Genomic DNA, 72,089 nt, shown 5'->3' with positions numbered 1-72,089 from the left:
AGACCATTGGCTTTTAATCCATCAAACCACATTTGCCATGGCTCAATATTAATCATACCAAGATCCATTATCTCTTAGTTTTCTGTCTGACATGGATGATCTGCCAAGAAATTAGCTAAAACTTGTCCTTTTACTACTTTTTGGGGGACATATTCTAGATGAAATTCTGATAAAGCTAGTATCCATTTGCTAATTCTTCCTCTCAACATAGGTCTTGATAACATATACTTAACCAAATTTGTGGTTGTAATTACCAAGACATTTATAGGCAAAAAATATAGTATCTTAGTTTCATTGCAGCAAAATACAATGCAAGGCACAGCTTTTCTACAGTTGAATATTTACATTCACAAGAATTTAAAAACCTACTAAGGTAATAAACTGCTTGCTCTTTTCCTTTTTCATTGTCCTGGGCTAAGAAAACTCCCAATGAATCTTCTGCTGCAGCGATGTACAACTTTAAGGGTTTATCACCCTTTGGTGGCATCAACACTGGAGGCTTGGCCAAGTAGGCTTTAATTCATTCGAAAGCAGTTTGATGTTCTGCTGTCCGCACAAACTCCTCTTCATCTTTCAACCTTAATAAGGAAGAAAGTACTTAGTTTTCCCTGCAGTGTTAGAAATAAATTTTCGAAGAAAATTAACCTGTCCAAGGAATTTTTGTACTTCTTTCTTAGTTGATGGAGGCTTGGCTTCAATGATGGCTTTGGCCTTATTTTAATCAATCTGTATTCCCTTCTTGTGTACTACATAGCTCAAGAAGTTTCTAGCTAATACACCGAAAGCACATTTGAGAGGATCAAGCTTCAACTTGAACTTTCTCATTCTTTTCGAAAGCTACTTCCAAGTGAAACAAATGTTCCTCTATGGACTGGGATTTTACTATAATGTCATCAATGTAACACTCTAAATACCCTCCAATGAGATCATGAAAGATAGTGTTCATAGCTCTTTGACATGTAGCCCCAGCATTCTTTAAGCCAAATGGCATTTTAACCTATTCGAATGTGCCAATGTTCCCAGGACATTTGAATGCTGTTTTACGGACATCTTCCTCTGCAATGCAGATTTGGTTATAACTAGAATGCCCATCCATCATAGATTAAATCTTGTGCCCTGCTGAACTATCCACCAATAAATCTACTATGGGCATGGGGTACTCATCTTTTGGAGTTGCTACATTTAAGTTTCTAAAATTGATGCATATCCTCATTTTACCATTCTTTTTAACCACAGGCACAATATTGGATAGCCATTTAACATATCTAGTTGTTCTAATAAAGGCTGCCTTAAAGAGCATAAGAATTTCTTCCTTGACCTTCTAAATCACTTCATGACTCATCATTCTTGGCTTCTGCTTGTATGGCTTGAAATTAGACTTCATAGGGAGCTATGTTCCACTAATGACCTATCCAATCCTGGCAGTTCATTATAAGACCATGCAAAACAATCTTTATATCTCTTTAAGACCATCAATAACTGGTTCCTGTCAAGAGCACTTAACCAAGCACTGATGTAAGTGGGTTGCTGTGTATAACTTCTTCCAAGGGGTCTTGTATTTGAGAACTCACTAATGCTTCTTTTTTGATTTCTTCTGTCTTCGAAGCAATTTTTTTGCTTTGTTCTGCTTTCATTTTCTCTGATTCAACATCTTTGCCCACTTCCTCATAGACATATTCTGTCCATAAGGCTTCTTCTTCCTGTATTTCTTAGACTTTTGTTTCGATGTCCAATGCACAGTATTTATCAAAGGTCAAAGGTTTGACCTGCTGTTGTTTATGCTTACAGCCAACTACCATGGTTTCATTCCCTTGTTCTTGAATTTTTTGAACTATTGCTTTTAAGTCCAATGCTAAAAACTTGACTAAAGCCAAGGGTCTGGCTTCTTGGGTTTCATCTTCTTAAGTACAACCAGGCATCATTATCATCTTTGATGACGAATTCTTCATCAACACTCTCCTGTACCAAGTGCTTCAGGTGTGCCACTTCCTCATCAGCCGTCACTTCAGCTGAACCATCAGGTTTTCTCAATATACTGAATGGTGTTGCTCCTTTAGTATACAACTTGGCTTCTGCAAAGTCAGCACAAGTGACAAAGGGTTGAGGGTCTGCATTGATCTCCTTTGTCTCTCCATTGCACAAGGTCATCATTATCTTCTGATGTAGAGAGGAAGGCACACATTTGTTTGTTTGAATCCAATCCTTGGCAAGTAAAGCATTATACTTAGCATTACTGTCAATAACAATGAATGTCGTCATACAATCTCTGGTTCGTACACTCAGGTTGATGGGCAAAATACCCTAAGCCATCTGTTTATCTCCAGCAAAACCAGTAATGGTTGTGCTGGTTGGGATTAATATGGAGTTCCTTTTCCCTAGTTTCTTCAAAGAGGATTTTGAAAGTAGGATCATTGTTGCTCCATTATCCACCAATACCCTATTCATCTATATCTCATCGAAAAAATCCTTGATATACAAGGGCTTGACATGCAGTGTCATGGATGTTATAGGATACTCAAAAGGATATGAGAGATTAATACTCACTTCTTCCTCACTCTCGTCCTCAGTTTCTATCGGTGTGGCCTTTTAAGATTCATCTTGAACCATACTAACCTGTGAATCTTCACTAGAAACTGGAATATGGTCAATTTCCTGACCTTCTTGGTTTCTATCTTCAACCTAGAACTTCTGTGGTAGCATATGCACCATATTCACTGACATTGGAGGAAATGAACCAAATTGAATTACTAGTTGCACTTGCTTCTTTTCCAGGTTAACTTGTTCAGTTATTTTAGAAGCATCTTCTATGCTGTATTCTGGCACTTCAGTACTAGTGACTTCCTTCGAATGGTTTGTTCCTACTGGTTTTTCGACCAAAAATGTCTGTTCTGCCATGAAGGCTTCAAACATCTCCTTCTCAACTATCTCTTTTCTTTGGCCTAGGTTAACTTTTCCTTCTGTCTCACTGTCGCTTTCTATCAAAGCTTTTTCAAGACCTGCTAAATTGGATCTTTCCTTGGCTTTCAGTTCAGAGTGAACTTTAGCCAACTGCTCTTTGCTGAAACTCTTTCTGTTCTGAGGAGTCAATTTTGGACTATGGTCCAATTTTGGACTTTCTCTTTCCTCTGTCTGGCCTTTTGGCTGGCCAATGAAGAACTCTCCCCACTTTTCGTCAGATCCTTTTGGTATTGAGTGTACCTTTGCTGGATCTTCCTCTTTTGGGACCTAGAAATTACTGGAACCATATTTGGTTGCTTTGTTTTTGGATGCTTCAGTAACACTCAATTATTTAGAGCCACTAAGGGAGGTTTAACCATCCTACCCTGGTCTTCAATAACACTTCTCTGGGTAGGCATTTCCTTAGGGTTGTTCTGGATGATAAACCAATCTGGAACCCCAAGTACCCATGAACTCACTAGCTCAGTTGTTAAACTAGCTATTTTTTCCTTTGAAGCAAGCTTAAAAGCTACCTATGGAGGCCACTGTTTGGCGCTGATCCCCTGTCTTGAGCCTAATTTAGGCCTTCAGGGTGGCTACCTTCTATTTTGTGTGAGGTTGGTCTAGGAGGCTAGTCTTTGGCTCTGATCCCATAACTTAAGCCCACTTTAGGCCTCCTCTCAAGATGATTGCCCTCAATTCTGTAGTAGTTGGGTAGTCTGAACTCATGTAGAGGTCTCTTGCCCTTTGAATGCACTCTAGTGGCTGTTGGTCCAGCCAATGATGGCTGTTGTCTGGGACAAATTGGGTATAGCCTTTTGTTGTAGGTACTGGTTGGAATAGGATGTCTTTGCACATCCTTGTAATACTACTTCTCATCAATTGGGAGCCCTTTCAACCATTTGTAACTTAACTTACATCTGAGACATATCCTTTGCATGACAGTTGTCTCTAAAGAGTCATCATCCAGTGCCTCCTCACTAAAGTCCTCCCTTTGTTTTGCAAAGCCCTGCCCATTCGCTGGTGAACTTCTGGTATCTTTCTTGGCAGTAGTCTGGCTGGCAACATGTATCTGCACATTAACTTCTTCCAATTCTTTCAAGGATAAGTTCTGGAAGTCTGGTACAATAACATTGGCTGTAACTTCTCTAATTTCTGGGAATGAATTTGTGTCAATCCCTATAGCTTTCTCTACTTTAGTTGGGAATTTTAAATTCCCCTTTCAAATCTGTTCTTGGATCTTATCTCGAAACACAATATAGTTTTTAATTAAGTGAGACCAAGAATTGTGCCATTTACAATACATTTTTCCTTTAAGTTCTTTTAGAGAAGGAATTTTAACTCATTTTGGTAACTTTAGGAAATTCGCTGCAAGCAAATGATCAAAAATGTCATCTGCCTTTGTTAAATCGAAAGAGTATTTCCTATGAAGGTCTTTCCTTTTAAACTGCTGGTCTATTGTAGTGTCTTTATGAATTAACGCCTCACAGATCACAGGCTCTTTCCCTATGATCTCTGCTGCATCAATCTCATAATTAGGATCTCTATAATAAATCTTGTACGATGTATTACTTCGGTCTTGTTCTTCCTCAAGTAATGATTCATATCTAGACACCTTATAAGTTAATTCCACTAAGTCTCGAAACTCAGTTGAGTCAAACTTCTTTCGACGCTTAAACTTTAAACCATTTTGAGCCAATCTCACAAATTTAGGCTCTGGTAGAATAACCCTACACTTGTTTCATGCTCTTTTGAATCTGGCAATAAATTGAGCAGCCTTTTCATCAGGCCTTTGACTCAACCTTGCCAAGTCTACCATGGAGACCTCTGGCTCTGTTTGAAAGAATTGGGCATGAAATGCCTCCTCCATTTGCTGCCAAGTCTGGATGGAGCTAGGTGTAAGCTTAATATACTATGCAAAAGCTGCCCCAATTAGAGAATTTGAAAAAAGTCTTAACTTCATGTAATCATTATTGGTAAATTCACTACATTAGGCTACGAACCTAGCAATATGTTCTACTGTTGACTGGTTTCCATTCCCATAAAAGATAGCAAAGTTTGGTATTCTAAACCCTCTTGGGTATTCATGCACCCTATCCACCCATTATGGATATGGCTTCCTATACACAGGAGTTTGAATCCCCCAAGCCATAGGTCCACACATTTCTCTGACAATATCAACAATTTGGTCCCTAGGAACCATCTTTTGTGCTTGTTGGACTACCACTGGAGGAACAAACACAGGGTTTGATGAAATCCCATGTGCTTGATGTCCTCTTGGTCCATAAGGAGGCATATTTGGGACTGGCTGTCCCTGTGGTACTTGCTGCTGTTGAGGGTATGGTTGACCCCTCTGAACCTGTCCTGCGAAAGGTGTTGCAAGAGGAGGAACATGTGTTGTTTCTCTCCCAGATGCAAGAAATCCTTCCAAGCCCCTGGGTGTGGATTCGAACAGAGGGTTAATGAACCCTCTTGTGCTAGGTATGGCTTCGAACATGGGATTTGGAAACATTCTCATACCATTTTCTTGTGTTGGTCTAGATCCACCAGTTTGTATGGCTTCGCTGTTAGGTAATGATACATTTCGAGGCCTCAAAAGAGGCTCATACCACAATTGAGGTACAAGCGATGGTCTTTCATAATTTTGATTACTAGTCTGACCATTAGTGTAACGCCCTTAAAATAATACAAATTACCCAACTCATAAGAGAAATAAATATAACATAATTGGTACACTTTTTTATAACAGAATTCGTTTCGCAAAAGGGATTACATGCATTATACATTCATAAACGTTCATTCTGAATCTATAGCATGTAATGCAAATTAATAACAACACATTAAATACCCTACGGTCTTATATCTTTCAAAGACATATCTTGGTTACAATCAAAAGTGAGCTTTGCTCGTTACATCTTAAGCCTTTGGCTTTACAAAAATATACAATCAAAATAAGAAGCCCTTGCTTCCAAAAGTTTCTCCAACGCTATTGCCTTGGTGGAGGCATGCCATCATTACCTGAAAATGTTATTCCCAAGTAGGGTGAGCCACAACCCAGTGGAAACCATCTAACACAGTATATGAAATTTAGCAAAGGTATAAGTACACTATGCATACACAATGTCAAAGATAAAAGCATCCACATTATGTATAGTCTTAATTTATCAAACGCAATCATTAAGCCATTTCCCTTCATTTCATTTAATTACATAAGCCAATTTCATCATTTCTCAACAACCCAAATGAGATTACAATTCATTAGTTCTAGAACCACATTATCAACACGTAAACACTTCAAACTTTTCTTTCACAGATATTTCGTCTGCCGACAACCATCAAACGGGACCCATATATTCTTTCACGGATATTTCGTCTGTGGACAACCGTCAAATGGGACCCATGTAAACGTAGGCTATACAAGCACTACAATTGCCATTTTACGGATATTTCGTCCGCAGGCTAGGCATCCATGTATAATTTCAGGACTTTCACCCAGGACACTCCAGCTAACTTAATTATAATGGAGTCCATCTGCAGACGCGCCCCGAGGGCCTCATGCTATAGTTCAGACTCAAATTGTCACGGTTCTTAATCTAATCTCACAATGTGCAATGTGAGATTGATAAATCACCAAAGAGTCCAAATCTGACAAATCGTTTTGAAAAACTGATTTTTAAGAAAGAAGTGCCAAACATGGACTGCTTTGTCAGATATAGAGTCGCCACCTAAATATTTCATTTTGGGGGAATTTAGGAAACCTTGACTCATTACCTAAGGCCACGTGTCCGTCATTACCAAAGTTGCCTTGGCTCGGGAACTTGGGTACGATTGAGAAAGGTCATCTATGAGCACTCCCGCTCGCCCGATCAAAGATCGGCCACTACTAAACATGATATTTTATTTTTGAAAACACATGTGTTCTTATCCCGATTAATTAGCTAATCTTATTATGTGATGCGCATAACAAACAAGTATAGACTAGATCACCTAATTTGGAACAAAGCATTGCATATCCGTTTGTTTGGAAGTGGTTTGAAGTTTGCTACTCGTAAGTAGGCTAAAACACAGATTTCAATGAATCGTTCCAATTCAAGTAATCCAACCTTCACCCACAGGCATTCAAGCAGTTTATATCAACTAAGCAGTTAGCCTCATGGCAAGCATGCTTTCATGGCAACATTAACACACATGCTGTATGCTAAAGCGCAAAAGCTTACCTAGTACTTCAAGTCAAAACAGAAACTAGTTAGTAATCAATGCATGATCCTAGTTCATGTTAAGTTGGTTGATGCAATACATGCAAAATGCAACTAGAAATAGGCTCGGCTATTCTAATGTGGCATATGAGGTGCTATATTTGATATAAGTATTCAACTTGGAATTGAAATACAATGCAGTTAGTATGATGCGCCGAGCCCGATACATGCAATATAGGAACGATGCAAACATGCAAACATAAGTATGCTAATTGAAAATGACCCTAAACTAACCATCAAAAACAGGTAAGTAAAAGGGAGAAAGACGTGGGGTTGGAAGACATGCACACACGCATACACACTTATTACAAAATTCGCCTTCTCGACGGAGGGTCTGAATGAATAATACAAACCAACTAATTAACTAACTAACAAGCTAATTAATTATTACATAACCGAATGAATAACCAGCTACAACTAATTATTACAAAACTTAATTAATTAACAAATTAACTAATTAAATTACAAAACCAAATGCTAACTAACAAGTAAGCAATTAAACAATGTTGCCTCGGCAAGTTGAAGAATGTGAACATACATGCTCGGTTCCCGTCCTGGTAAGCTCTCTGGATGCTTTTTAGAGGCTCTGTCTGCAGGGTGTCTTCATGGAATTCCTACTGAACCTTACCAAAAGCAGTCTGGGGAATACATCAGTGACCTGCCGGCCAGGGAGAGATGCTGCCGACCACCTGCCGACCAAGGGTGGGCACTGCCGGCCAAGAATGAGGGATTGCCGGCCATTTGTAAGGCACTACCGGCCACTAATGTGCTGGGACACCAAGCTGCAACAGAGCACAAAATAGAGAAAAGAGAGGGTCTCCCAAGGGTATGTACGCACTATGTCACTCCATATCACCTCAAAACATCAAGGGAAAGACATAGTCGGATCCACGACCATCAATCACGTATCCCGATGCATGATGGCCAAAGATCCAACTTGTGCAAATCAGTATGAAATGAATGCACAAATAAACACGTGAAACCTAAAACTCTATCATGTGTGATCAAGAGCGTTGGCGACCGAGAATTGAGACACGTTTCATCACTTGAAGTATGAAACGTCCCTCGTTTCTCGTGCTCAGATTAACACTTAATCCAAACAACAAGGCAACACAAGCATGGCAAACATGCAATGCAACTATATGGCATACTCAATGCTCAATGCTAAGAACTAGATGGCATGCTAAAAGCAAGGCGATCATAAGGTTCCAAGTACAATGTAATGCATGCATGTACAATGTAATGCAACAAGGGTAACAACATGGCATGCAACAAGTATGCAACTACGTACCAATGCATGCAACATGTGTGTAGACGCGCCCTCGGGCCTCACTACAGTTCGGACTCAATTTGGGTCATGGTCCTGTATCTCATCTCGCAGAGTGCAATGCAAGATCGATGAATCATCAAAGAGTCCAAATCCAACAAATCGTTTTTAAAACAGATTTTTTTGAAAGAAGTGCCAAACACGGACTGCTTTGCCAGATATAGAGTCGCCACCTAAATATTTTATTTTGGGAAATTTAGGAAACCCTGACTCGTTGCCTAAGGCCACGTGTCTGTCATCACCAAAGTTGCCTCGGCTCGGGAACTTGGGTACGATTGGGGAAGGTCATTTCGTGAGCACCCCCGCTCGCCCGATCAAAGATCGGCCTCTACTAACCGTGATATCTAGTTTTGAAAACATTATGCGTTCTTATTCCGGTTATTAGCCTAGATTTACTATGTGATGTGCACAGCATACAAATATAGACCGGATCGCCTGAATTGGAACGAAATATCTCATGTTTGTTTTGAAAATGGTTTGCTACTCGCAAGTAGGCTAAAATGTGGATTTGTCACCCTCAGGTGGGCTTGGAAAACATGATTTTGCCACTATCTAGTGGGCTTAAAACTCACAATTGATGAATTGTTCCAATCTAAATAACCCAAACTTCACCCACAGGCATTCAGGCAGTTATATCATATAAGCACATAGCCTCATGGTAAGCATGCTATCATGGCAGTCACTCACACACATGCAAGGATGCTAAAACATAAACACTTACCGAGTACTCCAAGCCAAAACAAAAGCTATGTTAGAAATCCATGCATGATCCTAACTATACAGAAATGCCTAATGCAACACATGCAAAATACAACTATAGTAGGATCGGTTATTCTAAGGATGGCATGTGAAATGCTACAACTAACAAGTATTCAACTCGGAATTGAAATACAATGCAGTTAGTATGATGTGCCAAGCCCGGTGCATGCAAGACAGATGAATGAATGCAAACATGCTATCATACTGTATGCTAATTGAAACATGCCCTAATCTAACCATCATAAGCTAGTAAATAAAAAGGAGAAAGACGTGAGGTTGGAAGACATACATCACACGCACGCACACTTATTACAGTTTTGCCCTCTCTCGGAGGGTCCGAATAAATAATATACAGTCCGAATAAATAGTACAGTCCGAATAAATACAAAATCCTAATTAATTAACAAATTAATCTAGGAAAGCAGGGAATTAGCATGCAAGCTATGGACCACCTCGGCTCTGTTCCGAATGATGAATGATGCATGCTCGGGTTGCCTTTGCCGGGAAATTCCTTGCGATGCCCCGATTTGCCTCTGTTTGCAATTAAACCCGGGATGTTGTGCGAAGCTCTAGAAGGTTGCTAATTTCTGGCTTGCTGCAACAGAGAGCAAGAAGGGGGCATGGCAAAGTATTTTCACATATGTATGCATGCCTCGATCCTCGTTCCACCAATCACGTATATCGATGCATGATGGCCGAGGAGTCAAATTGCACGACTCGATGTGAAATGAATGCACATGAAAACACAACAAGACCTAAACTCCATCATGGGTAATCCGGAGTGTCGACGACAGGGAATTGAGACACGTTCCGTCACTCGGAGTACGAAACGTCCCTCGTTTCCCGTGCTTGGGCTAACTTCTATCCCAAACACAATGCAAATGGGATGGCATACACAATGCGACTAACATACAACCTAGCATGCGCAATGCTATGGATAGAAATGGCATACACAATGCTCTAACATGTAACCTAGCATACGCAATGCACGATGGACTCACAAAAACATGAGGGGACCTCAGCCACACTCACATCAGTGGCCATTAGATGAAAATGAGACAACCGAAACTATGGGCACACATGCACGAATACCAAGGACTGAACCTAAGGCATGGAATGCCACTCTACCAAAGCATGGCAAGGATGAAACATGACATGGAATAGCATAAATTACAGCTCTAAAACAGCATGAAATATGGTCCCGAAACATGCAAAAATGGCACACAATGCAAGCTAGGGGGCCCGGGTACCGAAGCTAGTGAAGTGCGTTACTCTAGAGGTACCCAAAGCAATGCACCAAAGGAAAAACCAACCCCAAATAGACCCTAGGCAGGTCTGAAACAGTGGAAAATTGGCCTAAAATGATGACTCGAAATGCAACGAAATGGAGCTCATTCAATGGTCGGTAAATGGGGCATACAAGCCCGACTCTCAAACGCATTTAAAGAGATGAAAACATGGCAACATGGCATTCAAACAAGCTCTGAAATGTGATGAATGATAGGCTCAAATCATGGAAATATCTCAGTACATGCATGCAACGAACCTCAAAACTCGAAGATAGGCAAGTGCATTGAACTACAAGCATGCAAAACTAACATCATTCAACCACAAGACCCAAAAACAGAGCTAGGGTAGTCCAAAATGAGCACATTATCAGTTCAAGGCATGGCCAAAAGGTGCCAACATGAAGGGACAAAACAACATGCAATATAGGCTAGTGAACCATGAGTTGTTCTACAGCTATATGAAGCATATGAGGGCTTACCCAACCAGCCAAAAATAGAAGTATTTCATGCCAAATAAACCCCAAATAACCACTGAAATGCATCCAATGCATGCAAAAATGATGAGCTTCTTTGGAGGGCCATGCAAGGGGTTACTCAACACATACAACAAGGATATTTAGCATGGAAAAACCAACTCTAGAAATCAAATATGACAAGCCTAAAACTCACCAAATTGGCCCTGAAATCAGTCTAGGAAACATGCAAAGAAAGGTCCCTTTGAAAGGCCTTGAATGGGATTGCTCTACACATGCATCATAGACATAAAACATGGCAAAATGGGCTCTTGACAGAGCTTAGGCAGACCTTAAAACTTACAAAATGAGGCATGAAACATGACTTCAATGCATGTAAAAAAGAGTCCCTTTGGAAGGCCAACAATGCTAGTAAAGAGAACAAGGGGTGAGAGGGTCACCCCTCTCTGATTTTGAGGCTCAAAGACACATCTAAGCCACTGAAAATCCACTGGATTTCAGTGGCTAAGAGGCCAAACGAAGGCCAATGTAAATGCTCTAATGCATAGCTCAAAACATGAGGAAATGAAGCACGCAAGGGGGAAGATGACCCCAAACAGAAAAGAGTCCTTAAACAAACATATTTAGAAGATCAAAACAAGACTTTTTATCGTTTATGCTGAAGTCCAAAAATGCTCAAAAGTGAGGCTAAGATATCATGCAAAATAAGCCCTAAAAGAGGGATGAAGCATACAAGGATGTAGGAGACCTCAAACAGGAAAGTACCCTTAAACAAAGTTCAAGAGGGGCTCAAAATAAGACACTTTTCAGTTTACACCAAGGCACAAAAATGCTTACAAGTATAGCTAATAGATGAAGCAAGATAATGATCAAAAAGAGGGAAATAGAGTGTTACCCTTGTAGAGAAGACCTTTAGCAGTTTTTTGGTCCCAAAAAACAGTCCCTTAGGAACCCTCAAGACCTTCCAAGAGGCTTAGGTTGGTATTGGAGGTGTTTAGATGTCCCCGAACGTCCCGGGAGGAAATCTCCCCGTTTTGTTCATTTTGGGCTCACTACAGTTCAGGACTCAATGTCACGGTCCTATATTTAATCTCGCAGAGTACAATGCAAGACCGATGAATCATCAAAGAGTCCAAATCCGACAAATCGTTGTTTGAAAATAGATTTTTTTTTAAAGAAGTGCCAAACATGGACTGCTTTGCCAGATACAGAGTCACCACCTAAATATTTATTTTGGGGGGAATTTAGGAAACCCTGACTCGTTGCCTAAGGCCACGTGTCCGTCATCACCAAAGTTGCCTCGGCTCGGGAACTTGGGTACGATTGGGAAAGGTCACTTCGTGAGCACCCCCGCTCGCCCGATCAAAGATCGGCCTCTACTAACCATGATATCTAGTTTTGAAAACATTATGCGTTCTTATTCCGGTTATTGGCCTAGATTTACTATGTGATGCGCACAGCATACAAGTATAGACTGGGTCGCCTGAATTGGAACAAAGCGTCTCATGTTTGTTTTGAAAATGGTTTGATGGTGCTACCCGCAAGTAGGTTAAGACGTGGATTTGCCACCCTCAGGTGGGCTTAGAAAAACATGATTTTGCCACTATCTAGTAGGCTTAAAACTCACAATTGATGAATTATTCCAATTCAAATAACCCAACCTTCACCCACAGGCATTCAGGCAGTTATATCATATAAGCACATAGCCTCATGGTAAGCATGCTATCATGGCAGTCACTCACACACATGCAAGGATACTAAAGCATAAAATTTACCGAGTACTCCAAGCCAAAACAAAAGCTATGTTAGAAATCCATGCATGATCCTAACTATACAAAAATGCCTGATGCAACACATGCAAAATGCAACTAAGATAGGCTCAGCTATTCTAAAGATGGCATATGAAATACTACAACTAACAAGTATTCAACTCGAAATTGAAATACAAATGCAGTTAGTATGATGCGCCGAGCCCGGTGTATGCAAGACAGATGAATGAATGCAAACATGCTATCGTACTGTATGCTAATTGAAACATGCCCTAATCTAACCATCATAAGCTGGTAAATAAAAGGGAGAAGGACGTGGGGTTGGAAGACATACATCACACGCACACACACTTATTACAACATTGCCCTCGCTCGGAGGGTCCGAATAAATAATATACAGTCCGAATAAATAATACAGTCTGAATAAATACAAAACCCTAATTAATTAACAAATTAATCTAGGAAAGCAGGTAAATTGGCACGCAAATCCATGGACCGCCTCAGCTCCGTTCCAAATGATGAATGATGCATGCTTGAGTTGCCTTGGGCGGAAATCCATTACGATGCCCCGGTTTGCCTCCGTTTGCAATTGTTCTCAGAATATTGCGCAACGCTCCATAAGGCCGCTGATTTCTGATTTACTGCAACAGAGAGCAACAAAGGGGCATGGCAAAGTATTTTCACATATGTATGCATGACTACTCTTCAGGGAGTATAGTCCTCGATCCTCGTGCCACCAATCACGCATATCGATGCATGATGGCCGAGGAGTCGAATTGCACGACTCAATATGAAATGAATGCACATGAAAACACAACAAGACCTAAATTCCATCATGGGTAATCCGGAGTGTCGGTGACAGGGAATTGAGACACGTTCCGTCACTCGGAGTACGAAACGTACCTCGTTTCCCGTGCTCGGGCTAACTCCTATCCCAAACAAAATGCAAATGAGATGGCATACACAATGCGACTAGCATACAACCTAGCATACACAATGCTATGAGATGGCATACACAATGCTCGATGTAACATGGCATACACAAAACTGTAACACGCAACCTAGCATACGCAATGCTATGAATTGAAAGGCATACACAATGCATAATGGACTTACACCAATCATGAGTGGACCTCAGCCACACTCACATCAGTGGCCATGAGATTGAAAAGAGACAACCGAAATGCGTGCACACATGCACGCATTCCGAGGACCGAACCTAAAGCATAAAATACCACTCTACCAAAGCATGGCAAGGGATGAAAGATGGCATACAAACATGTAATTTCCAGCGCTGAAACATGATGCTAAATGGTCCCAAAACATGGAAATATGGCACCCGATGCATGGAATAAGCCTCGAAACTAAAAACTAGGCACATATATTGAACCACAAGTATACAAAGCAAGCATTATTTGATCATGAAGTCAAAAGACAGAGCCAAGACAGTCTCAAAACATGCACATTTCTAGTTTAGAGCATGGGCAAAAGATGCTAACATGATGGACTAAAATAGCATGCAACATTGGCTAGTAAGTATGGGTTGTATTACAACTATATGATGCGCATGAGATCTCATCAAACCAGCCAAAAATAGTGAACAAAACATGCCAAAATATGCCCAAATAATCACTGAAATACAGCCAATGCATGCAAAAATGAGGGGTTTCTTTGGAAGGCCATTCAAGGGGTTGTCAAGCACATATAAGATAGACACTTAGCATGACCAAACCAACTCTGGAAATGAGTTATGACAGCCCTAAAACTCACAAAATTGGCCCTGAAATCAGTCTAGGAAACATGCAATGAAAGGCCTCCTCAAAAGGCCTTGAATGGAATTGTTCTACACATGCATTGTAGACATAAAATATGATCAAAAGGGCCTCGGAAAGACCTAAGGCAGACCCCAAAACTCACAAAATTGGACCCAAAAAGTGACTTCAATGCATGAAAAATAGGGTCCCTTTGGAAGGCCCAAAAGATCCCCAAACAAAACAAGGAGAGAGGGGGTCACCCCCCTCTAATTTTGGCCCTCAAAAATGCATCAAAGCCACTGAAAATCCATTGGATTTCAGTCGCTAAGAGGCCAAACCATAGCCAATGCAAATGCTCTAATGCATGGCCCTAATCATGAAGGAATGAAGCATGCATAGGGGAGGATGACCCCAAACAGAAAAATGCCCTTAATAAAACTTGAAGAGGGGCTCAAAATAAGAACTTTTTCAGTTTATTACAACTCTCGAAAATGTTCACAAGGCTAAAGTATGATGCAAAAAAAGGCCTACAAAGAGGGGTAAAGCATGCAAGGGTGTAGGAGGCCTCAAATAGAAAAATGCTCTTAAACAAACATGAAGAGGAGCTCAAAATAAGACTATTTTCAGTTTATACCAAGGCTCAAAAATGCTTTCAAATGGAGCTAAGGTATAGGGCAAAATAATGGAAAAATGGGAGAAATGAGGACTTACCCTTGAAGGGCCGACCTCCAGCAGCTTTTGGACCAGGTTGATGAGCTTCCAACCTCTGCAAATGGCTTCCAAGGTGCTGGAATGGATGATGGAGGTGTGGTGCTAAGGGCTGTAGTGTAAATGGACCAAGAAAGTTAGGGTTTTGGAGCTTGGAATAGTAGCAATGGAGGGTGGAGTGTGTGTGCCTTGGCCAAAAGTGTCTAAACAGCTGAGATGAAGAGGAGGGCCTCTCTTATAGAGAAGAGAGGCCAAAGCTTCTCTTGGAAGTTTCAAAGATCCTCCATACACGTGTATGGAGGATGCACCAAATGATCTCCAACTGGCACAGCTGGATTACACTCAAAGAGAGGAAAAACAATAAGCAGGCCGGCCAGTTCAAGTGGTCGGTCGGCCACTCCCCCTGGTCGGCCGACCAGGGGTCAAAAGGTTCAAGAACAATTGCTGGTCGGCCTACTCAGAAAGGTGGCCTCCCAGATGAGTAGAACACAGCCTTGCGGAGAAAAACCAGAAAATGTGACCCAAGAAAGAGAAAAACTAGCTTTTTAACAAGGTTCAAAAGGGTCAAGAAGAATTACTGGTCGTCCTACCCATATTGGTGGCCTCTCAGATGAATAGATCACCATGGTGGTATGAAAAACCAGAAAATGTGGCTCAAAAGTGAGAAAAACCAGCTTTCTGTCAGAAAAATCGGCTTTTGAGAGAGAAAATGAGAAAACTCGATTTTCATTGGAAGAGGTGGCTAGCCACCATCCTACCACCTCTCTAACAGTGAAAATAGGGTTCCTACCAAAAATAGACCAAAACGGATGCAAAACGAAGGTTCGGGGGCCAAAACGCGCGGTTGGGGTCCCGAAAATAGGCTGTTAGGCACCGGAAGTGGCGTATGACCACGAAGGTGGTCTCCCGGCCCACAGTGTCCCTCTAAAGGGAGGAAATAAGGTGTGTGCCAAAAACTGGAGCAAACAGAGGTAGCTAAGCGGTCCCGAACCGAGGCACACGGCCGAGGGCTCCGAAAACCAGAAACCGGGCTCCAAACGGGAAAAATGGCCTACGACCACGAAACGTAGCCTACGGCCACGGAGAGATGGTCTACGAGACCTCTCCCTCCCTTTGGAAAGAGAAAACGAAGAAAACAGGACTCGATTCGCAAACCGAGGCAAGGCACAAAAGAGCTCTGAAGTCCGGAGGCAAGGCTCTCAGCCGAGACTCCGCAACTTCAGAACGAGCACAATATGCAACATCACCGAGCGCTCAACTGGTGATGTCTAAGTCTTAAGGTCGGTCAAAAATAGGGTGTCTTCAGGTGTTAGGCTAAGAGGTGTAGTGTAAATATGCAAGAAAAATGGACTTTTGAGCACAAAAGAGAGAGATAGAGAGGGTTGTATGTATATCTCTGAACCAAAAATGTTGAACCCTTGCAATGGAAGAAGAGGCCTCCATTTATAGAAGAGAGGGGCTAAAGCTTCTCAAAGAAGCTTTAAAACTAGGTTAAACATCCTCCATACACGTGTATGGAGGATGCAGCAAATGGCAAACAGCTGGCACAGCTGGAATACACTCACTGAGACAAAGCTGGCCGACCAGTTCAAAAGGTCTAAGGTGGTCGGCCGACCACTTGGCTTGGTTGGCCGACCAGGGGTCAAAAGGTTCAAGCCCCAAAGCTGGTCGTCCATGAAGCCCTTGAAGTTAGCTTTTCAATGCCGCAAACCTTGCATTAAAATTCCTCCTGTGCAAAAAGTTATGCCAGTTTTGGTGAAGCCGCGCAGATTCGGTCCAAACGGATTTCAACCAACCATATCTCCCCCACCCGGACTTGTCCTTAGGATATTCTTGAGTGCAAAATGAAACCCTGGAAGTAAGCTCCAACGGTGGTGGCCTCATATCTTAATTCCTCCTGTGCAAAGAGTTATGCCCGTTTCGGTGAAGCCGCGCAGATGTTTTCTCTCCTTCCCAGATTCATGCTGAACCACTTTTGACCATAAAATCTGGTCGGCCATCTGATTTCCTAGTCTTCCATGTGGCCACATTGAAGCCCCAGAAGTTAGCTTTCCAATGACGCCAACCTCGCATCAAAATTCCTCCTGTGCAAAGAGTTATGCCCGTTTCGATAAAGCCGCACATATTCGGTCCAATCGGATTCATGCCGAACTTCTCCCAAACTAGTTTTCTTCTCTCTTCTCCTCTTTTCTTCAACTCTAAACCCCCGAACAAGGTGTTTTGAAAGATTTTTTTAAAGATTTCATCTCTTTTTCATTCATTTCCACTTTGTCCTTGCTTGGTTTACCGAAAAGCGCAACATTTGACAAAATGCGAGCCTCAGAACATCGTAAAAACTTTATTTCAAAAATGTTTTGAAAGAGAGGATTTTAAGGTCTAAAATCTATCCAAAATAGCTTTGGTCTAAAATAAGGTGTGCGGTTGGGAATTGACTCTCTCTTTGCTGCAGAAATTGAACCTTTGCATAGCATTGCCTGCACCACTGAGTAGGCCATCAATAGTGCCCAAGTCTCTACGGGCGGTCAAAAATGGGGTGTCTACAATGTGATATAACAAGCATGCGACAACATGCAAAATGGATAAGCATGTAACAATATGCAAACATGCAAGCATGCAAAAACATACAAGGTAACAAGCATGCGACAACATGCAAAAGATAGACTTAAACCAAAGTGGGCAGACCTCAGCCATGCCCAAATTAGTGGCCAAAATGATGAATTGATGACACAAAATGCAAGACAAGCATGCATGCCAATTGACCCAAGAATTAAGGCATAAAGAGGACAACTCTTAAGCACACTTAAAGAGTGACAAGCATGGAAGTACGACAATACTACATGCTCTAAAATGATGTTAGGAATGATGTCAAATCACACACAAAACACAAGCATGGCATGCATAAAGCTTATAAGCTAAAAACTGGCAAAGGGGCTTAAGCCATGGCCATACAAAGCAAGCCCCGAAGGGCCAAGGGGACCTAAAACAGTCCCAAGGCAGGTCCAAACAAGACTAAAAACAAGCTTGAAGCTAGCCAACACAAGCTAGAACACAAGTCCAAAAGGCATGAAGCATACAAGGCTACAAAAGGGGTAATACACTACACCTATTAAAACCAAACATGGCATGACATGGACAACATAAAACAGAGTTACATCATGGTATAACAAGACCAAAAATGCACTGATATGATGAGCCAAAGGCTTAGGTTTAGTGGCATGCACAAAAGTTCATTCTTGAGGCATAAAGCACAAACTCTTCAAGGCATTCAAAATATGTCAAATGCAAGTGTATGACCACATTTCGTGGACTGAAATAACATTTGAAATGATGGCAAAGCATGCAAACATCACATGTATGGCATGGTAGGGGCCTCAAAACCCAAGGCTAGTCAAAGCATTTACACTATAGCTATACAAAACATGAGTGATTTGGCCATGGCAGCCCAAAACAATCCTAGGACAGCCCAAAATAAGAATAAAATCATACTGGAGCAAAGCCAAAATATGCTAGGATGCTGAGTCAAAACATCATGCACATAAAGCTAGTAAGCAAGATTTGTTCTACAAGTGTATGGAGCATACAAAGGATGACCAAACCAACTATGGAAAGAGTTATGTCATGGCAAAACATCATCAAAAACATACTGGAATGGACTCAACATAAGCTAGGATGACATGCTAAAGCAAGAAGCATGTAAAGCTAGTTTATGAGATTTATACTACAAGTGTATCATACATGCATGGAGTGACAAAACCAATCCAAAAAAGATCTAAGGCATGGTAAAACATCACCAAAAACCTACTGAAATAGAGCCAACACATGCAAGAAAGATATGCTACTTTGATGAGCCACAAATAGGATTACACTACACATGTAAGAAGCATGCAAAATATGACTAAACCAACCATGGACAGACTTAAGGCAGGTCCTAAAAGTTACAAAAAAAGGCCTGAACCAAGCCTCAAAAATACAGAGAGGCATGGTCCTTTGGAAGGCTAAAAACTTAAGTAAACAAAAACAAGAAGAGAGAGGGCCACTCCCTCTGATTTGAGACCTAAAAACCACATGCCTACCACTGAAAATCCATTGGATTTCAGTGGTTAAAAGGCCAAACCAAGGCTAGCTCGAAGGCCTTAAGGCATGGCTCAAAACAAGGCCAAACAAGGCAAACAAGAGGGTTGAAGACCCTCAACAGCACAAAGACCTTAAACAACCACCAAAAGCACTTAAATACAAGACTTTTTTTAAGTTGAAATCAAGGCCTAAAATAATATGCAAGAATGGCCAAAATGAGATACAAAAAAGTGCTAAAATGGGGAAAAAAGCTCACCCTTGAAGTCCAACTTCGAAACTAGCAACCTCAGGGGCCAAAAACCAACTTTCAGAGCTCAAGTAACACTCCTTAGAACTTCAGCCCAAAGGTGGTGGTGTGTCTCTATGTGTTGTAGTGCAAAAGTGCAAGAAAAAGGCACAAAACTAATAACAATATAGAGAGAGAGTAAGAAATATAGAGAGAGAAAGCGATATCTCTTCTAAAATGGTTGAACCTCTGCTAAGGAGAGAGGGCCTCTCCTTATATAGAGGGAAAACAATGCAAAGCTTCTTCAAGAAGCTTGGCAAGAGCTTCATCCCTCCATACACGTGTATGGAGGAGAGATGAAAAGATTCCAGCTGGCTCAAAAGATCTGGAGTGAAACCAGTTGAGATAGGGGTTCTGCCGGCCATCAGTGGTGGCCAGCAGTGGCTCACTGATCGCCGGCAGGCTTCACCAGTGGCCGGCAGCAACAAAGGCATGGCCGGCAGTGCCGGACCATGGTCGGCAGTGCACCAAGAAAAGCATTCTGAAAGGACCAAGCCATGGTCCAAGAATGGGGCAGAAAGGATACAGGGTTCGGAAAGCTCAAACCTGTGACGTTCCGCCGCGAAAGTCGAATAGCCAATGAGCAATCGAGCTAGTGGCTGGATGTACCTGCAAGCACAATCGAGTCTTGAGGACGGTCAAAAATGGGATGTCTACACTATCCCATTTCTTCTCCAAAACAATCATTCATACATTTGCAATGTATTTAATCAAAAACTCAAACAATGGAGTACATTCTCTTTCCACTCCCAAATAACTATACATATACAACGTATATAAATATAGTCATATTCAATGACAAGCACAAGTGATTAGTTTCAATTCACCTAATCCGCATGCAATTTCTACAACAATCATGGCTATCCTTCACCGATAGCCCAATACAGTTATTTCTAAACAGATATAAAATCTCATAACAGATGGTTTATTCGAAACTACCAAAGAATGGAATAACACATAACCAATCCCACCATTCATATCAATACCCTTTCAATTTCACAATTTTAATGTCAATTTCCATTATTTATACAAAATAATAATTTGATTCAATTAGGACAAATTTCCCTTTTTCCCTAAATATTAGCCAAGTGCCAAAATCATCAAATCATACACAATACAACATTATTTTCAAACCCCTCAAGCATTTACTTCACCTTCACCCAAAAACCCCTCTTTCCATTTTATGCCCAAACCCTAGGTTTGCCTTAACACCCCCAAATCACATCATTATTACCCAAGATACAAATAACTGAGCTAAATATCATATGGAAGTGTAGAAAAGATCTCTACCTCAAGCTTAGATGAGGGAGAAGAGAAAAAAGTTCAAAAGTCGACGGCGACGAAACAACAATTTGCCCCGATCAAAACGAAGCCCTTGACAAGCCCTACACTTAATCTCAAAGGAACAAGGTGAAAAGGTCACTCTAGGTGAGTAGATCTACAGATTTAAGTGAAAAAGTTTGAGTTTTAGAGAGAGAGAAGAGAACTCACGATTTGAAAAGAAAAAAGGGAAGGAAAATAATGAGAGAAAAGTAGTTTGGGCCTATTTATAGTAGTAGCAAATAGCCCTAAGGTCAAATAAAATAATAGGCCCCAAACCCCCCCAAAGGTAGGGCCCATTCAAACCCTAAAATTCTAAAAAAAAACACGCAGGGGTCGACTCTTCGGTCAGAGGTGTCGACCTTTTAGGTAGAAAAGACAATCTGGCAACAAGCAAGGGGGTCGACCCTTAGAGAAGAAGGGTCGACACTAATTTCCAACAACTAACACACAGATTCTGCAATATACAAGGGTCGACCCTTCCCAGACTGGTGTCAACCCTTGTGGATAGCAACAAGAGGCATGTGTCGACACCACTAAGGTTGGTGTCGACCCTAAATTCAAGCAACACTTCCAGAAACTTCACCAACAGGTAAGGGTCGACCTTTAGGAAGGCTGGTGTCGACCCTAGAATAGAATTTCTAAGTCTCCAAGGAACTTTTGACAAGAACAAGTGCGAACAAACAAACCCAACAAGTTTAAATCAGATTATACTCCTCCAAAACCAACATACAACAACACCAAAGATTTCCAAAATAAAATAAAGGGTTCAAATACACTTTCCAAAAGCTTCGAAGGATACAGGTGCTACAACATTAGTATGTCCATTACTTTGCATAGGCTGCTTATCTCTAGCCAATCTTTGCTGAGGAGCATTTGAGTTTTTCTCTATATACCTTGTGTTAGTTGGTTGATGAGAATTCATTCGATCTATAAAGGATGTTGTCCATCTTTCCATTATGTTCATTAACTGCTGTCCCATGGCATCTATCAAACCTCCCCATGGATTCATTGGCTGGGTGGATGGAACAATGCATGGTCCAATTCCATGGCCCCGTCCAATATTTTGAACATGTGGTACACGCTTTGAAGTGCTGGTCTGTTCGACCATAGGTTCTGATAGGACAGGTACTTGCACAGGATGTGTTATCGTATTATCCTCTAGATTAGGTATTTCTACCTCTCCCTCCACACCTTCTTCCAGGCGTTCATTTTCTCTTTGTCTCCTACGTCTAGCCATTTCAATTAGTCCCACCGGGCGTGCCAAAAATATATGTTGGCCTTTTGACTTTCGAAGGTTAGTATTGTAATTTTAAGCGTGCCAACAAGGATCAATCAATCCTTACAGAAGATTAATTGCCAACCAATTATCAAACGATTGTATTTTAGTTCTTTTAGCCTCAATTAAGAGGACTTTTACTAGTGGTTTGTTTAGGAGAATTTAGTAAATAACAACTAAGTAAAGAATAATTGTAGAATTTCATTAAGTAAAATGAAAGACTTACAATGATCTGACCCAGTCTCGTAGAGGTTTATAGCAACAAATTATTTGAAACTACTTCTATGAATAAAGTGCAATACGGGAATTTGAAGTACAGAAATGTAAAGAACTGTAAAAACTAGAAAGGAAAATAAAGTAGACAAAATTGGTTTTTTTATCTGAGTTTGGATCCTCCTTTTTGGGGCCTTCTTTGCTATTTATACTTCTCAATGATAACCGTCGAAGTAGGCTCCTAACCGTCTAAATGTCCCTTCATAATCGCTAAACATGCTCTCTTAGAGTCAGTCCCACTATGCCATGTTTGCAGTTAGGCTTCCATCCTGATTTTGAATTTGACCCTTGTGAGTAACCGTTAGGCCACATCACCTTATATCTCTCGATCATCCCAGTACTATGCAGACCCATTATTACCAATATGGGTTGACATGTGTCTGACTATGGTTGGCACTTTGTATTACCTCCCCAAATTGTCTTTTTCATGCCACGTGTTGAATTGTGATTGACTTATACAAATTATGCAGCCAACAACTATCTAATTTTTTTTTTTACTGGTTATTTTAACCAATTACATCCCAAACGAGGAAGTCAATTTTTTCTTAAAAAACTTTTTTACACATATTTTATAAAAAATTAAAAAATTCAAATTTCAAAACAATTCTTAATATATGTTGCAGTTTCTATTATGTCATAAAATTTAAAAAAAATAAAATAAAATCTAATTTATTGATACATTGGTTCTATATGAATGGAAATTAATTCATACATTGGCGACAACAGATGCAAGTGATCCTAAAGGCGATTGACTAACAGACAAAAACGAATGTCAAACATTAAAATAAACATTTTATATAATATACATTGTTAAGAGTTATAAACCATTTGATACATTATAATAAAAAACGAATGTCAAATTTTAAAATAAAACATTTTATCCATTGTTAAGAGTTATAAGACATTTTATACAATATAAGGACCTATTTGATTGGGAAGATTATAATATATAATTGAGATTATTAATTTACAAGACTCACATTTTATTGTTTCATAGCAGTTATTGTTATTCAGATTGAATTTCGATAGATATTATATTCAAGGTATGTTCATATATCTCAAAAGAAATTTTTATACATGCAAGATTGGTTTCCCAATGCTCACTATGAATGTTTTAAATATAAGTGTGGGGATATATTTTCTGAGTACCAACACGTGGCAAGGTGACGCCGTCGTGTCAGCCGAGGTGCCACGTGTCCTGGTCGTGACGCCGAGGTGATCTCGGCAAGGCTGAGGTTATCTCCGAAAATATCGAAATCCGAGATAAGTGGATGAGGGACAAGAGTCCTAGAATGAAAAGAGAACTTTGCTAAGATAAGGATAAAACTCTTAGGGAGTTTATCTTTATCTCTTGTGAAATCCAAAATAAGCACTAAATGGGAATCCATAGAAGTCAGGCTTCTAGTGGGACTAGGTTTATGTTGGCTATAAAAGAGATGTACCCCCATGGGTCAAAGGTATGCTTTTGATACTCAAGCTTGTGAGTTTAGCAGTTGATTATCTTTGAGAGATATACTGACTTGATCGTTGGAGTGCCCCCAGGTGGAAGAGCCACCGCCGGAGTCTTCTCTTTCTATTGCAGGTCAGCCAGGTGCCATCTATTCTGCTGGTGCTCTCCAGCTGGTTACTAAGCGGGCAGTGTGGTCAGAAAATCACTCACACAATTTGGCGTCGTCTATGGGAAAGAAAGAAGAATAGATGGCCATTGACGGACAGAAGGATCAGATTAGAGACAACGCTCCTGCTGGGAGTGAGAGACCTATCGATCTCGATGATGAAGGAGACGACCGCAACACAGAAACTTGTGACCAGAGTCGCGGAGTGAAAAACGCCGGCCAGGAAGGTGACACACCAAAGACAACAGATTGAAGCGGATACTACAACGAAGATGACCTCCAGGTATGGAAGGATAGATACCTGCGGAGGAATGAAGACCCTTCCAGAAGGGATGCAAAGACAGGGGGCATGAGCGCTCCCAAGGAGATAACATTCAAGTATAGAAGAGCTCAACCTGAGTGAGCAAATCCCGGATCCCAGATCCCAGAAGACATGATCTCAGCCTAGATGAGTAGGTCTGAGAAAAGAAGAGCTCAACCTGAGTAAGCAGATCCAAGATTCCAGAAGATAAGATCTCGGCACCTGAGTCCGAGAAGAGAAGGGCACAATGAGCAGATCTCAGATCCCAGAAGATAAAAAGGAAACACACAAGATCAGACTAAAGTTGGCCAGAATTGAGAAGTATGCTAGGGCCGAGGAGGACATGCCGGGAACAAAGGCGTTGGAACAAAAAAAGAGAAACGGCTCGCTGATGCGAGGTCGAAAATCAAACTCAAGTTGGAGCCAAGTAAGATCAATAGAGAAACCAAGGCCGACAACCTTGGCTTGAATTCAACCTCGGCGACAAGGTCGAAGCTACATGTATGATGAGAACCCAAGTGGATTTTAAGTTTACACTGGGGGCAGAGAGAAGAAGAATGCGTTTATCACTTGTTGAAATTTGTAGCAATTTACAAGTTGAAGTTAAACCGAAATAATGCTTAACGCTTGTTGAAATTTGTAGCAATTTACAAGTTGAAGTTAAGCCGAGGTAATTGTTTATCTTCACTTGTTGAAATTTATAGCAATTTACAAGTTGCAGTTAAACCGAAGTAATGCTTAATGCTTGTTGAAATTTGTAGCAATTTACAAGTTGAAGTTAAGCCGAGATAATTGTTTACCTTCACTTGTTGAAATTTGTAGCAATTTACAAGTTGAAGTTAAACTGAGATAATACTTAACCTTGTTGAAATTTGTAGCAATTTACAAGTTGAAGTTAAGCCGAGATAATTGTTTATCTTCACTTGTTGAAATTTATAGCAATTTACAAGTTGAAGTTAAGCCGAGATAATTGTTTACCTTCACTTGTTGAAATTTGTAGCAATTTACAAGTTGGTTAAATCGAGATGATGTTTACCGCTTGTTGAAATTTGTAGCAATTTACAAGTTGGTTAAACCGATATTATGTTTACCGCTTGTTGAAATTTGTAGCAATTTACAAGTTGGTTAAACCGATATGATGTTTAACGCTTGTTGAAATTTGTAACAATTTACAAGTTGATTAAACCGAGATAATGCTTAACCAAAGATGATGTTTAACCGAAGTTAAACCGAGATGATGCTTAACCGAAGTTAAGCCGAGATGATACTTAACCGAAGTTAAGCCCAGATGATGTTTAACCGAAGTTAAACTGAGATGATGCTTAACCAAAGTTAAGCCCAAATGATGTTTAACCGAAGTTAAACCGAGATGATGCTTAACCGAAGTTAAGCCCAGATGATACTTAACCGAAGTTAAGCCCAGATGATGTTTAACCGAAGTTAAACTGAGATGATGCTTAACCAAAGTTAAGCCCAGATGATGTTTAACCGAAGTTAAACCGAGATGATGGTTAACCGAAGTTAGGCTGAGATGATACTTAACCGAAGTTAAGCCCAGATGATGTTTAATCGAAGTTAAACTGAGATAATGCTTAACCGAAGTTAAGCCGAGATGATACTTAACCGAAGTTAAGCCCAGATGATGTTTAACTGAAGTTAAACTGAGATAATGCTTAACCGAAGTTAGGCCGAGATGATACTTAACCGAAGTTAAGCCCAGATGATGTTTGACCGAAGTTAAACTGAGATAATGTCTAACCGAGGTTAAGCCGAGATGATGCTTAACCGAAGTTAAGCCGAGATGATGTTTAACCGAAGTTAAGCCGAAGATGATGTTTGAACTGAGATAATTCTTAACCGAAGTTAAGCCGAGATGATGTTGAAACTTGAGAAAAGTTTACAAGTTAGGTTAAACCGAGAAGATGCTCAAACACTTGTTGAAACTTGAGAAGAGTTTACAAGATTGAAGACTATGGTTAAATACTTGTTGAAATTTTTTGAGCAAAAATTTACAAGTTGAACGAGCAAAAATTTACAAGTTAAATCAAGGTTATGTTGAAAGAAGTATCTACATACTTGCCGAGATTACCATATTGCCAAGACTTGGAAGAAGTTTGAAGACAGAAGTCTTGCTAAAAGTGAAGTATCAAGTTGTAAATAACACTTGTGGAAATGTTACGATAAATATTTTTCAAGTATTAGGTCAAAAACCGAGATAAACTGATTAATGGGTACAACCAAGGTGTTACACCCCGAGGAGATTGCACAGTTAAAGGTGTATATTGAAGGCGGGCATATGACTCAGGTCTGCAGAAACACTAAGAGCACACTTAGAAGATCTGATGAGGCAAGGCGATCTGAAGGGACCTCGTCGATGAGACCAAAACAAGGGAAGAACAGGCAAAACTGCCTCAGGCGCCAGCAGCTCCGCCTCCCCCAGCACAACAACCTCAGGCAGAAAGACCTCGGGTAATTAATGTAATTCACTCGAGGGTCAACGAGAACGAAATTAAGGGGGAGACTCAGAAGGTAAAGCACTTACAACATGTCTACCAAGTCGGGGACAAGAGACATTGGGCATATGAGTGCTTGGGACCAGTAGTGTCTTTTACCGAAGCCGATCTCGAGATGGTCCAGCACCCGCATAATGATGCTTTGGTAGTATCCCTCCAGGTTGGGGAGTGCCAAGTGAAACGTATCCTGATTGACCAAGGAAGCTCTTGTGACATCATGTATATCCGATGTTACAAGGAGCTCGGCCTTCATCCAGACGATATGAAGCAACCCAATGGCCCAATGGTTGGGTTCAAAGGAACGCCGACGTGGGCACTAAGAGTAGTAAGCTTGGAGATGCAAGCTGGCACCAGAAAGATCACAACAGAATTCACCATCATCGACACTCCATCTCCTTACAAATCTTGGGAAGATCATGGTTGCATGCAATGGGGGTAGTTCCCTCAACATTGCATCAACTACTACGGCTCCCAACAGAACATGGGGTTGAAGAAGTCAGAGGAGATCAACTGCAGGCGGAGAATTGCTCCATGGCAGCAATGAAATCCACCTCCAGCATTCGAAAATCGGAGAAGGCAGAGATTGAAGATGAGAACATGAAGGTCCTAGATGATGTCGGCAAGGAACCAGCAGAGAAGAGTGAAGAAGCACTAAAGAAAGCCCTCGTTCAGGAGGACGATCAAGAACGCTTCTTTCTTATCAACTCGGGCTTAGCCGAAGAAGAAGAAAGAAAATTGGAAACTTTTCTGAGAGCAAATATAGAGGTGTTCGCTTGGACACCTTATGAAATGTCTGGCATTGACCCCGAGGTCACATGCCACAAATTGAATATCGAAAGGTCGGCCAAACCTGTAATCTAACGAGCAAGAGGGCCAACGTTGATGCACGTCGAAGCAGTAGAGGAAAAAGTAGACAGACTTCTGGAGCTCAGGGCCATCCGAGAAGTCGACATGGCTATCAAATACAGTGGAAGAACGAATGATAATCAAGGAGCAAGGAATGTTAACATCAACCAACAGCAGACATTTTTCAGAAGCAAAAAAGGTTACATATGCAAAGAAAACAAAAGTACAAAGATGAAGACCCTAAGAACTAGGGGCTAAGGCAAGAACGTCGGACTAATCTACTTCAACGGTTGACGGTGGTTCAGCATTGACAGTCAATTGGAAGAGCTTCTCTACCATTATCTCGGCAACAATTTCAAGACGGGACGTGGTTCTAAGACTATGCAGCAAACAGAAACGAAGGCAAGAATCTGGAAATACAACAAGAAAAACAAGAAGAGAAAAATTATAGTCAAGAAGACGACAAAGTTCAAGAATAAAGCCAAGTGCACAGGCACTAAGTAAGTATGTGAAGAACAAGAAAGTAATGACCCAGACACAATGCTAGCAACAGAAAACAGATATGATAAAAACATTGCCAGGCATTCAAACAATTCAAAACTTGAAGACAGACGAAAATAGAAGGCAACAGATGGCAAGTAAACAGATTCAGAAGAGTTATGAAAGATTGAGCTTAATAGCAAGTAAATAGTTTATGAACCTACAAAGTAAAATGAATGCCGATATGAAAATCGCCGGAGTCAAATAGATGACTGGAAATCAGGAACTCACCAGAGAGTGTGAGTGGAGCAGTTACAAAGCTCTTGGAGTTTACGAATTAATGGAACCGGAACCTCGGGTAGGAGTTGCGATCTCAAGTGGCCTGGAAGGCATGAATCTTGATACTTGACACAAGTGGACAGTAAGGTCCAGGGAACTTTGAGGTCGGCGAGTTTGATCTCGGATAGAGGGGCACAGATGAACGAACAGTGTAGGTTCCATCACCTCAGAATACCGAGGTAATAGAACCTAGGGGGTAATTGTGGGGATATATTTTCTGAGTACCAACACGTGACAAGGTGACGCCGACGTGTCAGCCGAGGTGCCACGTGTCCTGGTCGTGACGCCGAGGTGATCTCGGCAAGGCCGAGGTTATCTCCGAAGATATCGAAATCCGAGATAAGTGGATGAGGGACAAGAGTCCTAGAATGAAAAGGGAACTTTGCTAAGATAAGGATAAAACTCTTAGGGAGTTTATCTTTATCTCTTGTGAAATCCAAAATAAGCACTAAATGGGAATCCATAGAAGTCAGGCTTCTAGTTGGACTAGGTTTATGTTGGCTATAAAAGAGAGGCACCCCCATGGGTCAAAGGTATGCTTTTGATACTCAAGCTTGTGAGTTTAGCACTTGATTATCTTTGAGAGATATACTGACTTGATCGTCGGAGTGCCCCCGGGTGGAAGAGCCGCCGCCAGAGCCTTCTCTTTCTGTTGCAGGTCAGCCAGGTGCTATCTATTCTGCCGGTGCTCTCCAGCTGGTTACTAAGCGGACAGTGTGATCAGAAAATCACTCACACAATAAGTGTTATATTTGTGGGGTTATAAATTGTTTATGATTGTTTGAATAATAATTTTAGTGAGCATTATAGATTTAAAATTCCGCATCTTATGGATTTATATACAATGCAATACTCATATCCTTCTGACACATGTTTTATTTTATTTATTAATTTATTAATTTTTAACATATGCAGGATTTACAAATTTTGATAAAAGTCGCACTTAATTCGTGAATTCATGACATTTTTTCTTTATCAATCGACAAGAAAGTAATTACAAATATAATATATCATCAAATAGATTATTAATTTACAATAGTTAAAAAGTCAACAAATTCTAACACAATCAATACACCAAAGCCCACCAAGCCCAAGCTCAAGCCCAAAAGATGTCAAATTTCTCTCCATAGAAGTGGACTCATGACAGTGAGAGGATGGACTGTGTAATCGAAAGCACGAATTCATTAATTCATTCAATTTATTTATTTATTGGTAATGCAATTTAAAATTTAAACAAAAGTGCAAAATTTCAGATCAATAAGGATCGAATTACCAATTTCAATAACTGCCACCAACCCACTAGATTAGATTAGGAAGTCAGAAACACATAGAGTAACTCTTGTGTTTAATATAAGCAAATGCCTATTGAGAATAATCACATTACTATTTTATAATTAAGTAAATTACATTTTATACCCTGCACTTTACATTAAATTTTATTTTGATCCTTTATTTTTTAATTGTAACTGTTTGTAATTTTTGGTCAAATTGTAATGTGATATTTCTGTTAATTTACTTTTAAACTATCTAATGAAATTTATTATGTGAATCTCACATGAGTACTTTTTTTCCTTTTTTTTTTTCGCTTCTTCTTTTTGTTTTCTACTTTTTCTCTATTTTTCTCGAAAAAAATTTCTCGATTGTATTTTCATAAACCCCCTAGTGGTGGATTAGCAAATATAACTGAGAAATAGAGGTAAGTTTATAAAATATGATAGAAAGAAAAAATATTATGAAAAAAATAAAGAGTAGAAAAGGGATTTTTTTACCATAATATTTTTTCATGGAAGGTCACATAACAATTTAATATCCAACTAACGAAAGGGTTATATTGCAATGCAACAAAAACTGATTGTTATAATTGAAAAGCGAAATTTGATATAAAGTACAAAGGTTAAAAGTGCAGAGTATAATTTACTTTCATAACTTATAACTAATAATATTAGTCATGTTTGGTTTGGTTTTCTGAAATAGTTTTTTGATTTAAAAAAAGAAAAAGAAATTAGTTTGACAAAAATAAACATAAAAAATATTTTTAAATTTTTAAAAATTATTTATGCTCTTAAAAAAGATAAAACTATTTATAAATGACAAATACTTTTAATTTTTTCATTTGTTTTCATGAAATTAATTATTATTTAACAAGAAATTGAAATAAGTTTTTAAAAACCAAATCCAACATTAACATCATGTGTGTGTGTATATATATATATATATGTGTACATTTATGTATTTACATTATTTAATGGACACTCTCACAATCAGTTAGTTGACGAAATTAAACAACCACATGACACAGTAAACCCAATATTTATATCTAACTGTGAAATTGAACACAATTTGATGGCCACCACATCTATGGAATGAGATTTATTACACCCCATTTATTATTGAATTGTGATAGTTTATTTTTTTGGTTGTCATGTAAGTTTCTTACATATCCACACCCTTGTCCCCCTCTTCCGAATAAAAATTCAAATATAATATAGTAATATCATATCATTATTAATATCACCAAATTATATATGGAATGGCGAATTCCGCTATTCGAATGTAACTATTTGTTTTAAAATAATGCTATAACCACCACATTCATGTAATGAGATTAATTATGTTTAGGTAGTACTTTGTAAGTGGCAAGGTTGGCTCAACCTTCGCCCAAATAAACAAAATATTCTTGTGATAAGCCCTGTTCCTGGTCAAAAAATAGTGAAATCACCTTTTCTATTCTTTCCCTTGACCCTGCTAGTAAGAAAGATGTTCACTTCTTAAAATATCCTATATATGTAGGTGGAAACAGGGGAAGTGGTCAGATTTATCTGAGGCCTAAAACGAAATCTCAATTAGAGGGTTTTTTATATTTAAATATTTTACAATACAAATTTTGGGAGTCATTAGGGTTATGAAATGAAAAGAATTGAAAAGTGCAAACTATCAAATAAATATAATTTATAAATTCAAAGTGAAGATCATGTCAAGAAAAAAAAATGTGAAAATTGAAAATAAATTTGTAAAACATATTCTAAATTGATGGATGCCTTTTTCAAAGTAACTCTTTTTAAATTAGTAGATTGGATAATTTCAAAATTTGTGCAACTTCTTTTCAAAGTCAACCTTCCAAAAAAATAGAGTGGTTGCTTTATACAAAAATATAACAAATGGGTAGAGGCCTTTTTTATCACAATATGTATAACATTGTATTATATTCATGGGTTGAGGTCTTTTTATTATAATGTTTCAAAATACATCTTTTAAAAAATATACATATATAATTGTAATTTCTTAAAATTTAGGAGCTTTCTTCACAAATTGGGCCTAAAGCTCTTGCTTTAGTGGCTTAGCTATTAAGCCGGCCTGGTAATTGGATGGACAGTAATACCACACATTAGTGATGCCGTAATATCATTGGTGTATTAAACATGTTATCTACGTGTGATTTAATTTTGAAAACACAACTTCAATGAAATGTTTTGAAAAGATCATTTCAATTAGTGTAATGAAGTGTTTAAAAATCTGACTTGAGAAAAAAAAAAAAAAAAAACATAAGTATCAGAAAATAAGTTCAAAATAACTTTAAGAATAATGCTTGGTACCCTCTTTTAGGGGTCACCCCCTCACCCCCTTTGTCATGTGGCGGTTGGTGATTGGAGGAGTAGGAAAAAAAAGAAAATGTAACCAATGAGAGAGAGAGGGGGTCAAAGGGGGTGAGGGGAAAATGGGGGATGAATCATTATTGTAACTTTAATTATAAAAAAAGAAGCTAAATTTGTAAAAACTCTTGTTCATTATAACAAAATTCACTACAAATTGTGGTACCACATCATCCACACGTGATATTATTATCTAATTATAAATTACCATGTGAATATAATATTCTCCACTATGTAAAACGTGTGAGTTAATGAATTGTGTTGGTCATTTAATTAATGAGTTTCCTATTTATAGTATTTTATGATTGAATAATAATCTAAGGTGTCATTAATAATGTGGTTTTACCCATCGGTGATGTTATATGCACCAATTAGTATACTAACTAATGTACCAACACTAGTTATGACATTATTATTGACTTCACTCATTAATTACATTACAAATATCAAAAACCTCTTAAATTATTTCACATCATCAATTGGTATACTATTTAGTACACTAATTACTGCATATAACATTATTCTTTACTCATTCTTCAAGGGTGTTTGAGAATTAATTATTTTTAGTAATTTTTTAAATTTTTATAAAAAGGCATGTAAAAAAAATAAAAAGAATAATTATTCATTTTTTGGAGTGGTTAAAAATGAATTTTTATAAATATATATATATATATATAATATAATATAATAATTTATGATGATTTTTTAACTTTTTTTTTTATTAGCATGAATCAGTGTGTTTGGTTTCAGTCTTCTGAAAATTGAGTTTTTTATTTTTCGTATTTTTTGTTTTTAGTGAATATTTTTAAAATTTTAAGATTTTTTTTGGACTTTTTTAGGTACACCTTACTTAATGTATCTAAAAAGTAAAATATTTGTGAAAAAATATTTTAAAAGATTAATAAATACATAAAAATACAAAAAATCTATTGAATTTTGGTATTTTTTGTATTTTTGGTATTTAGTGAATTTTTTGAAATTCTTTTTAGGAAAATTATATTTTTTAAGTGTATTTATGTTAGGTGTGTCTAAAAATTAAAAAAAATACTTAAAATATTAAAAAAATTCAGTAAAAACAAAAAAAAAAGGAAAAATAAGAAAATAAAATTTTTTAAAAAGTATTTTCAAAAAATTAAAAAGAAACCTAGTGAATAATTTTCAAACAAGACCTCAGTTAAAAGAGAGAGAGGGCATTTTAGTCAGGTTGGAGGAGAAAAGAAGTTGCAAAAATTGGTGCGTAATTGCACAGAAAAGCAGTCGAAATGAGGTAAAACTACCGCGTCACGTAATGCACATTTGGAAAAGTGGCCATTTGCTTACCCACCAATCACTTTCTTTCGTTCTTTTCCTCTCTCTCTCTCTCTCTCGGTAATGCTAATATAGACGTTGACGTGGTGGTTAAATTAAGAAACCTAGACCCTAGGATGTCAGAGAAACTTTGTTAATCATTCAGTCATTTCGAAATTATTTGCTTAACATTCTTAACCACACTAATTACGTAACGAAATGTTTTTACTGTCAAGACATTTTAGTCGTTTTTGTTAGGTAACTAGGCAACGTGATTGCTTAGTGTAGTTTATAATTTTTTTTTTAATTTAAAAAATTTTATTAGATTGTTCAGTGTAATTTTTATTTATAATTTATTAAAAAAATAATTTAAATAAATTAAAAAAAAATCGATTTTCAAAAGCTGACTAAAAGGCTCTTTATCAATTTTTAATCTTTGTATAAATTACACCAAATAGAGTTAAAGAATGACTTATTTAAATTGTATTTATATTATACATTTGAGTAAAGATTTGAAAAGAGAAAGAAAAAATATAAATAAAATATAGTTATATTTTACACTCATTTTCTTTTTCTCTTTTCAAATTTTACCCAATTTCATGCTTCAAAAGTATGTGATAATCAGGGGTGAGTGACCGATATTATGATCCGACCAAATTGACTGAACCGAACAGAGCCGTAGTATTTTGAATGGCTGCATGATGACGAGCAGACGGTTGCAGATTGATTTTTTTCAATCCGCCTAATTTTGGACGAATAGCAGATTTGAAGTTCTTTTGGTTGCAACCGAACAGCCAAACTGTGACCACCCCTATAAATTTGTAAGATTTTGTGTTTTCAATTTGGTTAGATATTCTGTTTGTGTTTTCAATTGAAAAGAAATTTAATATATTTTGTTGTGTTTTTAATTTGTTTTCAGTTTAAAAATCCTTTTATCAAATGACAAATGTTAATATTTTGTATTTTTTTGTGAAAAATATAATGCTTAATTTTGTCATTTCAAAAAAATCAAATTAAATAGTTTTTGAAGAAAAAAGTAATAAAATAGTTTTGATAACGTATGGTTTTCCTATATGTATTTATTGTTGGTATTTGATAATTTATTTGATAATCTCTTAGTTATATTGAGTTGAATTGTTATAAAAAAAATTGATAAGTTGTTGTATTATGTTCAAAATTTGTGAAATTTTAAACCGCTAAACTAATTTGCATCCATCTGTCAATCCGTTAATCTATCCATCAATCTGATGGATAAATACAAATTAATTTTTTTCAACTTAACAGACGGATGACGAATTAGAAGTTGTCTACCCGTAACCGAACTCCGAATACGCTAGTGATAATAATTTTCCGAGAAAATGACAGAAAGTGAGAGAGGGTGCCCTATACACATATATACATACAGTGCAGAATTTATAATTGGAATTCGTGTTTGCTTTCGGAAAGCCAGGTTGAAGTCACCGGAGGAGGAATATAGCAATATTTTCCCAACTCAGTCTCTCAGGGTCAGCTCAGGTAGGTAGGAAAATGTAAAATGTGATTGATCTCTTCAACCTCATCAAAAACGCGAAACGTTTCAAGAATCATTTGTTGTCCTTTTTCTTCGTCTTCTTCAGATCACTTCCTTTCTTTCTTTCTTCCTATCTCTGAAACGTTTATCTTTTTGTAGTTTCCTAGTTAAGTTCAGGTTTTAGATCTTAGCTTAGTTGGTTTTCTTCATCCCAGAAGGTTAAGGATTTTCTTTTTCTCACCAAAAAATCTCTTCTTTTTTCCCATTTTACACACCCTTTTTTTGTCTTATATCAAAACCCAATCCTCAAATACATTTGAAAATCAATATTTTTTTGATAAAACCTCTTTGATCTGTAGTTTTCAGTTCACACACAATTTTCTCATTTAAAAAAAAAAAAAATTAATCTTAATTTTAATTTTTTTAAAATCTCACTGACAGGCCAGACACTGTTTTGGTTGATAATATATCATATCAATCTTACTTTCCCTAGATCATTTTGCTGATCAAAAAAAAAAAAAAAAAAAAAATCTTACTTTCCCTAGATCATTTGGTGGATCTATTCTTGCTTTCATTTCCTTGAGCTGATTAGGGTTCATTACTAGTAGTCTAGTGACTCCGGTCAATGACTAAAACACAATCACATAAGAGAGGAGAATAGGTTTTTATTTTTTGATCTATAGAGAGGAGAACCAACCCTAACCCTATTTCTCAAGTTGAAAGTAGATCCTTTTTCTGGTGGTTACTGTGAATTTTTATATGATGATGATGATGATGATGATGATGATGATAGTGTTATATGTATCATGTATATGTTTTCTCATATGTATTTTCCATAATTTTTCAGTCCATTGGATTTTTATTTCTTCCTCCAATTTTAGCCCTTTCTCTTTTGATTTCTCAAACTCCTTGTTCTTCAAGTTGTCTCTCTCTCTTTCTCTAGATCTACTTACCCATGTTTTTCAAAGATAATTGGTGATGTTTTCTAATACACTACACAACTTCTAGTTCTCTTCCTATACTCTCATTTAAAAAAAAAAAAAAAAAGAAAAAAAAAAAAGAGAAAGCAAAACTACTAAATAAAAAATAAATAACTAATGCAAGATCTTGCAAATGTAACCCCCCAAAAAATCCGGGACACCAATCCATATTTTTGTCAATTCATTTCTTTAATTTTATGTCTCTTTCTTACAAGATTTTTAAAAAAAAAAAAAAAAGAAGAAGATTTGCATGCACATATAGCACAATAATTACAGAAAATTAGGAGATCGCCGAGAGCTTTATTTTCTTATTATTTTTTTCCTCAATGTAATAATAATTTGGGATGAGAAAAAAAAAATGTTTATGTGGAGACAATATTTTTGGCGAGTAGGCTAGGGCTTGCAAGATGGGGCGAGGAAAAATTGAGATAAAGAGGATTGAGAACAACACCAACCGGCAAGTCACATTCTGCAAGCGGAGAAATGGGCTGCTGAAGAAAGCTTATGAATTGTCGGTCCTTTGCGAGGCAGAAGTTGCCCTCATCGTCTTCTCTAGTCGAGGACGCGTCTATGAGTATGCTAACAACAAGTAATTTTTGCTACCCCATTCCTTCATTTAATGAATTTTTTCCCCTCATTATTTCTGTTGCAAAATGGATTATTTGACTAATCACACTGCTACATTTTCATATAAATATCATTTTTATTCTTATAGACTTATTTTAAAAGTGTAATATGCTATTATTATTATTATTATTATTCTGTTTTATGCTTTTTTTAGTTAAACCATCATTTCCTTGTTGTCATTTGTCAAGTTGTCATTTAAAAAATATTTTATAGTTGTCTTATTGCTGATTTTGTTGGGATTGATATGACTAGAAGATGCAGAAAATCTACTGTCATGTATTCTTTTAATCAGGCTACACGAATATTTCATAATGATCTCATTATTAAGCCAAAGCACCTTCATGATTATTCATTTACAGCAATGCTAGAGGGTCACAAAATAAGTGGCTCAAATAGTTTAAAATTGTCAAAACAATGTCGTTTTGCGCACAAAACGCAAAACGACGTCGTTTTGACAGTTTTGAACCATTTGAGCCACTTATTTTGTGGCCCTCAAACATTTTCCATTCATTTATTATTTAGAAGAAATTATTATTCAGGGTAATTTTTTAAAAAAAATTGCTTATTAATGAAAAAATTTATGATATTAATTGTTAATATTTATAATATTTTTTACTTTTTTATAAATATTTTTTACTGACATGGTGAAAGTGTAATTTCCCCTATTATTTATTTTTTGTACCCCTCAAAAATAAAAGTAAAAAAACAATTATTTTATTTATTTTAAGCATTTTAAATTACATACCTTGTTTATGGCCTGATATACTTTAGTGAGATTGCTAACATGAAACCAAATGTTGTTGATAATGTTTGGATTGTCATAAGAATTTTAGATATAAACTCTTCTAAATCATCAAACCGTGCTGAGGAGAAGGCTTGGTTTTCGGATTTAGATCCTCCTTATTTCATGAATATGATATGTTTGTCGAAATTTTATTTTCTGTTAACATATATTCACTATTTTCTTCAAAAATAATCTTAAAAGGAAGGTTAGAGCATCTCCAATGGTTTGCCATTGAAGCTACTAAAGCTATTTTATAGCGGGGGCAAAAGTGGTTCTCCAATGGTAAGTTTTGGTAGTTGCTATATTTGGCAAATGTCAAAACTTGTGTCAAGCTGCCAAATGTGCCAATTCACCAAAATCAACCGTTCCTCCCTCCCTTTCTTTTCCCTTTCCAGCAAAACATCCAAAATAGAAACAAAATTCACCAAAAATAAAGCAACAAAATAATAAATTATGAACTACATTTCAGAATTAGGTAGAATCAGGAAAAGAAAAATTCAACAAAAAAAATTATATTTATTTTAACAAATTTCAAGAATTTCAGTAATATCAATCAAAAAAATCTAAATGCCAAGCACAATTAACATCTCCAAATTTGAAGCAATCTCAAGCAAAAAAAAAAAATTAATATAAAGAAAATTTATACTGAAATAATCTAGAATTTGAAGATGCTTCGGCTTCATCTTTGTGTTTGGATCGTCTTTGGGCTTCGGCTTCATCTTCTTCGTCTTCGTGTTTGGGTCATGTTCATTAGGGTTTTGGATTTGGATCACTTTCGTTAGGGTTTGGATCATTGGAGAAGAGGTTTAGAACGGAGGAAAAGAGAGATTGAAGAGAGAGAGAGAGATTGAAGAGAGCTAGAACAGATGGTTGGAGAAGAGGGTTAGAGAAAGAAATTTGGGGTTTAAGGATTGGAGATCGGCGGTGGCGGTGGTTCTAGAAATAGGGGGAGACAAGAGTGTTGGTAGTGATGAAGATGGTGTGAGAGAGTGACGAAGATGGTATAAGTGAAAGAGTGATGAAGACGGTGAGAGAAAGAGAGGGAAAAGAGCAAGAAAGTGGTATGTGGTTCCTGAATGACGAGAGAGAAAGAGAGAGACGACTTGAGAAGATGAGAACTAGAGAAAGGGGATGGATCAATATAAAGGTAGATTGCACAAGGTGAATACAAACCATTGGATTATGGTGCTCTTTTTGAACGATCTAGTTTCATTAAAATAGAAATACATTAAATGACATTAAGTGTCATTAAAAAGATAAAATTAAAATTTAATTTTTAATTTTTTTAATTTTTTTAATTTTTTTATATTTATCAAGTTGGGTAGAATGTAAATATTTAATTTATTTTAGAAAAAGTTTGAAAAATGTCAACAATAAAAAAATTACTAAAAAATCTATATTCAAACAATACCTACAAAATTGGAAGGAAAGTTAGTTGAGATTTGTCAAAATGACATGTGACCATTGGAGCACAATTGCTATCATTTGACAATTTGATACTATTCATTGTCAAATTATAATAACCGCAATGGTATTATAGCATTGGCAATGCCATTATAGCATTTGCCAATTAGAGAAGCACTTAGAGCCCTAAAGGAACAAGGTAGAAGGACCATATATTCTAGCCTACTATATTATTTCATGGAACTGTTTTACTTCACTAGTATCACTAAGGTGTTTGAAAAAAAAAAAAAAAAGTGTTAAATGATAAAATTGAAAACTATGAAATTAAAAATTAAATATTAACAATTAAATGTTAAAATTTTAAAGTGAAAAACTATTTGATATTTACTGAAAATTGAGTACTGAATTTAATCAAGTTGTTTAATATATGATTAAAAAAAGTTAGAATTTAAAATTTATTAATTTTTAAAATTTTCTCTTACTCTCTTTATATTTTTGGTGGTGGTTTGGTAGTCACAAGATGATGGTGGTGGTGTTGTGGTGACGGCAGTGACGATGATGGTTATGTGTGCTCATAGGATAGTGGTGACGACAAAGATGGAGGTAATGGCAATGCGGTTGTGGTGGTGGTTTGTGTGATTTGGTGAAGGGGTTGTCAATGCTATAGGGAATGAGGGAGAGGAAAAGGATGACAATGGTGGTAGGCGAGGCAGTTGTCACCAGCTATGTGAAAGAAAAGCAGAGGGAGGTGTTTGGGTGGTAGTGGGAAGCACGAAGGGAGGGAGGAAGGGGCTTTCATCGGCGGCATGGGAGGAAGAGAGGGAGGGAGAGGGATAGAGATGAGGGATTTAGTGTTTTTTTTTTTTTTTTGATTAGCTAAAAAAGAACTTTATTAATAAGAAATTCATATATAACATATGCTAGTACGTCAATAAAGAGAGAAGAGAAAAGGTCTCTCTCGATGCATGTCTTCTTCCTGTACCTTTAATTTCATGCTGTTTAAATGAAATTTTTCTTTGTTGATCAAAAAAAATAAATAAATAAAGAGAGAAGAGGTGCAAAGAGTATCAAATTATAACGTCTGTGATAGGTATATTGAGATGAATAGGTACATCAAGACGAATAGTTCTAATTAATTGATATATAAACTTTGTGAATTTTCAATTTTGAGCTTAAGAAATGGCTACGTGAGATATGTACATGCCCATTTTCTCCAACATTATAATCTCCGTTACCGATAGTTCTTATCTTCAAATGTGTTTCAATTGAAATCATATGGAGCAAATGGACACAATCATATTTTTTTTGGGCTTATTATATATATACATATATATGTATATGTATCTATTCTATTTATTTATTATATAACATGAGCATCCAAGTTTATGTGAACTCCATCATGTTATTTTTGCTACCAATTTTGCTCGACAAATAATATATTTAGTTTCACAAAAATTGTGGTCAAACATGGAAACTAAAATTTCTCAACACAATTAAAAAACTATTTCAATTTTTATAAATACGTGCATGAAATATGTTTTTTTTTTTTTTTTTTTGAAACAACAAGAAAGGAGTTCTTTATTGATGAACATCAAGCAAAATGCAATGACCTGCATCAATAAAAAAAAGAGAGTGCAATGAATATCTTAGTACAACTACATGATCCTAATTAAATTGACAACGATAAGTTTACGCAATCATCTGCGGACACCATTCACAGTTGATGAGTAGTCAACCAACCAACCAAACAAAGAGAACAGACACAGCCACGCATAGAGCAAACATAAAAACTCCCAACTGTAAAGAAGAAAATTAAATGAATTTGTACATTGACTTGAGTTCTTCTTCTAGTACTAGTAGTAGTAGCCATCATCTTGCACCAATTAGCACCCACTGTAAAAATCTCAGAGAAGCAGTCTTTTTCTAGGCTGTCCTTCACACTTTCCTTTTTTGTGTCATATCTGATTAGAATGTGCATCCATATCTCTACCACAGTGATTTTATTTATATATTTTTTAATTATGTTAAGGATCTTAAATAATCTATTAAATTTTTTACTTAAACTTCTCACATAGATGTAGGACTTATATAAACTCACATGTGTGTGAGTCCCAAAATTTTGATAAAAAATTTGATAAATTATTTAGAATCCATCACATTTTCTTATTTTTTTCTTACTGCCTTCTCTTTTTGTCCCCCTCTCTTGGTGAAACACTCAAAAGTATGTCAATGGCATTTCAAACTCTCAATTGTCTCTCTTTTTTTTTTCTTTCTCTTTCCTGTTTCATGATACCAGCAAAGTGTATATTGTTTTTCTTCTAAGGTTTATTCCTTTATAGTGATTATCAGAGAGAGATGAGAGATGAGAGATGAGAGAGAGAAGACTTTTTTCAACCACTGCAGCTCTTTTTATGATTCTAAGAAGGCACCTGTACTGTCCTGTACTTGGTTCTAGCTCCTTTCACTTTTTGAGGTTTTGTTTCCATCTTGGACAGACTCGGACTTGGACTTAATCCTTCCATCTTTATTATATGTGTAACCTATCCTCTAATCCCGTTGTCTGCTTCTCAATAAAGTAAAAAACAAACAAAAAAAAGATGAAAACCATCACTCCATGGATTGTGTTTGACTTGAGTTGAGTGACCAAGTGAAAGTTGTATGCTTCTTGTTTGTTTTCTTGGTACATCAATAAATTGTTCCTTTTGCTGCTTAAAAAAACAAAAAAGTGAAGTTTTTACGTTGGACAGATTTTGACGTAATAAGTACAATTTTTAAATAAAAAAATATTATTATCAAAATTTGATGGTGGAAATAATCTCAAATATTTGTTACTAAAGAGTATATCACTAATGGTGGGTTAAATTTTTCAATGGTGTGCCAAATCTTGAGCTAAAATGTGTAAGTTGGCAAAAAATATTATTTGCAACATTAGTAAGAACAATTATGGTCACTAGATATTTTTAAATTTTTATTTAAAAAAAAAATAGATTTAATGGTAAAAAATTAATATGGAAACTAATTGTCAAAATTATATTGGAACTATTAGAATAGTATAACTTAAAAATAGTTATTTACTCTCTAGTAAGTCATTTTAATTTAGAGTTGCTATAATATAACTTGACAAATTATATGACTTTTTGATAACTCGTATATCTTGATTGGTTCTCACTCCCACTTTCTTACATACATGCACGAATGCTCATCAAATTTTGCATGGGAGCATGAGTAATTACATTAGGCAAATTACAAATACTGGGTAGTGGGAAAAATAATTAGAATTTAAGGGACAGTTTTTGACATTGTAATGGAAGTGAGATAAAGGTGAAAAGTAAATTACGTATGGATCAAATCTTCATTGAATTGACCAAGGTGCCTCTCCCTCTTCCAATTCTCTCATCTTCTCTTTTTCTTTTCCCTTTGCAACTTCCAACTGCCAGCAACTACTACAAAACCCACCCCCGCTAGCAAGGATCCTTTATCCTCAAATATTTTTGTCCCCCTGTCCCGATTCACTCACAATCATTGAATCATATGAGAATTTTAAGATTTGAAAATATTAAGAAATATTTAATGATTGTGAATGAATTAAAACAGGGGAACAGGAATATTTTGAGATAGAGGATCCTTGCACCTCCCTCACCCTCATCCGCCGCCTCCAGTCCCATTCCTACCCTTTTCCATCATTGATATCGTTACCATACTCCTTACAACACCACCTCCGTTTCTGCGTTGCTACTTCCAATCTCTTCACTTTCCACCCAACAACCCTCTTACCCCAAGTTCATCCAACACAGTTACCTCAAACTGTTAATCTCTCTCCCTCGCAACCCCACATAGTACCTGTGGGGACATAATTTTTTAATGACAACACGTGGTCGAGGTGTTACTGAAGTGCCAGCCGAGGTGCTACTTGTTCTGGTCATGACACCGAGATGATCTCGGCTAGGCCGAGGTTATCAGCGAAGAAACCAGAATCCGAGATAAGTGGATAAGGGACAAGAGTCCTAGAATGGGAGAGGATTTCAGTTTGGGTAAAGATAAGACTCTTAGAGAGTTTATCCCAATCCTACTAGGAGTCCAAGATTAGCAGTAATCTTAAGTCCATTGAAGCTAGGCTTCTATTGGGACTACGTTTGTGTTGGCTATAAAAGAGAGGCACCCTCGTGGGTCTAAGGTATGCTTTTTATGCTCTGAATAGTGAGTTAAGCTGTTTTGCTATCTTTGACAGATAACTGACTTGATCGTCAAAGTGCCCCCGGGTGGACGAACCAGCACCGGAGTCTCTTCTTTTATATGACAGGTCGTTTGGGCAATCTATTCTGCTAATGTTCTCCAGCTGAGTACCAGTTTAGCAGTGTGGTGGGAAATTGACACACACAATTTGGCGCCGTCTGTGAAAACGAAAGGAGAATAGATGGCCAACTACAGACAGAAAAAGAAGGTTAAGGACGACACCCCTACTGAGAGTAGGAAACATATTGACTTTAACGTCGAAGAAGACAAATTGCAACGAAGAGACTCGTGATAAGAATCACGGAGAAAAGAACGTCGGCTAGAAGGGCGGCGTACAGAAGAAATCGGACCGGAGCGGGTATTATAACGAGGAAGACCTCGAGGTATGGAAAGATAGATGCCTGCGGAGGGACGACGAGATGAAGGGAATGGCGAATAAATTGGCGGACCTACAAACGGTCGTCAATTTCTTGATACAGAACAAATGTCATGCAGCCACCATTCCCGCTACAAGATACGTCGATTCCAGCGGCCAATAAAAGTGTCCAAAAAGGGAGGCAGAAAACAGTTCCTGCAGTCTCTCAGCGTGGTGGGACCAAGGGACATTCTCACCGGCCTTCGCGGGAGGTCGAGCATGAAGAATCCCAGAAGACACGATCTCGGCCTAGATGATTAGGTCCGAGAAGAGAAGAGCTCAGCCTAAAGTGAGCAGATCCCAGATTTCAGAAGATAAAATCTCGGCCAAGATGATTAAGTCTAAGAAGAGAAAAGCTCAGCCTAAGTTAAAGACTTTTTATATAAGGTCCACAAAAAAGTAGGTAGAAGCCATGCAGAGGCCTGGAAAATGATGCTTGAGAGTTGGAATTTTCAAGCCAAGATCGGTTTAACTCTTGTTGAAATTTAAGAAAAATTTACAAGTTAAAGTTAAATTGAGGTCATGTTTAACACTTGTTGAAATTTAAGAAAAATTTACAAGTTTAAGTTAAATCGAAGACGTATTTAACACTTGTTGAAATTTTAAATTTACAAGTTGAAGTTAAATCGAGGACGTATTTAACACTTGTTGAAATTTTAAATTTACAAGTTAAAGTTAAATCGAGTACGTGTTTAACACTTGTTGAAATTTTAAATTTACAAGTTAAAGTTAAACCGATGATATGTTTAACACTTGTTGAAATTTTAAAAAATTTACAAGTTGAAATTAAACCGGGGTCATGATTAAAGGAAGGAATGATATAGGTTCCATCACCTCAAGATGCTGAGGTAATAGAACCCAGGGGGCAGTTGTGGAGACATAATTTTTTAATGACAGCACGTGGCCGATGTGTCACTGAAGTGACAATCGAGGTGCCACGTGTCCTGGTCATGATACCGAGCTGATCTCGGCTTGGCTGAGGTTATCTGCGAAGAAACCAGAATCCGGGATAAGTGGATAAGGGACAAGAGTCCTAGAATGGTAGATGATTTCAGTTTGGGTAAAGATAAAACTCTTAGAGAGTTTATCCCAATCATACTGGGAGTCCAAGCTTAACAGTAATCCTAAGTCCATTGAAGCTAAGCTTCTATTGGGATTAGGTTTGTGTTGGCTATAAAAGAGAGGCACCCTCATGGGTCTAAGGTATGCTTTTTATGCTCTAAATAGTGAATTAAGCTCTTTTGCTATCTTTGGGAGATAACTGACTTGATCGTCGGAGTGTTCCCGGGTAGACGAACCACCGCCGGAATCTCTTCTTTTCTGTGACAGGTCGTTCGGGCAATCTATTCTGCCAGTATTCTCCCGCTGAGTACCAGTTTGGCAGTATAATCGAAAATTGACACACACAATACCCATGTTGGTATAAAACATGGTGTAAATACAAATTTTGTTTGGTATAATTGCAAAACATGCACGATGCAAATGTTAAATTATGTCATGCACAACATCTATGCATATATGTATATATTGGGCAATTACAACCTAAAATTATAAGAAACACCAGTATGCCTTGACAACTAAATTAACTTCACTATTTGGGGTTTTCTTTGTTTGTTTGTTTTTTTTTTTTTTTTTTTTTTTTTTTTTGATCGGCAAAATAAATCTTTATTGATGGAAACATAAAAAATATGATAGAATACATCAATATAGAGGAGCTTGGAGCTACCCCAAGTTCGAAGCTCCAGTTGGTGAGAAACCAACAAAAAGAGAAAAACAAAAAACCAGAAGCATTAACAACCAAATTACAGCCATAACAGAGCAAACTAGCAGCATAGTAGATCACCAAGACTAATAGATCAGTAGGCTTAGCAGCTAATTCCCAACAGATCAACAGATCATCACCAAATCACCAAGACAAAACAGCTTATTCCAAGGCTAAGCAGCAGACTTTTAGCTCCGCAAGGTTCTCATTTCCAAAATCACCTTTAAACAACACCAAATCTGACTGGTCTGGTTTAAATTGACCACAGAATCAGCAGCAGTTTTTGCAAACAAAAAATCACATAGTAAAAGTTTGGAAATTCTGAAGGCCATTGTCACATCCTGAAATTTAAACTATATCTTAGTAAGTCTTTTAATTTATTGAAAACCATTGGGAAGTCTTTACATATGATCCTATTGTCCATTCACAAGTGTTTCGATATGTCAATATAGTAATATATTAGACAAGAACATTGGCAAGATACTAAGTGAACGGCTTCAATCAATTTTTTTTGGAGTCTAAGACTTACCAATTAATGTTGAGATTACATTATTTGTGAGAGTTATGTGAAACTCCATTGTTCAATTATCTACATTATTATTTATTACTTTATTATATTGAAAAATCTGGATATTTTCGATTTTCTTGGCATACATACAGCATAAAATCAACAATAGAGAGATACAAGAAGGCAGTTGCAGACAATTCCAATCCATGCCCCACTCCAGAGATTAATGCTCAAGTAAGTACTTCATTAATTTATTGACTATTGTTTACCATTTAACTGTCAAAAAATTACTCAAAAGGAAATTTTTTATTTTGTGCTGTGATCAAAAAATTAATGCATCCACTAGCTAACATGTTGCATATACTCATCTAGCAACCTACAAACAAATGGTTTCTATAGTTGGAGGGTTCGATATGTATTATTGAGCCTCTGTTTTAGGTGCATAAGCTTTTGAGACTAGTTTAGTTATAACATAGTATCAACGGTCATGTTAGGAAACGTCTTAAGTTCAAGTCTTTTCATTTTCAGGAATATAGACATCTTTGACATTCTTGAAAATGAAGACTTGAACCTAAAACATTTCCTAACATGTTGTTGGTGTATGTTGCTCTATTGTTTGTCCTGCTGTTGTATGCATGATGGTGTTGTAGGCTGCTCTATTTGGTGTTGTTGTTCTGTTTTTTTGGTTGTTGTTGCCCTTGATTGGCTTTTCACCAATCGTGGGTTAAGTGCTTGCAGATGATTGTACTTCATTTGCGGTGCCAACCTAGTTGAGATTGTGAGGGTGGCTATGATGCTTGGTGCACTTTCCTAATTTGTTGATGTATTTTGCTTTTATCATCAGTAAATCTTTCTTTTTGCAGATAAAAAAAAAAAAAAAGTCTTTTCATTTGTATTTATTTTCTGTTTGCATTATGTTTTCTTTATATCTTGATTGCATCTCTAGATAAAAGATGAGATTGAATATGAGGAAGGGTAATGGGTAGCATGATATACATTTTTTGGCCAATTACCCTACAATTTAAGATTTTGGAACTAGTTGATAATATGTCCCCTAAAATCTCAATGATCATATTGCACCTTGTAGGCCATTTGAAATACAGTTTCATCATCTAGACTTTAAATTAAATAGGAGGGACTTAAATCATATTTCTTTTAGTAGAATAAAACACAAAATAGAGTTTTTTCCCCCCTCTAATGCAAAGCTCCATTCTAGATGATAGATTTACTTTAAATATTATGTAAAATGCCAATATTGGGTCCAGTCATTTCACAAGGTATCCAAACACTAAATTCTCTTTTTATCAATCAAAAATATGATGAGTATAAACTTGTAAGACTCCTTCTCTTTCCTGGTAATTGTGCGATATCCTTTAATACAAAAATTGTTGGGTTCTCTTTCTTCAAGAATTTTATTATTATTATAAATGCATTATTACCTAGGAATGATGCTATACAAGTTAAATTTTACTAATTTCTCTTATTCACTTATGTGAAACTTATCTTAATATTCAAGTGAGTAATTTTGTTTTGTTGGTTTTGCTTGAGTTGTATCTTTGAACTTAATCAAATCAATTTCTTATCTTTGCTGAAAAAAAAAATTAATGCTATATAAACTAAAAAAACTTATGAAGTTTTTTAACTCATGGCTGTGACACTTGGGTATTATTGGAGTGAGTATCAAATTTCAACGTTTCATAGCAAGAAAATTATAGTAAAATTTGTTATTAAAGTGGACGATGTTTTCGAATTCCAAAATTTCATTATTATTTTATAAGATTTATTAGTTTGTACAATATTTTTCAATATTTGGTACTTATTTATACTTTTGTGGCAGCCATGATATGCATCACATTTTGTGATATTTCACATGACAAGCTTGGCATTCTTTGTTGGTTTGTTTGTTTGTTTTTTTTTAAATGAAATGTTTTGAAACAACAGATCTAACCACTTCTTCATATATTTGATTTTGTGTTTTTGGATCAAGTGTAGTTTTATCAACAAGAATCAAAGAAGCTGCGCCAACAAATTCAAATGATACAAAATACTAACAGGTGCTTCTGATATTCCACCATTGCAAGAGAAATTATCTACATTCTTTATTTAAAAATATCACAAATGTTATTATTGAACCTATGAAACCTTTTTATTTTTAAAAAGAAGGCCTAACACATACGGGTAACCCTTGGAGCTAGGCCTCCGAGGGTTAGTTACCCTTTGGTGGTACTGCATAGCTGGCCACTAAACCAATGCAGTGTTGTCATGAACTTGCACAGTGGTAGTGATTTATACTCACACTCTAAATAGTGGGTACATTTCACTCAAGTCTGAAAGGAAAGTCTTACTAACCAATTGTGTTAAGACTCAGGAAGCTAGTCCCATAACTAGGATGGGGAACTTCTGGATCTATACCAAGGTCCTTATTGCTGAGCTAAACACAAGGGTTGTGAAATAATTTATGTTATCAAGGGTAGTACTTCAAAGATTCCTTAACATCTTCCATATTTGAGAACTAACGAAATCTGTTAAAGGTTAAAATAGATACTGCCATATCATTTTGTTTGTATTTTCTAATTACATATATCATTACACTTTTTCTATTTCTCGTATTTGCTCACAGGAGTTTAATGGGCGAAGGCCTGGACTGTTTAAACATGAAGGAATTGAAGCAGTTGGAGAATAGACTTGAAAGAGGAATCACAAGAATTAGGTCAAAAAAGGTAAAGGTTTAAAAATTTAAAGCAATACAAAAATTATTAAAACTTTAACGTATGACTCTTTTAGTTCTCTTAATTTGAGAGGGCCCATGTTTTACTATTACGTAGAAGAACTGAATTTAAATGCCAACATGATACATGCATTTTTCTACTCCATTAATGCATAGAATGCACCTTTTGATGTTAAAAAAAGATGGACAATATTCATACATGTATACATACATAGCAACATATATTATGCATAAACTATTGGTATTTTTTCATAATAATACAAGAAAAATATATAAAATAAATTAAATAGAAATGAAAAAATAATTTTTTTATTAAATGATGAAATACATAATAAACGACATAACTAAATACAAAAATAAATTAGACTACATTACTAAAAAAATAAATTATTAACATGGATAACTAAAGAATTAGAACTCGCTGAGGTAAACTAAATTTTGAAAAATTAAAGAACAAATAATAAGAAAAGAAGCAAATCGAAACCTATGTGATACCACAGTTTTCTTAAAACAGATTCACCACCTCTCGATGGGTGTTAAAGGTATGCCGACGTCTGCCTCCCAAGATACGACAGTCGAAATCAGCTAATGCAGAAACACTTTCTGAATAGTTTTGGCGAACTTGACAATGGCTGCACTCTCTTTAACAAGAACCAAAAAAGGGGCTAGCAAAAGAAGATAGGAAAAAAAAATTTTGATGTAAAATAAACATCTCCAACTTTTTATCTCAAAAGACCATATCTATTTTCCATCAAAAATCTCTCTAAAATTCTTCTTTCAAGTTGGAGGGGAAAGACCTCTATTTATACAAGTAGAGAATCCCTAGCCATAAAGGCTATACATCAATAGGGTTATCAAATGTCATTAACCAAGACTATCAACTCTAGTCATTAGGGCTATAGTTACAAAGGTTGCAAACCTATGGCCACTAATATGGTCATCAACTCCATTATCAAAAGATGAGAGTTTACAAAGATCTAAACCTCCCATGTGCTTAATATATACAAATAAATATGTATATAATGATATTTGAATAAATCAACTAGATGGGCCATAAAATGAATATTAATATTGGGTTACAACCCGATCAAAACTCAATTCTCAAACACATGCATAAGTTAAGCCCAACCCAACATAGCTTAGCCCAAGGTTAAAAACCCACCACATGCACAAATACAAGCACAAGCATAAGTCTAGGCCCCGTCCAAACTAAGGTGGTGTTGTGTGTTGGGTTTTTTTTGATTTTTTTTTACAAAAAGACAAACTTTTTGCAAAATCAAAAAAAACATATCCAAACAAAATATCACATCTAACCTCATAATCATTTTACTTTTTTTCTCACAAACATCACATCCAATCACAAAAAAACCCAACTATCTTTTCAAACAAAAAAAAAAAAAAAAAAATTCTCCAATAATATCCTACAACTAAAAAAACCTACATAAAAACCTACTTCCCAAACACCCACTAAGACTAAGTCTAATCTAAGCCAAACTTTATTGATGCCTTTTTATGAAATAATTCTCATTCAGAATTCAATAGTTTCGGCTCATTATTTTTATATTGTAATCTTCTCACTAAGGAGAATACAAAACTACTCAAATCCACCTCAACCCGCGGTTGGATCCCATTTTAATTTTGAGTTAAAGTTGTTGAAAAATCATTATTTTCCAACATAAACAAGTAGTATTATAGTATTATTGATGTTTGTCATTTGTCTTGTATTTTGATTTCATTAATAAAAAAATTTTTTGTTGATAAAAAAAGAAAAAGAAAAATATACAAGTAGTATTCTTAAAAAACAATCAACATTGACTCTCTCTGTCCAAGTACTTATATGGTGCCACATTTTCTCATTTTTTTCTACTTGTACAGCATGAAATGATACTTGCAGAAACTGAAAATTTGCAGAAAAGGGTAAACATTTCGGATTCATATTGATTATCATTCATTTCTTGCTATCATAATTGTCTACCTTTACTAATCAATAGTTCTTTCCGAAAAACTGTCATAGGAAATGGAACTAGAAAATGAAAATGCATTCCTTCGAGCCAAGGTACGTACTTCAGGCAAATATTTTCTTGGTGTTCTGTCAATTCATCAATGAATTGAAAATAGTGCTTTGCAAGAGCACAATTGTTTGTTCCATAAGTTTGTACAAGTTACTTTTCCCAAATTGTTTGCGTCAATTCCCCTTTTCATGATTTTTTTTTCCATTGAAAGCCTATTTTCAGGTAAAAAATGTTAAAAAATACATGTTTGTGCCTATTTTTTCAAATTAGGAGTCTCATGTGTGTTCTGTAAGTGTGAATATATATTACTTGAATCATTCCTAAGATATTCATGTCAAATCCTAAGTATTTCCGTGCCATTTCCATGATATAATTTTTGGGGGTAATTTACAATCCATTGACATTTTTATAAAATAATTACATACACATTGAAAAAATTATAATTTTAATTATTAATGTTTATAATATTTATTATTGATCTATAATTATTTTTAAAAAATTAAATTGAATTATAATATTCTCCTCTTTTTTTTTCTTTTTTTTTTTCCTTTCGAAAATCTATTTTCAAGCTTGAAATGTTCATGAAAAAGACAAGTTTGTGCCTATTTTTTTTCCTTCAACTATTAGCAGATATTACATTATTCCTTCATCTTGTTTTTGCTGGTCTGTTCTGTATTGTTTTGCCTGGCGCTAGTCTGTTTTGTACTAGTTTGTTGTCTTATTTGCTTGTTCTCTCTTTGGTTGGTTTCTTATCAACCTGTGAGCCAGTAGATGATTGTGTATTCTCATTGGTGCCAACCTAATTGAGATTAGGGAGGTTTGCTATGATGCTTTTTGCTCTTGCCTCCTCTCCTTGTTGATGTATACCTTGATATATTTTTGTTATGTTATCATTAATAAAGAGTTTTCTTTGCTGATCAAAAAAATTTTAAAACTGCACAAATACACTTTTTTGGAGGTGGTCTGGAGGAGGTAAAAATGATACATTTTTATAATTCATGGGGTTAAAATGTACGAGTTCATAGATAATGGGATAAAATAATATTCGCTAATAATTAAGGGGTGTTAGTGTAATTAACTCTTATTTTTATTGGGGGCTCCAAATGTACAAGGAACACTACATTAAAATATTATTCAGAAATGCAGTGAAGCATACATAATTATAAACTGTTATTAATTATAAACTATTAGGCCTGATAATAAATCTCATTTAGCTTGAAAGCTGAACCTTTTTTTTTTTTTTTTTGGAGGTTGAAAATGTGAAATTTGACGGTCCAAATTAACTTTGATTACAGATAGCAGAAACTGAGAGGATTCAGGAACAAAACATGGTGCCAGGAGAAGAATACAATGCCATTCAAGCCTACTTTGCTCGCAATGATCTTGTGCTTCAACTTAACATCATGGATGCTGAACATCCACCACCACCACCTCCAGCAGCCTACCAACGATTCGACAAGAAGTCTCTCCATCTTGGGTAAATTTTTTTATGTATTTTCACCTCTCTTCTCCTGTGTTGTTTTGCACTTAAATCACTCTGTCTGAAATTGTATGGTGAGAAGGACAACTTGTTATTTATTTATTTTTTTTCATTTTTACCCCATTGCCGCTAGATTGCCGCCAAAAAAATTGTCAAAAAAAAAAAGACCGAAAGGTCACTGGAGGTGTTTGGCAGCAACGAAGACTGGTGGTGGTGGTGATATTGATAGATAGACAAATTATGTAGACAGATGAGTAACACGTGAACAAATAAGAAAACATATAGATAACACGTGGACATATGAGTGGACATATAGGTAGACAGTAGACATATAAGTAAAAGTAATACGGTATTCCAAATTGTTATTATACTTTTGGTCGTAAAAAAATAGAATTTTGGACTGTCTCACTAATTTTGAAAATTAGATTTATGCTCAATTACCAATCAAATTTCTCATTTACATAATGATATAAAAAATTTAAATATATATTAAATAAAAATGAGGAATTTGTAACCCTAACTTCTCCCTTAAATTGACTTGGGTTGTTTTTTGTGTTTTATACAGGTAAATCTTGTGATGGCTTGTGATGGTATCAGTATCTCTCTATAATACTTAAATAAAAGACTGTACTTACCCTAGTAATATGTTGCAACCCTACTGATATGTTGCAAACTATAGAACTTTCTTAAGGGAGTGAGATATTTAAACTGTGTAAGTTGTGCTTGTTACATTAGTTGTTTTTATTTAAATAAGAATAATTTTTTAATTTATTTTTTTCAAACATATATAATGATGTACGTTTTTGTGATTCTTTCTTTTTAAACAACCCATTATTATGACTTGATTTCGAAAAGTACCACTGTTAATATATTTGTAATTATCCACTAATATGTTTATTGGTATATAGTTACAAAAATGCTTTGGAACCCCAGTTTTGAAGGACCCCCAGTGATGTGGCAGCATGTGATTGGTTGAAATTTTTTTTTTTTTTTTCTTTGACTTTCTCTTGGTCCACAGCCCCCCACGTGGAGGTGGGGGTGCTGGGGTGCCTCCGTACTGGGGGTGCCAATCACTGCTCATATAGTTAGTATGTTTATTGATATATTTGTTAGGAAACCACATATATTTGTTCCAAAATCACTAAATATTTTTTCTTTAATTAATATATTATTGATATATTAGTTAATATTTTTAGTATTCCTCAATAGAGAGTATATACAAAATTTAAAATCAAAATAAGAGAGATTGAGAGGAACATATGTGCGAAAGAGAAATTTGGATTATTTTGGACCGTTGGATATAAATTGGGAACGATCTCAACCATTGATAGGAAATGTATATCTCCAAGACACATCCCCATCAATTTTCAAATATATATATATATATATTAGACTTTATATTTTAAAAAATTGCATTCTCCACTAAAACCTCTCAGATTTCTCATATTTATTTCACATAATAAAAAAAATATTAATAAGATTTATTGAAGCTCAAAAACTCACCACCCTTCTATAGTATAAAGAGAAACGAACACTTGATCTGATGCTATTGTCCCATCCACATCCCATTTCGAAATTGATTTTACTAACATTCCCTCCATCAATCATCAAACTACAGATACATTCTATATCTCATTTTCATAACTGTTTATACTAACTCCATCAATATAAATAACAACAAATAAACACGGAGTTTACAATTTTCAGTTAGAATAAGTTAGGAAGAAAAATGGATTTACATCGTATGCAAATGTATGTGCAATGATTAGGAATAAAGCAACCCTTTAGCTATACAACGCGGATTTGCAACCCCTAAAAACAAAAGTCCAGCAGCTCAGAACCACGGAAGATAACTCTGCCATGATTGTAACTTAAGAGCAAACTGAAGGACGACGTGGCTGGGGGGGGGGGGGGGGGGGGGGGGGGGGGGGGGGGTGAATGAACCGTACATCAAAAAAATGCGAGTTGCTTTTTGCTAGTGAGAACTGGCCAAATTCAATGTGATTCCCGTCCTAAAAGGGCCTGAGCGTGACTTCAGGCTCAGCAGCTTGAGGGATAATGTGTTGGATTGTCACAGATCATACCAATTTTTATTGGTCCTTGCCCTGTCAAGACGTGCTTTGCGGACTGCCTCTTGAATTTGTCTCTCGTGCTCCTTAAGCATGTCTTCCATGTTCCCACCAGCAGGCATCAATGGTCCGGAGTAATGGATTCTGCTTTTTCTTGGTACATAACCCTGAATCGTAAGAGAAGGCAAGTCAACTATTGTGGGGGAAAAAAAACAACACAAAAAAGAAAGAAAAAAAGAAAGTTATACAAATGTAATTTGACATTCGAAGCACCCTTAAAGATTGAGCAAGCAACAACTTCAACTTCTTTCTTAATGCCGTGTTTGGATCTTGGAATTGTCAAGGGAAATCAAATTACATATACATACACTTTCTTTTTTTGACAAATAACTATTTGTTTTCTTCTCTTTTTTCTTACACAGCAAAAAAGAGAAGAATTTAGGTTCTACTTCATTTTCTTTTACCATATTTTCCACTTGTCTTTTTCCTCCACAATCCAAGATCAAGAAAATGTATATATAACTAAAGAAAAAACAAATAGAGATTTGGGGAAAATTTTCGAAAAACCATGCCACTAACTGGGGTTAGTCCCACTAATGGAAAGTATTAAGAATGCTTAGATGGAGAGTTCAATACCAGAATATGGATTATACAGGTCAACATATGAAAATGCAAAGGAAAAGGCAAATTTTTAAACATTATCTTGATTTCCCACAAAAAAAAAAAAAAGAAAGAAAAGAAAAGAAAAGAAAAAAAGGGTTCCAAAATAGAGAATGAAATGTGTTCCAAAAAGGGAAGAAAAATAATGCAAGAAACATTTCAAGTTCAAGCCTTTTAATTGTAGGATTCGGGTTTGTGATTCAATTAATAAAGGATTTTGTTAACGTGAGCATATGTTAAGAAGCTTAACAAAAAGTGAAAATTCTGTATAAACACACGTGCAATAATTAATGTACAACATAGGGCATATATTACAAGGCCCGTTATGGTTTTAAATAACGGAATCATGATATGTATTAGTATTGATGATACAGTCATATATTGGCCATTATATCAATGAATAACGGTATCAGAAGTCCAAAATTCCGTTACTTAACAGCTAACACAATACGTAACAGCCCATATTTAAAATCATGTCCATTAATAAAAGGACACTTAAAGAAAATAGTCAATTCTTTGAGATAGAAACATACCATAGATTCTTTTCTAGACATTTCCTCCTTCTTGGAATATGTGCCAGACAAGCCCACTCCAACCTGAGGTTTGTGAGAATTCTGTCTCCTCAGATCGGACACACTTACTGATGAGCTAATTGACCTCCCCGGACCAATATGACCTTCGCCTTCCTTTGCCTTTCTTGACCATGCATGTTCGACTGTACTCGGGTGAACCGTTGAGTTCGAAAGGGAAAGTCCATTTTTTTCAAATGCACTTGGGAAACCCAACCCAACATCCTCACGGGAATTGTGCTTTGCACTGATACTTTTCGGACTTGATTGTCCCTGTAGTCTCTAAGTTAGCCATAAAGTTGCTGAAGAAAATATGAAATGTGACAAGATACAAATAAATAGTTCAAACAAAATACTTGTAAAATAACCTGTCCATCTGGTGTACGCACTTCCTTGCATTCTCTTGGACCCCTTCTTACAGATTGAAGTCCACGCCCTTTCCCAGCCTCAGCTTTTTTCCTGGGGAAAAATAAATTGAATAACAAAAACACCTGAAAAACAAAACAAAAAAACAAGCATACAAACAAGCAAACAAAGGTATGATTTAACCAAAAATATGGCTGTAATGTCCTAGACAGAGCAGGACGACAAAATATCTTCATGCAGAATTCAAACAAGAAGAAAAGTCCAGGCATGTCTTCATTATGTATCCATTTATATATAGAATCAGTATTATATATTGTATAATTTACAAACACCCCATGAGATTTTCAGAAAATACAGATTTCCTCTTAGAGTTTCAAATGGCATTACAATTTGTCCCCTTTGTTAATCAACAGTTAGGTCAACTAACACATTAACAACCCTAATGGTACCAAACCCTTTCCCTCAATCTGTCTCTTTTCCCTCGCTCACAGTCTCTGCAATGTGATAAACCCAACAAAACTAACACCAATTCCAACCCACTAAACTCTTCCACTTCACCTCCTAACAAAAATATTATCTCCTTCTATGTTCTCTTATGTGAAATAGAGGGGTGTTTTTTGTTCCATGATTCTGGTTCCAATATTGTTCTGGACATGAATTCCATCTTTGCCCCATGTGCACACACACATATTCAATTTAAGAGATTGGCAAACAAGAACAATAATAATAAACAAATAAAGATTTAAAGGATTACATATGATGCTCAAACAGCAACATCATTAGAACACAAATGCTAGCTGGACTCGTCTTGATAATTGCTTCCTGTCACAGGTAAAACACTTGCAAGTTGAGTGGTAGGGAGGAATGGAATGAGGGAAGTAGGGTGACTTTTTTGGTATGAGAGGGTAATTAGGTCGTTTTCTTTTTTCAGTCAATCATGTTAAACGACAACTTTGACAAGGGGGTATATGTAATTTTTCAAACTAAAGGACGTAATCTGTATTTTTAATAAGATTGTGATTTCCTTATAACTTTGTCAACACATGGATATGAATATTAGATCCACCATTCACTTTATTTTTTTTTTTGCATCTTATTAGGCAATATCAACTGGGTAAACAGAATTTCTGATTTGAGTTTCTAGTGTCCTAAACCAAGAAATGTCACACTAAATGTCCAATTTTTAGCCTGTATTAGTGTCAGGCTGTCAGCTCTGCTAGAACTTTCTGCTGATTTACAAGTGATACTATTCGACAAAAATCATGGAGAACTCATCAAGGCATTTCATAACGGGAAAAGAATATTAAAAAAAAAAAAGTTATTCTATGATACCGAGACATTGAATAATACAACTGATCCTTTTTATTGAGACATATACTGTTAAATGAAATTTTAATAAATTCCTTAGTAGCGTACCTTCTTGCTTCCTCGTCTTGCTGCTTTACATCAAACTCCTTGCTCGGAGGATATTTTGGTAAACTAGATGGATCGCAAGGTAACGGATTTGTCATAAAGAACTGAAATAGAGAATCCAAAACTATCTAATTAACAAATTTGCAATAAATTAATAAATGGACGCAAGTATACAGTATCCTAAGTGGGATATGTAATCAAAAGTGCATCACAATACTTTGAAACTTTAACCCAAGCAGCAAGTTAGCAGCCACAGGATTCAAGAACTATATAATGCTTGGAATACACAGAAAAGGGCTAGACACAACAACTAGTAACAAAAACATGTGAAAATTCAAAAAAAACAAAACAAAATAAAAGAAATCCAATCAATTAATAGTGATGCATAATGAAGAGAGGAGTGAAAAATAAATAATTAAAAAACATATAGGTTTCGGTTTCAAATTGGTGCAAATAGTTAAGGAATTAATAGTCACAACATATCATTGGCATGTGAGCAGCCTATAGCAATATATGCTTAATTGCAAGCTGAGAGAAGATAAATGTTAGTTGTCTATGGAACTGTAGAGTAAAAAATGAACCATACCAACTCCCTCTCTCTCTCTCTCTTCCTTTTTAAGAGAAAAAAAATTGGAAACAAGGATGCCATGTAAGTTAAATTTTTTACCTCATTATTAAGTGCCGAAGCAGCAGTACCCCGTTGCTCTGGTTCAATTGCGAGGAGGACATCAATAAGTGACAAAGCTGAAGAAGGAAAGTCCTTGAATGTCTCGGCAACACAACGCCTATAAGGATGCTGAGGTTTAAAACTAGTAGCGTGCGGCAATTTTGATTTCCTCCAGTACTCCTCAGAAGGTGAACCACAAAGCTTGAAAATTTTATGCATTTGCTCAACCTGGGAATGGTTTTGGTGTTGAAGAAAGATTTATAAATATTTACAAAACAATCAAACTAGTAAATGTCGAACAATTATGAATTAACTAATGTATTGCTTCAGTAACATTCATACACAACCAAAAGAGCTTAGATAAGAAAAAATAATCTTTGAGGATCGAATTCCAAACCTCATAGCATTAGTCCATAATACAGATAAACCATAGTTTGTCAAATCTATTGAGACAACCAATAAAAAACCATTTGAATGGACATTGTAAAAATGAGGTAGATATGGTTTAGAATTTGAGAGTGATCCCAATAAATAAACATGAAAAAGTATGGAGGTTGGTAAGAAGAGGCAAAATTAGACAAGCACTTCAGAAACATTTTTACTGGAAAAAGTTCGATATCCACCAGCAGGCGCTGAATGAATGAGGTTATAAACATTTGCAAATACAACATGACATGGTTATCAATACATGCCCCTAAGACTTTAAAATATTGGATGATTGTTGAAATCTAAACAAGTCCAAAACTATAAAATGCACCAACACTCGATACCCATATACCCAAAGCCATTTAATATGGGATATAAGCCACAGAAAGTGTAAAATTTTGGCAAAAATATACATAGTTAAGCATTACTATTCCATTTTTTAGCATATTAAATGAGGCACATTGTATCTCATATCATTTGGCAAACATTTAACCATTTCTAGTTGTAACAAACAAAATTTGGTTAATATTAGAGTATTGTATTGCAGAGAATGAACATTTTCCTTCAAAAACCATATGAAACAAAATCTAATCACTTGATTTACAAGACTCCAATCTGTTCATTTCATTGTACAAGAAGCTCCCAAGAAGAAGATGATGGATGATAAGAAAGTCCTCAATGTCAAAAAACCACAAGAAGAAGAACCAAGTACCCGAATCAAAAAATTCAAGGAAAATACCTCTGTTCTACCAGGCATGATTGGCTTCCCAGCAAACAATTCTGCGAGGATGCAACCAGTGCTCCAGAGATCAATGGCAACCCCATACTCTGTTGCACCAAGCAAAAGCTCAGGAGGCCTGTACCATAGAGTTACGACACGACTAGTTAATGGCTGCTTTTGATCAGGCTGGAAAAAGGTTGCCAGGCCAAAATCTCCGATCTTGAGAACTCCATTATTGTCAATAAGCAGATTTGAACCTTTAATGTCTCGATGCAAAATGCCACGACTGTGGCAGTGTTCAAGTCCAGACAGTAATTGTTGCATGTAGCATTTAATCTTCAAGCCCAGCACAAAAGTTCCCACATATGAAGAAGTACACAAGAATTGCAAGATAGGTAAGTACTTCTATTCAAACACTACATAAAATAAAAGGATCAAGCATCAGATCTATCTTTCACCAGCTACGACACAAGCTGTCCAGGTGAAACTAAGGTAGTGTTTGGTTCATTGGAATGGAGTGGAATGGAATGACCATTCCATCAAAATGACCATTCCCATTTTGGTTGACTTAAAATATTATGATAAATACATTGCATATGGAATCATTATTCACTATTGTAAGAGAATGATCACTCCAAATGGGAGACTAAGGAATGACTATTCCATTTCATTCCAGTGATCCAAATTCACATTATTTTTTTATGAGTGGGTTCATATTCTAATCACCAAACAATATCCTTCTCCAACAGAAGCATTCTCCCAAACAAATAAAATACAATCTGATTCATCAGATACATCTTTTTATTCTTCTCCATTTTCTATTTCAATTATTTAGATTACCTTCTCTCTTTTTTTTTTTCTTTTTTTTTTGGAAAGTAGATTATATTCTTGTTTTCCTAAGTCTTATGCGATTCCCATTTAGGATCACCTTATGCCTCATTGTCTTTGTGACAAAGACCTCATAATCAAAAAACATGAGAGGAAGTACCTGTGATTCAGTGAACTTAATCTTAGGGAATGCAGAAAGCCCGGCAAGGTCATGCTCCATGTATTCAAATACAAGGTACAAGCTGCCTGACATCCTCGAAGTGACTATACACTCCAGCTTCATTACATTTGGGTGGTCCAGTTTACGCAAAATATGGATTTCCCTAGCCATAAAACGGACACTTTCTGGATCCATATTTACAAACCGCACTTTCTTCATCGCGACAATTTTGCCTGATTTTAGGTCACGGGCCTTGTATACACTGCTATAAGTTCCTTGTCCGATCTGCATAAATATCATTTGAAAATCAATGATCAAACATTAGGAAATTTAGCCAATCCAAACTTCCACAAGTACATATTTTGACTTCAAAAGTTACTAGAACCAAAGTCATTGCACATAACCCGTATCTTAGTTAAAATTCACGAATCATTATGGTAAATGGTAATTTCTTTTCTCATAAATCCTTACTAAAGTTCTAACACTTGCAAAGTTCCACTACAAATTGCCTCCCTTTCCTTTATTCATACCCCACCAGAAATTTACTTCAAGAATTGATCGTTTCCTATCCAAATTAGCCAGTTTTCATTCCATTGAAATCTTATATTTTATGTATCGCTTCATGCTGATATTGCCACAACTAAGGAATCAGTTCCAAACTTCAACAGAAAAAATGCATATATAATCAACTGATGCAGGTTAACCACTAAAGAAGAACCTCCCAAATCTAACCTTAAGTGGTAAACAACAAAATAATAATTTATACATATATGCAAACCAAAAAAAAAGTTGGTAAGTCATAAATTGCATAATAAGAAATAGAACTGACTTTGTTTAACTTCTCAAATGAATCTGCACTTCGAGGAAGCCAACCATGGATAGCCTCTCCAGCAACTGAAGTTAGCCAGGATGGCCATCCTGCAACAATCTGTTCTCCTTCGGCCCCATGTGGCGTGCTAATTATCCGAGTCATTGTTGCTTTTCCTCCTCCATTGACTACCTCATCCATGGTAGCTCGTCTCTGATGGTCACTTGTGGGCCTTTCAACAACTTTCGTTTTCTTCTCTTCTTCATCTTTTGTGCTCGGTACAGAGCTGATAGTGGCTTGTAACACCGGTTTTGATATTGTTTGAACAGACTCATCACAACCACCTTTAACTACCCCCACTACAATCTCCTCTTGCTTTGATGGAGGAGTCACTTGTACCGAAGGTTGGTTTAACTTTTTTTTGCCGCCTTCTTTTTCTTTCTCATTCTCATTCTCATTCTCATTCTCATTGGCGACAACATAATCGTTTACAGTAGATCCTTTTGAGCAAAGGCCACCCATCCTTAGCAATCAACTGTTTTGTCAAACAGACAAGTCCTCCAAATTTACAATACTTGAAATGCCCATTGTATTTATTTAAAATTTTGAAGAAATCCTCTATAAATTCAATGGCATTAGTTTTTGAAGAAAACGTCAACCATAATCTTCACCAAACATTGATCACCCCTTTCTGACAATACAAACCCAAAATTCAATCTAATGTCTCATACTCCAATTCCTCTCAAAAACCCAAAACTTCATAAACACCCAATTCTTCAAATAATGAAACAGAAGGACTTTTGAGGAGGAAGAGAAAGAGAACCCAAAATGCAAGAAATTCAAGAAAGAGCAAAATAGCACAATTGATTACAAGACAAAACCAGACAAAGGCCTCTTAGAAAGATTGAAGAATCAAAACCCAGACCAGAAATCCAGCATTGAAATATATATATATATATAATACTATGTATATATCCCTGTGAATTGATGCAGGAATTCTGGTCGAGGTGGGGACCTAAGCAGCGGTGATTCTGAGTTCCCACAATTTATTATTATTTTTTTTTGGTTGGGATTCAATCGATATTATTCACAGAAATTTTATTAATTTTATTTATTTTGAACATTTTAAAAATTAAAACTAAAAAAATGGGTATGAGAAATAAAACCAGAAATTGAACGAAAGAGAAGAAAATAGGGAAGGGGGGAAAAAAATAATAAGAAGAAGAAAAAGAGAAAATATGGGAATTTGGGAGGGTTTTGAAGGTAGGTTGTTGTTCATCCATTTGGGGGTGACTTGGGCAGCCCTGTAAACGCGCATGGCCGAGAGTTTTTCGGTAATATGTACATTTTGCATAGTTGCAAATTGCGTCTGTGTTATAAAACTTTATATATGAAAATCTTATTATACACACTTGAATATCATATACACTTGAATACCATATACATCATGTTATTTTTTTTAATTATTGATAATGCTGCTCGCCACAGTTGGAGCGGGTCAGACTGGTCAACGCTTCTCAAGCCGTTATCCGATTGTTAGGCCCATCGAGAAACTTGCAAAGGAGTTCAACGAGGAATGGGGAGTCCTCCGGCGAACTCTCCGACGAGCAAGTTAGAAAGGCGAAAGATGGAGATATAGAGAGAGGATGGAGATATGAAAACTTAACCTTCTCCCTGTCGTCAAAGCTTACTTATATCCTTTGTTCATCATTTCCTTGTCTACTCCGAACTGTCATATTGGCCGAAAGTCTATATTCTACATTGCCTTGTTCATGGTGACGCTATTCTGTTTCGACGTGAAGGGTTATCGTAATAAATGCTGCAGGAAAACTTATTAATGGCTGATGTGTGGTGTAATAACTCTACAAGATCTTTGTCTGCTGATTGTAGACGTCCGCGAACGAGCCGGGAGGAAATCCCGTTTTGTTCATTTGGGCTTACTACAGTTAAGGACTCAATGTCACGGTCCTGTTTCTAATCTCGCAGAGTGCAATGCCAGACCGATGAATCATCAAAGAGTCCAAATCCGGCAAATCGTTTTGAAAAACTGATTTTTAGAAAGAAATGTCAAATATGAACTGCTTTGCCAAATACAGAGTCGCCACCTAAATATTATATTTTGGAAGAATTTAGGAAACCCTGACTCATGCCTAAGGCCACGTGTCCGTCATCACCAAAGTTGCCTCTGCTCGGAAACTTGGGTACAATTGGGAAAGGTCATGCAATGAGCACCCCCGCTCGCCCGATCAAAGATCGGCCACTACTAAACATAATATCTTGTTTTTGAAAACATATGTGCTCTTATTCCGGTTTATTAGCCTAGAATTACTACGTGATGCACACAGCATACAAGTATAGACTGGATCGTCTAAGTTGGAACAAAACATCTCACGTTTGTTTTTGAAAGCGGTTTGTTACTCGCAAGTAGGCTAAAATGCGGATTTTGCCACCCTCAAGTGGGCTTAGAAAATATGGTGATTTGCCACTCTCAAGTGGGCTTAAAACTTGCAATCAATGAATTGTTCCAATTCAAATAATCCAACCTTCACCCATAGGCATTCAGGCAGTTATATCACATAAGCAGTTAGTCTCACGGTAAGCATGCTATCATGGTAGTCACTCACACACATGCAAGGATGCTAAAGCGTAAACACTTACCAAGTACTCCGAGCCAAAACAAAAACTAGTTAGTAATCAATGCATGATCCTAGTTCATGTTAAGATGGCTAATGCAACTCATGCAAAATGCAACTAAGATAGGCTCGGGTATTCTAAGATGGCATATGAGATGCTACAGATAACATGTATTCAACTTGAAATTGAAGTACAATGCAGTTAGTATGATGCGCCGAGCCCGGTGCATGCAAGACAGATGAATGGATGCAATCATGCGAGCATAAGGATGCTAATTGAAACATGCCCTAAAACTAACCATCGTAAGCTAGTAAATAAAAGGGAGAAAGAAATGGGGGTTGGAAGACATGCATCATACACACGCACACTTATTACAACAATTATGCCCTCTCGACGGAGGGTCCCAATAAATAATACAAAAATCAACTAGCTAATCTAATTAAACTAGTTATTACACAACCACAATGAATAAAAAATTATAGTTAATTATTACAAAACTCTAACTAATTTACAAATTAGCCAAGTAAACAATTAAACTATCATGCAAACTACATGAAACGGACTGCCTCAGCTTTGCCTTGAATGATAAAGGATGCATGCATGCTCGAGTCGCCTTGTCGGGAAATCCATCGCGATGCCCCAACTCGCCTTTGTTTGCAATTCATTTCAGAACACTACACAAGGCTCCAGAAGACTGAAACTCCACCCTGGGAATCTGTGGGAAGGCTGCCGACCAGCTATTGGCCTTGGAGACCACTTGCCGACCACCTTTTGTGGGAGAAACCAAAAGGGGTGGTCGGCCTGCCAGAAGAGCTGGTCGGCCGACCAGTTTTTGCCTCTGGTTTCTGGTTTTCTGCAACAAGGAGCAAAAGAGAGGCATGGCAAGATATTTTTAACATATGTGTGCACGACCACTCTCCCCATCATTGTACAAGCTCAATGGAGTGTAAGTCTCGATCCTCAGGCCACCAATCATACATCTCGATGCATGATGGCCGAGGAGCCGAATTGCACAACTTAATATAGAATGAATGCACATATGAACACATAAATGCCTAAACTCCATCATGTGTAATCAAGAGTGTCGGCGACTGGGAATTAAAGCACGTTTCATCACTTTGAGTATGAAACGTCCCTCGTTTCCCGTGTTCGGACTAACTCCTATTCCAAACACGATGCAACACACAATGCATGCACCAATGCAACTCTAGCATGCAACCTAAATGCAATGCGACTAAATGATGCAAACATGCAAGGGATGACATGCAAGGGTGTGACTAGCATACACAATGCTATGAACTAAGAATGGCATACTCAATGCACATGACGCTATATGGCATACGCAATGCACATATGAAGGCTATCAATGAGCTGATCAAGACATACACAATGCAATGGTCAATCATGCAACAACATGGACTATATGGTATATGCAATGCAAGATGGACTTAAACCAAGATGGATGGACCTCAGCCACATCCAAATCAGTGGCCAACAGGATGAAAATGAGACAACAAAAATACGTGCAAACATGCACAAATGCAAGGGACCAAACCTAAGGCACAAAGTGCAACTCCACCAAAGCATGGTCAGCATGAAATATGGCATACAATCACATATTTTTCAGCTCTGAAATGACATGCAATATGGTCCCTGTAACAAGCCCGCGAGGGTCCGAGCTGTTCCGTTCATTTGGGGGTCACTACAGCTCAGGACTCTCAAATTGTCACGGTTCTTAATCTGAACCAAAGAGTCCAAATCCGGCAAATCGTTTTGAGAAACAGATTTTTGAAAAGAAGTGCCAAACATGGACTGCTTTGCCAGATACAGAGTCGCCACCTAAATATTTTTTAGGGGGGAATTTAGGAAACCCTGACTCGGTGCCAAAGGCCACGTGTCCGTCATCACCAAAGTTGCCTCGGCTCGGGAACTTGGGTACGATTGGGGAAGGTCACTTCGTGAGCACCCCCGCTCGCCCGATCAAAGATCGGCCTCTACTAACCATGATATCTATTTTTGAAAACATTGTGTGTTCTTATTTCGGTTATTAGCCTAGATTACTATGTGATGCGCACAGCATACAAGTATAGACTGGATCGCCTGAATTGGAATAAAACATTTCATGTTTGTTTGTTTGAAAATGGTTTGATGGTGCTACTCGCAAGTAGGCTAAGACGTGGATTTGCCACCCTCAGGTGGGCTTAGAAAACATGATTTTTGCCACTATCTAGTGGGCTTAAAACACACATTTGATGATTTGTTCCAATCCAAATAACCCAACCTTCACCCACAAGCATTCAGGCAGTTATATCACATAAGCAAATAGCCTCATGGTAAGCATGCTATTCATGGCAGTCACTCACACGCATGCAAGGATGCTAAAGCATAAAGCTTACCGGGTACTCCAAGCCAAAAAAGGAAGCTAATTAGAAATCCATGCATGATCCTAATTATACAGAAATGCCTAATGCAACACATGCAAAAATGCAACTAAAATAGGCTCGGCTATTCTAAACATGGCGTATGAAATGCTACAACTATCATGTATTCAATTTTGGAATTGAAATACAAATGCAGTTAGTATGATGCGTCGAGCCTGGTGTATGCAATACAGATGAATGATGCAAATATGCTGTCATATTGTATGCTAATTTAAATATGCCCTAATCTAACCATCGTAAGCTGGTAAATAAAAGGGAAGAAAGACGTGGGGTTGGAAGACATACAACACACTCACGCACACTTATTACAGTTGTGCCCTCGCACAGAGGGTCCGAATAAATAATACAGTCCCAAATGAAAGAATAGTACAGTCCAAATATTACAGTCCGAAAAAAATACAAATTCCTACTTAATTAACAAATTAACTAAGAAAGCTGTAAAACTGGCGTGCAAGCCAGGGACTGCCTCGCTTCTGATGGATGATGCATGTCCGGGTTGTCTTGCGCGGAAATCCACCGGGATGCCCCAATTAGCCTCTGTTTAGCAGTTATTCTTGGAAAGCGTGCCAAACTCTGAAAAGTTGCTGATTCTTCATTTTGCTGTAACAGAGAACAGGAAAGGGGCATAGCAATGTATTTTCACAAATATATGCATGCCTTGATCCTCGTGCCACCAATCACGCATGCCGAGGCATGATGGCCGAGGAGTCGAAATGCACAATTCAATATAGGATGAATGCACATGAAACACAGCTAAAACCTAACTCCATCATGGATAATCCGGAGTGTCGGTGACTGGGGAATTGAGACACATTCCGTCACTTGGAGTACGAAATGCACCTCGTTTCCCGTGCTCGGGCTAACTCCTATCCCGGACACGATGCAATATGCATGACATGCATGAAATGCAACTAAGATACAATCCTAACATACACAATGCTATGAAAATGAGATGCCTCGAAATGCGTGCACACGGGCACGCAAACCGAGAAAATGACAGAATGCGATCTAAGATACAACCTAGTATGCACTATACTATAAAAATGAGATGCCTCGAAATGCGTGCACACTGGCACGCAAACCGAGAAAATGGCATATGCAATGCAAGTGACATGGAAATGTGATATGGGCTTCTACCAACATGAGAGAGCCTCAGCCACACTCACATAGGATGCCGATAGATGAAAATGAAGTGCCTCGAAATGCGTTCACACGGGCACGCAAACCGAGGCAATGGTATATGCAATGCAATGGCATGGAAATGGCATATGGAATGTGACATAGACTTATACTAACATGAGAGAGCCTCAGCCACACTCACATGAGAGGCCGATGAATGAAAATGAAGTGCCTCGAAATGCGTGCACACAGACACGCAAACCGAGGCAATGACATACGCAATGCAAATGACATGAAAATGGCATATGGAATGCAACATGGACTTATACTAACATGAGAGAGCCTCAGCCGCACTCACACAAGAGGCCGATGGATGAAAATAAAGTGCCTCGAAACGCGTGCACACGGGCACGCAAACCGAGGCAATGGCATACGCAATGTAATATGGCTAAAATGGTATGCAAATATGCTAATGGATTTTAAGCAATGAAATGTGGGGGAAAACGGCCCCGAAATGAGGCGAAAACACACCCGATGCATGGAATCTCTCCCGAAATGCAAAATTAGGCGCATGGAATGAACTACAGGTATACAAAGCATGCATAATTGGTACATGGAATGAAAAGACAGAAACAAGGCAGCCTCAAAATAAGCATTTTACCAGTACAAATCATGGCCAAACAGCAAACAAGGATAGGGCAACAATGGCATGCAAAAATGGCCCTAAACATGAGGTTATGAAGCAACTCACAGCTGCTAATTCCAAACAGGTTAGGGCCCTTCAACAACATTGAAGAGGGGCCAAAAATAAGCATATTTCCAGAACTGTAAAAACCCAAAAAACAATCATAGACAAGGCTAAGTTCTTATGCAAGAAAAAGGGCCAAAAGGTGGCCAAAGAGGCAAGTGGTATATGCAATGCCCAAACTGAAAAATTCCCTTCTACAACATTGAAGAGGGACCAAAAATAAGCATATTTCCAAAACTGTAAAAACCCAAAAACAGTATACAAACATGCTAGAAATGCAATGCAAAATGAGGCTCAAAAGTGGCTACAACACAAAGTGCGCAAAATATTCCACAAACAGCCAAAGACCCTTAATGAAACATGTTAAGAAGGTCAAAATAAGGCCATCTCTAGGCCTGTAAATCGTCCAAAAATGGAAGCATAATGGGCTGCCAAAGCATGCAAGAAAATGGCATTCAAGGAGGATATTGAAGCAAGTGCAATATGGAGGGCTCAAACAGGGTTGAGCCCTTAATGAAACAAGAAAATGAGCTTAAAAGAAGGCCATTTTCAGTTTTGGTCGGAGCTCAAATCAATAAGCATGTATGGCTTAGAAATGTTACAAAAATAAGCTCAAAAAGGGGGAAAGTGGACTTACCTTTGAAGGCTTGACTTTGGTTGCCTCTTGGCTTGAGTTTGTGGCTCCTTAGGCCTTGGAGAACACCTTCACACTTCTGGAATGGAGGATGGAAGGGTGGGGGGTGGTGGTGTAGAAGAAATGGTGGTGTTGGACTTGGAGTTTTTCAAGGAAATGAGAGAGATAGAGGATGAATTTTGCATCAAGGCTTGAAGATGATTTTCTCCAACCCCTAAAATGCATGCTTGCAGCTGGTTATATGGACAAAAAGGAGGGAGCAAAGGGAGGGAAAGAGTGGGAAAAAGGACCAAGTTCCTTTTCCCAAAAGATATTTCCCCCGGATACAGATATTTTGGGGGAAAAAAGTGCATAGCTGTAATGCACACAACTTGAGGATCATGGCCGGCCACTTTCTGGAGCTGCAGGTGGCCGGCCGGCCACCCCTCATGGCCGGCCGGCCAAGGGTCAAAAGGGTCAAGTTGAATTAGTGGCCGACCATATGATATTGGTGGCCTCCCAGGTCCCCTCATCACAACCCTGTGGTTCAAAATTGAAAACTGTAAAACATGAGAGAGAATAGGCCACTTTTAGGAGGGGTTCAAAAGGGTCAAGCAACATTAGTGGCCGACCACCAACTTTTAGGGTCCTCCCATGTGTGTACATCACAAATATGTGGTTAAAAGTTTAAGAAAATGGCCTAAGGGTGTTCAACATTAGCTCGGAAGTGAGAAAAACGGGCGTCGGAGGGCGCCGGAGGAGTAAAAAACTGGTTGTTGAAACAATTGCTGGCCTCCCACCCTTCCATGACCTTCCTAGTGATGAAACAGAGGTACCTGCCAAAAATGAACGAAAACCGATGCAAAACGAATGTTCGGGGGCCGAAACACGCAGTTCGGGGCCCCAAAAACTGCCCGTTAAACACCGAAAATGGTATTCGACCTCGAAGTGGGTTTCTCAGACCCCAGTGTCCCTCAAAAGGGAGTAAATAAGAAGCAGGCCAAAAATCAGAACAAACGGAGGTGGTTAGGCGATCCCGAACCGAGGCACACGGCCAACGGTCCCGAAAAACCGGAAACCGGACTCCGAAATGGGCAAAATGGCCTATGACCATAAAACGTAGCCCACAGCCACTGAGAGATGGTCTACGGGACCTCTCCCTCCCCTCAGGAAAAGAAACAGAGAAAACCGAGTCTGGTTCGCAAACCGAGACAAGGCACAGAAGAGGGTTCGAAAATCTGAAGGCAAGGCTCACGGCCGCGACTCTGAGACTTCTGAACAAGCACGATATGCAATATCACCAAGCGCTCAATCGGTGACGTCTAAGTCTTAAGGTCGGTCAAAAATGGGGTGTCTACAGTCCCGAATCATGCGAACACCTCACACAATACATGCTAGATGACCCAAATATTGAAACTAGTGAAGTGGATTACACTATAGGCATGCAAAGCAATACTCAAATGGCCAAACCAGCCTTAAACAGTCCCTATGCAGGCCAAAACAGTAGCAAATATGGACTAAAATGATGGCTCGCAAAGCATGGAAATGAAGCTCATGCAATAGTCCAAAAATGAGGTATTCATGCATAACTCTCAAACACATTTAAAGAGTGAAAAGTATGGGAATATGGCATACATATAAGCTCTGAAATATGATTCACAATGATGCCAAAACATAGAAACACCTCAAAATACGCGTGCAATGGGCTTCAAAACTCAAAGATAGGCAAGGGTATTAAACTACAACCATGCATAGCAAACATCATTCGACCATGAGGCCCAAAAACAGAGCTAAGGCAGTCCAAAATATGTACAAAATTAGTTTAGAACATGGCCAAAATATGCTAGAATCAAAGGCCAAAACAACATGCATTACAAGCTAGTGAAGAGGATTTACATTACAAGCATGTGAATCATTCAAGAGGCCACTAAACCAGCATAAGACAGAGGTATGACATGCCAAATAAAGCCCAAAAATCCACTGAAACATGGTCAATGTATGCAAGAATGACATGCTCCTTTGATAAGCTATGAAGAGGATTGTTCTACACATGTAAGGTGGACATCCAATATGACAAAATCAGCTCTAGACAGAGCTTATGCAGGTCTTAAAAACCATCAAAAAAGGCCTGAAACAAGGCTTGGAGGCATGCAAGTATAGGCTCCTTTGTTAGGCCAAATATGCTAGAAAATAAGACAAGGAGAGAGTGGGTCACCCCTCTCTGATTTTGGCTCTCAAAACAGCATATTACCCACTGAAAATCCGTTGGATTTCAGTGGTTAAAAGGCCAAACAAAGATCAGTACAAAGGGCTTCATGTATGGCTCAAAACAAGGCAAAACGAAGCATGCAAGGGGGTAGATGACCCCCAACAACAAAGTGACCTTAAACAAACATGAAAAGGACCTCAAAACAAGACTTTTTTCAGTTTACACCAAAGCTCAAATATGCTTGCAAGTATGGCTAAAAGATGGAGCAAAATAAAGCTTAAAAGAGGGAATAGTGTGTTACCCTTGTAGCTTCAGCAAAACCAGCAACTTCTTGGACCAAAAACTAGTTCTTTGAGACCTCTCAAGTCCCTCCAAAAACCTTAGATCAATGGTGGATGTGTGTGGCTATGAGGTGTGCTGTTAAAGGCCAAGAACAAACACCCTTTCTAAGCCTAGAATGTAGAGATATAGAGAGATATATGTGCTTTTCCTTAGACAAATTTTTTTTTCAACTTCTCTAAAAGAGAGGGAGGCCCTCTCTTATAGAGAAACAAGAGGGTTCAAGCTTATTGGAGAAGCTAGAGCAAAAGGTTCAAGCTTCTTGAAGAAGTTAGAGCAAAGGTTCAAGAGGTTCAAGCTTCCTCAAGAAGCTAAAATGAAGGTTCAAAAAGTTCAAGCTTTCTCAAGAAGCTAAAACGAAGGTTTAAAAAGTTCAAGCTTCCTCAAGAAACTAAAACGAAGGTTTAAAAGGTTCAAGCTTCCTCAAGAAGCTAAAACGAAGGTTCAAAAGGTTCAAGCTTCCTTAAAAGCTAAAACGAAAGTTCAAAATGTTCAAACTCTCCAAAAACCGTGCCAAACGGAGAAAGTTGAACGGTCCCGAGCCGAGGCGCATGGCCGACGGCTCCAAAAATCGAAAACTGGTCTCCAAACGGGAACAGTGGTCTACGACCACGAAAAGTAGCCTACGGCCACTGAGAGATGGTCTACGAGACCTCTCCCTCCCTTTAGGAAGAGAAAACAGAACCTGGTTCGCAAACCGAGATAAAGTATAAAAGAGTCCCGAGGTCCGGAGGCAAGGCTCTCAGCCGAGACTCTGTAACCTCAGAACGAGCACAACATGCGTCATCACCGAGCGCTCAATCGATGACGTCTGAGTCTTAAGGTCGGTCAAAAATGGGGTGTCTACACTGATGTGGCTGGTTCTTCACTTGCCAAGTGTTTAGATGTCATTGGTGCTTGGTGTAACGTTGGGCTTCAAGAATGTTGGGGTTTTAGTATTTGAATCATGGACTTGGGCTTAAGTGGTGGGCCATGTCCTCTATGGGCCCACTCATGTCAGTAGTCCCTCATTTCCAAGTGCAGTTTTAGTCCAACGAAGGGAATAAGGAAGAAAACAAGGATGGGAAGGTAAAGACGGAGAAAGGGCCGACCAGGAGGTGGGCCAACTGCAAGGGGTGGCCGAGCGAAGGGACCGACCGTGAGGAGGGCCGACTGCAAAGGGTGGCCAAGTGGATAGGCCGACCGTGAGGAGGGCCGACCGCGAAGGGTGGCCGAGCGGAGGGACCGACCGCGAGGAGGACCGACTCCGAAGAACGGCTGAAGGGAGGGGCCGATCGTGAGGATGGCCGACCGCGAAGGGTGGCTGAGTGGACGTATCGA

At 37.4% G+C, this 72,089-nt stretch overlaps 2 protein-coding genes across 3 annotated transcripts; one reads left to right on the top strand and one right to left on the bottom strand.

Annotated features, from left to right (window-relative positions):
- The first annotated feature begins 34,957 nt into the window (after window positions 1-34,957).
- Window positions 34,958-52,761, top strand: LOC114318218 (agamous-like MADS-box protein AGL11). The gene is made up of 9 exons (XM_028265077.2): window positions 34,958-35,051; window positions 36,419-36,615; window positions 45,912-45,993; window positions 47,752-47,813; window positions 48,380-48,479; window positions 50,363-50,404; window positions 50,502-50,543; window positions 51,795-51,976; window positions 52,545-52,761. The coding sequence occupies exons 2-9, from the start codon at window positions 36,434-36,436 to the stop codon at window positions 52,546-52,548; spliced, it is 696 nt and encodes a 231-aa protein (XP_028120878.2). The 5' UTR covers window positions 34,958-35,051; window positions 36,419-36,433; the 3' UTR covers window positions 52,549-52,761.
- Window positions 52,762-53,583: 822 nt separating this feature from the next.
- On the bottom strand, window positions 53,584-61,488 carry LOC114318215 (putative serine/threonine-protein kinase At1g09600). 2 transcript variants are annotated; one of them, XM_028265074.2, is made up of 8 exons: window positions 60,688-61,488; window positions 59,859-60,143; window positions 58,889-59,206; window positions 57,724-57,951; window positions 57,060-57,160; window positions 55,634-55,736; window positions 55,242-55,550; window positions 53,584-54,215 (listed from the first exon to the last, which is right to left on the bottom strand). In XM_028265074.2, the coding sequence occupies exons 1-8, from the start codon at window positions 61,186-61,188 to the stop codon at window positions 54,051-54,053; spliced, it is 2,010 nt and encodes a 669-aa protein (XP_028120875.2). In that variant the 5' UTR covers window positions 61,189-61,488; the 3' UTR covers window positions 53,584-54,050. The 2 variants fall into 2 exon arrangements, with proteins under 2 accessions (XP_028120875.2, XP_028120876.2); XM_028265075.2 differs by having other exon boundaries at window positions 55,646-55,736.
- Between the last annotated feature and the right edge of the window lie 10,601 nt (window positions 61,489-72,089).

This window comes from Camellia sinensis, chromosome 6 (genome assembly GCF_055761805.1).
Source record: "Camellia sinensis isolate YWXY chromosome 6, ASM5576180v1, whole genome shotgun sequence".
Taxonomy (NCBI): Eukaryota; Viridiplantae; Streptophyta; class Magnoliopsida; order Ericales; family Theaceae; genus Camellia; species Camellia sinensis.
This window is presented reverse-complemented; position numbering and strand designations above follow the sequence as displayed.

What these genes read in the sequence shown, in the direction of transcription:
- LOC114318218 (XM_028265077.2), top strand. Translation starts at nt 36,434, where the DNA reads ATGGGGCGAGGAAAAATTGAGATAAAGAGGATTGAGAACAACACCAAC. An exon ending in CTCCAGAGATTAATGCTCAA is followed by an intron (nt 45,994 to 47,751) that starts GTAAGTACTTCA and finishes GATCAAGTGTAG; the next exon opens with TTTTATCAACAAGAATCAAA. An exon ending in CTGAAAATTTGCAGAAAAGG is followed by an intron (nt 50,405 to 50,501) that starts GTAAACATTTCG and finishes AAACTGTCATAG; the next exon opens with GAAATGGAACTAGAAAATGA.
- LOC114318215 (XM_028265074.2), bottom strand. Translation starts at nt 61,188, where the DNA reads ATGGGTGGCCTTTGCTCAAAAGGATCTACTGTAAACGATTATGTTGTC. An exon ending in CAAGACGAGGAAGCAAGAAG is followed by an intron (nt 55,737 to 57,059) that starts GTACGCTACTAA and finishes ATTTTTCCCCAG; the next exon opens with GAAAAAAGCTGAGGCTGGGA. An exon ending in TGTCTAGAAAAGAATCTATG is followed by an intron (nt 54,216 to 55,241) that starts GTATGTTTCTAT and finishes CTTACGATTCAG; the next exon opens with GGTTATGTACCAAGAAAAAG.